At 47.4% G+C, this 71,025-nt stretch overlaps 2 protein-coding genes and 1 pseudogene across 4 annotated transcripts; 1 reads left to right on the forward strand and 2 right to left on the reverse strand.

Moving 5' to 3' along the window:
* Positions 1-1,793: 1,793 nt before the first annotated feature.
* On the forward strand, positions 1,794-18,113 carry CYP4B1 (cytochrome P450 family 4 subfamily B member 1; the record flags this gene model as incomplete). The annotated part of the gene is given in 22 exon segments (XM_079720715.1): positions 1,794-1,845; positions 3,770-3,826; positions 3,915-3,995; positions 6,247-6,365; positions 7,655-7,774; positions 10,821-10,861; positions 10,863-10,945; positions 11,119-11,163; positions 11,719-11,786; positions 11,789-11,845; positions 12,818-12,893; positions 12,896-12,941; positions 13,223-13,374; positions 13,529-13,635; positions 14,428-14,618; positions 16,337-16,437; positions 16,440-16,469; positions 17,247-17,311; positions 17,412-17,451; positions 17,454-17,487; positions 17,931-18,037; positions 18,040-18,113. Coding segments are annotated over 22 exon segments (1,746 nt in total).
* A 3,423-nt stretch (positions 18,114-21,536) lies between these two features.
* Positions 21,537-32,685, reverse strand: LOC307049001 (cytochrome P450 4A11-like; the record flags this gene model as incomplete). Of its 2 annotated transcripts, none has more annotated exons than XM_079698311.1 (12): positions 21,537-21,705; positions 24,104-24,180; positions 24,317-24,381; positions 25,273-25,406; positions 25,501-25,691; positions 25,774-25,880; positions 26,349-26,407; positions 26,877-27,001; positions 28,188-28,315; positions 28,797-28,841; positions 29,482-29,623; positions 32,491-32,685. In XM_079698311.1, 12 exons carry the CDS (start codon positions 32,683-32,685, stop codon positions 21,537-21,539), a joined length of 1,437 nt encoding a protein of 478 aa, XP_079554437.1. The 2 variants fall into 2 exon arrangements, with proteins under 2 accessions (XP_079554437.1, XP_079554436.1); XM_079698310.1 differs by having other exon boundaries at positions 26,349-26,503.
* Positions 32,686-51,882: 19,197 nt separating this feature from the next.
* Positions 51,883-57,432, reverse strand: LOC307064245 (cytochrome P450 4A11-like; annotated as a pseudogene). The gene is made up of 8 exons: positions 57,231-57,432; positions 56,704-56,857; positions 56,197-56,304; positions 55,923-56,114; positions 55,694-55,842; positions 54,730-54,794; positions 54,511-54,587; positions 51,883-52,051 (listed from the first exon to the last, which is right to left on the reverse strand). The product of its transcript is annotated as a cytochrome P450 4A11-like (transcript).
* Positions 57,433-71,025: the final 13,593 nt, after the last annotated feature.

Genomic DNA, 71,025 nt, shown 5'->3' on the forward strand with positions numbered 1-71,025 from the left:
AGGGTAAGTTACTCTCAAATTATGAAATTGTACTCCCAAATATTTCTGTGTATAACTCCCAAGTACATAGATGTTCTTCTGCATGAGCACAGTGTAATGATCATATTCAGGAAATTTGACACTGATGCATTATTATTTTCTAATATAAAGTTCTTAATAAATATTCTTCAGTTGTTCCTTTAATGTTCTTCATAGCTGATTTAAAAAACATCAGGATCAAATCAAAGATCTCACACCATATTTAATTGCTTTGTCTTTTTTCTCCTTTAATCTAGAGCAGTTTCCCACCTGTAATTAACCTGTGTGAATTTTTGTCTTTTGTGATATTTTTGAAAGTACAGGCCAGTTGTTTTGCAAAAATGTCCTTCAATTTAGATTCAAAATGGTTGTCAAATATACACTCCCACCAGGAAATGTTGTATGATTGTTTCCTCAAGGTTAGATTCAGGTTAAACATTTTTGGCAGGAATACTATAACACTGAGATGTCCATCTCAGTGCATCACATTTGAGGGTACAGTGTCATCTGTGTAACTATTGGTGAAGTTAGATTTGATCATTTGGCTGAGGAAGTATCTCTCAGTAATTTATTATAATTATTTACATGTAGATCTTACACAAGTTTTAGTTACTATTATGCCTAAGTACTTTATAATTTTGTTGCTATTATAGTTAGAATCTTTTAAATATTGTTTTCTATGGCAATTGTTGGTTGCTGGTGTATAGAAATGCAATGACCTTTGTATATTGCCTTTATGTCCAATTGCCTTGCTCTCCTAATAATTCTAATAATTTGTGGATTTTTTTGTTTTGTTTCATTTTATGTGGACAATCATATTATCTGTGTTTAATGACAACTTTATTTCTCCCTTTCCAGTCATTTATGCCTGAATGTCTTTTTCATTTATTAGGGTTGAAGTTTCTCCTTTGTGCTCTCTCAGCCCCAGTGCTTCCCTGTCATGCAAAAATTTTTCTCTTCTGAACCTAAATTCTAAGGAAGGACCAAATATGTGTGTTTCCCTGGCAGTTGGTTCCTGTCTGTTGTCTTAACTTCTTTCTGTCCCTGTGAGTCTTTGTCAATATCCATGTCCTAAGAAATTTCTATAGGTTGTGGGAACCAGGATAAATTTCTCTGGTGGAAACCCACCTGTGGAGTCTAACAAGATTAGTGGGGTGAAGTTAAAAAAAAGCTTTGAAGGTGAGGGCAACTCCTTCAGGAGTTGGTCCAGGAATTCCAGTGAGAAGGTATTACAATGTGTTGCAAGGTCTTGAGAGCCTTACCTGAATACAGGGTGGGCTTATACTCAGAGACAGCTGTGGCTTTGGCTGGTTGACTCTGTTGACCTCCTGCCACATTTCCCTGTTCACTGCTTTGGGGGAGAGGGGATTGAGGAGCAGAAAGGATTATGCCAAGAGATGCTATGATTGGAGACCTGTAGGTCATCCTGGGCTTGGCTCTATCCTCTGTTGTTTTAGGGCTGAACAACTGGGTCCTTGGGACAGGCTGGCACAACAGCAGGTCTTTCCTTGACTCCTCCAGTCATGCACAGCCCTCATCCCACCCCATCAATACCTGCCTGAAGCATGGCTGCCTCTCCCACCAGATTGGAGCTCCTTAAGGGCAGGGCCAACTTCTTATATATTCCTGTGGTCCCTAGCACCCAGCATATTGGGGAAGGGACATCAGAAAATGCTTGATCATTAACATTTGTGGGGTAGCTCAGATCATGTCTGTCCACAGACATTATCCAGGAATAATCTCTTTTCCCCAAAGTCACGACAATTCTTTGAAACATGGTAGGGATCATCACCCATTTTATAGCCAAGGAAACAGAGGTGCAGAGAGGTAAGTGATACATCCAGTTTCACACTGCTGGTAAGTGGCTGGCAGTCTATATGCTGCTTCACATCTGCTGCCTCTGGAGGGATCCACATCTGGAGGGAGGCTGGTGTCCTCCCACTGGGGAATGCTCAATGTAGGGAGATTCCTACTGTGGTTGGGGAGATAGGGAGCTCTGTCTGGTTTCAGCCTCCTTTCCCCGGTGCTGTCTGCTCCTTTTGGCCAGCAGAGGGAAGCACTGAAACACAGAACTTTCTAAAGCCCAGGACTGCTTTGGGTTCACGCTCCCTTTCCACGGTCAGAGCCTCGGCAGAGCTCTAGGCAAGAAATAACGACTGCCATTTACTGAACGCCTACTATGTGCCACAATTATTATCATATATATTATTTTTAATCTTTAAAACAACTGCACGTGGAAGGGAGGACAGTCTTCATTTTCGAGATGGGGAAACTGGTTCAGAAATTAAGTCACTTTCCTGTGGCCGTGGAACTGGTAAATGGTATACCTGGGATGTGAACCAGGTCTGCTGGTTCCAAAGGATTGGTGTGTCTCCCTTAGCAAGTTCAGGACAAATGTCTGTTGAACAAACTTGTTGAATGAAGTCAAGGCAGGGTCCTCCTCCCTCCCAGACACCCTACTCCTCCTAGCCATCCTACTTCTTGGGGTTGACACCACACAGAGCTGAGTGCTGATCTCCAGCTTGAGGAGGAAATCATCCTGCTCCCTGCCTTCTACCTCCTGATTCTGTCACTGCCCAAAGTCTCCCATAATGTCTTTTTCTTCTTTCTTTCTGAAGCTGCCTCCAATGCTTCTTTTCCATCCAAAGCTGGGACAGGAAACAGGAGCTTGGGGCTAGAGTCTGGGACACTGGACTGGACTGGACTGCTGACCTCTGACCTCTGGTCTTGCTGCTGCTAGTCTTACACCCAGGTGATCCTCAGTGGCCACTGCCCTAGTATAAGCCTCCACCCTCTCTGGTCAGCCCTCCTCACTGCTCTACTACCCTCTAGGCCTTTCCACCTCTCCACATTAATCCCCATATTAGCCAGAGTGACTAATGCCTCAGTTCCCTTCAAATCTTTCAGCCCTCCCCATGGCCTCTAGGGTAAAGCCCCAGCTCCTCAGCCTGGCCTATGAGGCTTGGTGTGATCTGGGTCTGGCCTGCCTCTCCAGCCTCTTCCCTCAGTCTGCCCCATCCTCATGCCCAGTGCCCTGGCATTACTCAACAACTGGCTGGCTGTCCCCTGCCTCTGTGGCCTTGGCCATCCACATTATTTTCTCTGCTAGGGAAGGCTTGCTTATCTTTCCAGACTCAATTCTTGTGACTCTCTTCTGGGCATGCTTCCATGACCTCTCTTTCCATCCCAGCTGGAACAAATTCCTCCTCCACTCCCTTCCCTGTGGTTCCAGTAATGGGAAGTATTTCACTGCCCTAATTCGTTCTGTGTTTTTCTCTCCCACTCCTCTGCGAGTTCCTCCATGTCTGAGATAGTTCTGTGTCCCCAGCGCTCAGTACGGGGTCCAGCACATAGTAGTAGCTTAGTGGGTGTCTGTTGAAAGCATGATGGCTTTACTGCTCAGGCCTGTGGCTTCAGGCTCCTGCTGCTGCAATCTCCTCTGAAGTTATGGGAAAACTGGGCAAAGTTGTATGAAGAAAGAGCTGGCTTCAGTGTCCCTGCTGGTCAGGCTCCCCCTTTCTCTGGACACCCTTCCACAATGAGTAAGCATCCCCCACCATATCCCGCCATGGCCAGAGGGAGATCCTGCCTTGGAGTTCCGCCTTGGCATAAGCCTTGAGGCACATTCCCTCCTTCTTTCTCTCCCAACAACTTCCCCCTCCAAAAGTCTGCCAAGAGTCTATAAAATGCGCAGCTCCTGGCATCCCCTGTTGCCTCCTGGCTTTACTCACCCTCTGTTGTCAATTGTCAGGAGAGAGGGCGAGGGAGCAGGTGGGGTTGGAGATAGGAGAGAGTGGAGGTGGAGAGGGTGAGTCATATCTTGATGTTCTAGGACTTCCGTCTTCTCGGTGAAGGGGCAAGGAGAAGTAACTCCTCCTTTTTGGCACTTTTTGCAGGGAAGGGGATGAATGATTTAATATCAGGAACCCCAACACCTTCCCTGAGGGAAGGTCCTCAGAGGCACCTGGAGCCAGCAGGTGCCTGCCTTTTAGCAGAACCCGATTCACATTTTCTGCCCTTGTCTTGTCCTCTCCAACTCGCAGACATGTTTGCAATACATAAGTTCTGATTTGCTTTACTATTAGACACTAACCATGTTGTAGAGGGATTCACTTTTCAATCCATCTATGCTGAATTTTTTTTTTTTTTTTTTTTTTTTTTTGCGGTACGCGGGCCTCTCACTGCTGTGACCTCTCCCGTTGCGGAGCACAGGCTCCGGATGCGCAGGCTTAGCGGCCATGGCTCACAGGCCCAGCCGCTCCGCAGCATGTAGGATCTTCCCGGCCACGAACCCGTGTCCCCTGCATCGGCAGGCAGACTCTCAACCACTGCGCCACCAGGGAAGCCCCATCTATGCTGATTTTAACTGTCTGGTTTAGTCTGTGAGTTTTGATCACTGGAGGAACCATCACCCACCTCTGGGTGTGTCCAGCAGAGTCCTGGTCAGTCCCAAAGTCAATTCCAGATACTCATTCCCATGTCTGCAAATTGCTGTACCCTCTCTTGTAGCAATGCTTGTAGTGAGTGTCACAAATTTTACACATTTGTCAAATTTTAAGCAACCATGTGCATATTATGGAAACAAGCCCTGAACAGTTTCACTTGCTCCGGGTTACTCATCCACCAGCGCAGTCCAATGTCCAAGGCAGAGGGTAGTGAGTTTACTGCCTACTGGGGGGTCAGACAGGCAAACTGGCAGCAATTCCCTGGGTTTCCCAAAGTCCTCTAGCCTCTGGGATCCTACTGCCCTTTGCCACTCAAATAGAATCATCTGGGATGCATTTCCACACATGGTGGAAGATTAGCCTGACTGTCACAATCAATATCTTCAGGGATTCTCAGGGGCTTGTGTTTATCCTGGTGACTTCTTGGTCTTTGTGGTGATGTTAAACTTGTCTACAAATTCTTCCTATCAAGAAGTGACGTCTAGGGCTTCCCTGGTGGCGCAGTGGTTGAGAGTCCGCCTGCCGATGCAGGGGACACGGGCTCGTGCCCCGGTCTGGGAAGATCCCACATGCCACGGAGCGGCTGGGCCCGTGTGCGTCCGGAGCCTGTGCTCTGCAACGGGAGAGGCCACAACAGTGAGAGGCCCGAGTACCACAAAAAAAAAAAAAAAAAAAAGAAGTGACGTCTAATCCCCTTCCCCTTGACTATGGGCTGGCCTCAGTGATCTGCTTCTCATAAACAGAAAGAGGCAAGGGAATTCCCTAGCGGTCCAAAAGTTAGGACTCTGCGCTGCCATTGCAGGGGGTGTGGGTTTGATCCCTGGTTGGGGAACTAAGATCCCACACGCCATGTGGCATGGCCAAACAAAACAAAACAAAACAACCGGAAAGAGGCGAAGGTGATGCTGCTTGATTCCTGAGGCTACATTATACAAGATGATAGAGCTTCTGTCAGGCTCTCTTTCTGGATGCTTGCTTTTGGAACCCAGCCACCATGCTGTGAGGAAGCCCAGGCCACACGGAGAGGCCATGTGCAGGTGTTCTGGCCAACAGCCTTAACTGAGGTCCCAGGTGACATGTGAGTGTTGAGTGAGGAAGCCTTTGAGAGGACTCCAGCCCTAGCCACTGTCTGACTGCCACCACGCTATGTCCTGGCAGTGCTATCCTCTTTCTTTGCTGCTTGGGTCCACACACACCATTGCTCCTCCTCCTTCATCCTTGCAAAGCATTACTCTCATGCAAAGCTAGTATGTGCAGTGGATGATATTGAAGGTTTGGGGCCACAGAGGGGAGCTGCAGCAAAGACCAGGACAAATGAGAACTTGAATCTGAGTATTAAACTCCCTTTAGGGAAAGTTCACAGGCATTCCCTTCCACGGGGGATTTTTGCTGGTCCTGTATATCCTTGGGTCAAGGCTTTCTGCCATCATCTTGGACCTCTCTTTCTCCCTCCACCCTCAATCCTCCTCTCCCTCTGTAGCTGCATTAATACTTGTTTTCACAGGCAGAGCCATCCAACCGTTACAGTCTTAGTCCACAAACATAAGGCTGCAAGAAATGAAAGATTATTTCTCTCCATGTGAACTTAATTTCTTTTCCCAGCACCCTTCCTACAGGTGGCAGAAACATATCTCAGTCACCTCTGGGTATCCTCACTCCTCTGCCAGGTGTGTGTCACATTCTGGGAGTCACTGCAAGACTAGTGCAACTGGGGTGTGGTGTCTGTTCTTGGGGGGTGTGCCCTGAGTGTACATGGTTCTGCCTCACTGTTTTTGTCAATTAGCAAAGGTGGCCACCGGGTCTTCCCTTGTGTCCAACCTCAAGGTCTCTCCAGGTCCAGCTCCCTCTCAGCAGCCCCTGAATCCCACCTGGGTGCACAGAACACTCATCCGCTCCCATGCTGTGAGACTGTTAAGACCCATCAGCCTAGAAGCACCATGCAGCCCCTTCCTCACCACATTTCCAGAGCAACCTAGGCTGTGCTGCTTTCCTGGGCTTGACCCTGGGAGGGCATGTGTCCCTTTTTGCTCTCTGAGTTCCCACATAGGTAACATGAGGACTTTCTCAGGGACTCATCAGAGTCTCATCTCTTCGTCACCCCTGGCTCTTTCTCTGTCCCTGCTGCCCCCTTCAGTTCGGTTCCAGTCTCAGCTGCGGGAGGGTCACCGATTGTTCATGTATTCCTTTAAATCTACTATGTATGTTACAGAGCTTGTTCTCCAAATCCTTCAGGGCTTAGGCTTTTGAAGTTAGAAAGCCTGGGTTTTTGCAACTCAAGGCCTTGGCTTTTGAATCCCCAAATCAAGAATTTCACTCTGATTGCAAAGAATTGCAGGCCTAGCTGCCTGGGTGAGTATAGGGAAGGGGATGGGGAGAGCAGTGCATAGAGACAGAAGAGTCCTGGGAAGTAAACGTCTTACACAGTGGTTTTTAAAAAAAAATTTTTATTGAAGAATAGTTGATGTACAGTATTATGTTACAGGTGTACAATATAGTGATTCACAATTTTTAAAGGTTATGCTCCATTTATAGTTATTATAAAATATTGGCTATATTCCTTGTGATGTACAATATATCCTTGTAGCTTATTTTATACATAATGGTTTTTACCTCTTAATCCCCTACCCCTATATTACCCCTCCTCCCTTCCCTTTCCCCACTGGTAACCACTAGTTTGTTCTCTGTATCTGTGAATCTGCTTCTTTTTTGTTATATTCAGTAGTTTGTTGTATTTTTTAGATTCCACATGTAAGTGGTATCACACAGTATTTGTCTTTTTGTGAATACATACTTTAGTTCACTATATGTGCTAATATGTTTATTCAGGTTATTTTTATCAAGTTATTTAGGTAGAAAGATTTTAAAAATAATTTAAATTAAATAATATATATTTCTTTCCCAATAACCCTAAAGAATGGCTAAAAGGTAAGAAAATCTGATTCCCCTAAACTTTGTTACCCGTTGTGTGCTTGTTTTGAAGGAGGTGAGGCATTTTGATGGTTGCGATCTTCAGTTATTTTTTATCTACAGTTTTTTCCTTAAAAAACAATTCCACAGCCTAAGAAGAATGTACTGATTTTGATTTCTTCTACAGAAAAATTTAATCTGAGAGGATATGTGGTTTTCATTCTTGATTTCTCTTGGAGGCATGACGGGACCCCCTGGGCCACGAGGGTTTTCTGGTCATCCAGGGTTTCCAGAGGCAGCTGGTATTCCTGGGAGAGCTGATTCTACTCCAGGAAAACCAGGGAACCAGGGACCACCTGTGTTGCCTGGAGCGCCAGGGCTGCCAGGAACTGCAGGATCAGACGGTAAAGTGCTCTTCATTCATTAGCATTTATGTTGCATTTGATATTTGCAGTATCATTCAGAAAATGTTTCCAAATTTTTAAAGTTAACTAATATTTCATAAGCCAAATTAGTATTATTAATAATACAAAAAAGTAAACTGATGTTGGATTACCACATCAATTAAAGTATGTGAAAATGGTTGGGAATTTGTGATGATAGAATTTTGTAAATTAACACAATTTTAATTTTTAAAATGTAGTTGTCATTTTTATAGAGTTATATTGGGTTGGCCAAAAAGTTTGTTCGGGTCTGTCCATAAGACATGGAAAACCCGAATGAACTTTTTGGCCAGCCCAATATATGGACCTGGCTTAAGAGTCAAACAGTTCTATGAAGCCTGTTGTGAAGAACTGCCAACCCAGGGAACCCCTTCTCCTATTCCGTCCTCCCCAGGGGCAATTATTTCCACACAATTAGCTGGACCTTTTTTTTTTTTTTTTTGTGGTACTCGGGCCTCTCACTGTTGTGGCCTCTCCCGTTGTGGAGCACAGGCTCCGGGTGCGCAGGCCCAGCGGCCATGGCTCACGGGCCCAGCCGCTCCATGGCACATGGGATCCTCCCGGACCAGGGCACGAACCCGTGTCCCCTGAATCGGCAGGCGGACTCTCAACCACTGTGCCACCAGGGAAGCCCCTGGATCTTTTGTTATTTGCCTCTGTATTGCCATTCAACATACTTGTGTTGCAATTTCTTAATTTTTCAGTTTGAGCATTATCTTTTTTACTTTCCTCTCTAATGGATGAATTTACCTCTCTTCCCATCACACATGTACATTTTCCACTCCTACAACCTATCAATATAGTTACCATCATAATTTTAGTTAAATAAATATTCAGTGTTTACATTGAAAGGTTATATAAATGCTATTCACTAGTTTAGTCATATAATAATATATTATTACTTTTCAGCATAACATTTTGCTAATAGTTGTCTTATATTCTTCATATTTGCTTGGTTTTCAGTATACGTACTGCTAACTCAACCTCAAACCATCTAGAATTGTATAAATCTCTTAATCGTACATTCTAACTCATTACCAGTATTTGAATAAATCTCTCCTGGGGCTTTTTAAAAAATTAATTAATTAATTAATTTTTGGCTGCATTGGGTCTTTGTTGCTATGCGAGGGCTTTTTTTGGTTGCCACGAGCGGGAGCTACTTTTCGTTGCTGTACGTGGGCTTCTCATTCTCTTGTTGCGGAGCACAGGCTCTAGGTGCGTGGGCTTCAGTATTTGTGGCGCATGGGCTTAGTTGCTCCATGGCATGTGGGATATTCCTGGACCAGAGCTCAAACCCATGACCCCTGCATTGGCAGGCAGATTCTTAACCACTGCTCCACCAGGACAGTCCTCTCCTGGGGCTTTTTGACCTGTTCAAATTAGTTCAGGTTGCAATTTTATATAAAAGCTGCTGTGACACTGCCTTGAGATCTTCCTTCACCATTATTCTAGGAATTCTCTCTCTCTGTCTCTGTGTCTCTTTCTGGGTCCCTTTGTTTCCCACAACTCATATATTTCTTCTAATGGTTTACTCTCTTATTATACTTTGTGAGAAAGTATTTTAATTTGGGGTATCTTCACTGTTTGAAATACCTTTACTCTACTGTGGAAGTTGCTTAATAGTTTGGTTGAATATAAAATTCTAGATTGGACTCATTTTTCCTTCAGGTTTTTTTTTTTTTTTTTTTTTTTTTTGCTGTACTCGGGCCTCTCACTGTTGTGGCCTCGCCCATTGCGGAGCACAGGCTCTGGACACACAGGCTCAGCGACCATGGCTCACGGGTCCAGTCGCTCTGCGGCATGTGGGATCTCCCCGGACTGGGGCACGAACCCGTATCTCCTGCATCGGCAGGCGGACTCTCAACCACTGTGCCACCAGGGAAGCCCAGGCAGGCAGATTCTTAACCACTGTGCCACCAGGGAAGTCCCACTGAAGGGTTTTAAGTATATCTCTAAAAGTCTCCCTCCACACAGGGAAAAATGGATAAATATATAATGGTACATCCCTGCAGTGGAATACTAGGCAGTTTTTAGAAATACTGAGGGACAGTTAAATGCACTAGTTTGGAAAGAAGGACAAAATATGTTAAATTAAAAAAGGCAGGTTTTGGAAAAGTATTTGTCATATACCCCATTTACATAAAACACATTTAGGTGAGTAGATGTGGCTAGAAAAACCTCCAAAGAGCACACACCACCCTCTGGACGATCTCTCCAACCACATCACAGGCCACTGTCCCCCTAGTGGCAGCTCCTGGGAGACACCATACTTTTTCCTACTCCAGACTCTGTGCTTGCTGTTCCCTCTCCCTGGAATGCTCTTCCCTTACTCTTCACATGGTCAGCTCCTGATCATCCTTCCGGTTTGACCTTGAATGTCCTTTCCAACAAGAGCCCATTCTGGGTCACTCTATCTAAGCAGGGCCTCCTGTTAGTCTCTCTCCCAGTGCTGTGTTTATTTCCTTCTTATTACTCACTACTTTCTGCAATCTTTTTACTTTGTTGTTTACTTGTTTATTATGTCTTCCCCCCATAGAAGGAAAGGGCAGGATCATGTTTCTCTCATTCCCCTGAGACAGGGCTCTGCACATAGCAGGTCCTCAATAAAAATGTGTTGCATGACTTAACAGGGGTGGAATCGACATGATTTCTGTATTGAACAACAAGCTGGAATTCTCTTTCTAATGAAAAACTTTGATGCTGAAAAGAAATCTCCTTCTGGCTGCAGTGGAGATAGGAGGTTGGTGGCAGGCACCAGATGGAAGTAGGTTGGCCGAGCTCACCCAGGGGCAATAAGAGGGTAGCTTGGACTTAGAGCAGTGGTTATGGGACTGGAGAGGGGACTGAGCCCAAAGGTGTGTAGGACAGGGAGACTGGCTAGGAGAGGGGGTGCAGGAGGAGGGAGTGGGTGCTCCCTGGGCCTTCCTGGGCAGCCTCCTCTCTTCCCCGCTGGCCTGGCTGGTGACGCTGGGTTCCCGAGTGGCCTGGTCTTCTGTTGCCATTTCAGATCCAGCAGATGGGGAGTCTGGACAAGTTGGTGTCCCCACACCCACCCACGGTGGTTGGGACAGTTCCTTGGCTTCCTGAACATCTATGACACTGACTACACCAAAGCTATGTACAGTCGAGGAGGTGAGGGTTCCTGGGAGAAGGTGGAGCTTCCTGAGAGCAAAGGAACCATGGGGGGAGGGGTTCTGGGCCTGTGCCCTAAGTCTAGGCAGCTGAGGTCCCCACCCTATTTATCACCAAGCATCCTCCGGAAATCCCCAGTCCCCACTTGACCCAAGCTTCTCTTTGTCCTGCAGACCCTAAGGCCCCGGATGTGTTTGACTTCTTCCTCCAGTGGATTGGTGAGTGGGCACCTGCCTTTCCTGCCCTTGGTGCTGGGTGAGCAGGAGCCTTCCCTGTCCGGACCTCCCTGCCCAGTGCCCACTCTGGTAGTTGTTCCATCCACCGACCACCCGGCCCCCAACTGCCTATGCTAAGCTCAGCTGCTCAGTAGGAAGCGCGGGAGAAAGCAGGAGAGCTCCAGGCTGCCAGGGAGGTGGGTCTCAGGCACCTTCTCCTGCCAGAGTGTCTCTTCCCTAGAGAGCCAGGGCAAAGGCTCTGGACAATGCGTCCCTGTGAGGAACAGCTTCCTGGAGGAGGCGGCACTAGAGGTGATCCAGGAGGTTTTATTGGTGGAGCTGGCTGGGGTCAGGGCCTGAGGAAAGGAGTGGTGGCAGGACCCAGGCTGGTGTCACCAGAGGCTGCGAGGCTGTGTGGCTGGAAGGCAGAGCTGGGTTGGGATGCGAGGCTGGGCAGGGAGGACGGGGGCGGGGTTGGCTGTGCTTGGCCCCGGGCTGCCAGGGATGGGGCAGGATTGTGTGACCTGCCCGGCCTGCCCTCCCCCATCCCTTCCCCAGGGAAAGGCTTGCTGCTCCTCCAGGGGCCCAAGTGGTTTCAGCATCACAAGCTACTCACACCTGGCTTCCCCATTACGTGCTGAAGCCCTACGTGGCCGTGTTCGCCGAGTCTACATGTGCCATGTTGGTGAGCTCCCCGTGCCAGACTCCTGGAGGCTGTGCTGCAGGGCCAGTTTTCCCTGGGGGAGGGCAGTGAGGAGAACTGCTGAGGCCCCGAGGCCTGTTTCTGTGTGCAGTAGCTGTGCGAGCCTTGCCCTGCCTGACACCTACTGCAGGCTGGGTGCTGACCAGGTGCTGAAGCTCCAAGTGGCCAGGCAGCCCTGGCCCTTGTCTCCACCAGGAGACCCAGTCCTCCCTCTTCCCAGATCAAAGGGGCTCTGTGAGACCCCAGTAAATCTCCTACTGTAGCCGATTTGAGGGCTGCCTGTACTTGAGAATATTAAGAAGACCTTCCATGTCTAAAAAGTGTCTCCTCATTCTCGGCCTAGTACAACTGCCTGAAATAAGGTCAAGAGGAACTCATCTCTAAAATGGATGCCGGGGGACTTCCCTGACGGTCCAGTGGTTATGACTCTGTGCTCCCAATGCAGGGGGCACGGGTTTGATCCCTGGTCAGGGAACTAAGATCCAGCATGCCACATGGCGTGGCCTAAAACATAAATAAAATTTATTATAAAATAAAATAAAATGGATGCCGGGCATCAGGGGTCCAGCTCAGAGTCTTAGGGCTGGATAATCCCCAGACGTTACCCAGGCTGGTCTTTCCCTTTGCAGGAGGCTCCTCCCCAGTATTGCTGCAGGCCTGACTTACACACAGACTGTGCTGGGGAGCTCACCACCCCTCGGCCCTCCTCTCCCCTTACACACAGCTGCCTGGCTGGGAAGAAGTGTCTGTGTGTGCTGGGCGAGGCTGCCTCCTGGTTCTGCCCTCTGAGCCTGAAGCCTCTTCCCTCCACCACCCCCATAACAGCAGGATGGAGGCCAGGCCAGGGACCGGGGGTGTGTGGGGGGAAGACAGCAGCGGGTCCTGGACGGCAGGTGTCGGGCACCCAGCCTGGCTGGCCTCTCTCCCTCATCACCTTCCATGTCTGGGTTCTAGGAAAAGTGGGAGGAAAAGTCTCGTGAGCCTAAGAGCTTTGACATCTTCTGTGATGTGGGCCCCATGGCGCTGGACTCGCCATGAAGTGCACCTTTGGCAGAGGAAAGAGCGGCCTGGGCCGCAGGTCAGGGGGCCCTCGGGGCTGACCGCAGTCTCCACCCAGGCTGGCTTGGCGGGGCGAGGTGGCAGGACTCCCGGACCCTGGTCTGAGAGGAGATAGGGTCCTGCCCTAGGGAGCCCAGCTCAGGTGGAGCCGGGCCTTTCCCATGGCTTTGGTGGGAGGCTAATGGCAGGGAGAGGATGGGCAGAGAGTGCAGAGGCTGGGGCTGGATTGTGGAATGGAGCCGCTCGGGGGCTCTGCTGGGGATCAGTGTCTGAGCATCTCTCCCTCCCTCCGCTGTGCAGGGACAGGAGCTACTGCCTGGCGGTCAGCGATCTCTTGCTGCTGATGCAGCAGTGTTTCGAGCCCTTCCAGTACCACAGGGACTTCATCTACTGGCTCACCCTGCAGGGCCGCCACTTCCTGCAGGCCTGCCAGGTGGCCCACGACCACACAGGTGGGAGCTTCCTGCACGGCCCACGCACAGGAAGCCCAGGTTCTAGTCTAGCTCCTCCTGGCCCCTGGGGGACCCCTCCCATTGCAGGACATCCGTTCCCCCTTCAGGCAGAGGGCAGGTCCCCAGGCAGTGACACCCTGTGCTCCCGGGACAGACCAGGTCATCAGGGAACGGAAGGCAGCCCTGCAGGACAAGAAAGAGAGGGAGAAGATCCAGAGCCGGAGGCACCTGGACTTCCTGGACGTTCTCCTTGGGGCCCGGGTAAGTGCACAGTCTCCCGCCCTGACCTGAGAACTTGTCCCACACGGGTCTTCAGAGCGTCCTCCTGGGACAGGGCTCGCTGAACAGCAGCAGGGGCTAAGCATTTTCTTCCTCTTTCCCTAGCACATATGACCTGTTTCTTGTCCCATGATACATATCAGCAAAGGCTCAGAGGTGGGAAGGGGCTGGCTGTGGCTGGCCGTGACACTGGGGAGAGATGTAGTGGCAGGGATGCTGGGTCACATGCCTGAAGACCAATTCCAGACTTCTAAGACTCTGAAGAATCTTAGCACCCGCGAATCTTACAGTCTTAGGCTTTATACATTACTTATTCATTCATTCACTCATTCAGTTGGTCCTTTATTCACTCACTCCACAAACTCACTGAGCCCCACCCTGGGTTAGTGTCCGTGCTAGGGATGCAGACGCTGAGAAAGCCTTGGCCTTGGCCTCCAGACGCTGACGGTCTAGTGCAGGAGACAGGAGGTGGACATTGACAGACCTCTTCCTCCTCCAGGTGGTATTATTCTGTGTCAAGTGAGCCAAGATGACAGGGCTGGTGAAGTCACAGGTCACTTGGCCAGAGGGGTCAAAGAAGGCTTCCTGGAGTAGGAGGCATCCAAGCTGTGCTTGGGAGAACAGATAGGAATCTAGGGGAAGGTCCTCACCCCCAGTCTGAAAAGGAGCTTTCCCTCCCTCCCCCAGACCTTCATTTGACAGCTACTGTTATGAGGTCTTGTTGGAACCTATCTCAGATGCCTTGGGCGGTAGCACTGTGCCTTTGTGACCCAGGATGAAGATGGGATTGAGCTGTCAGATGCAGACCCCTGGGCCGAGGTGGACACGTTCATGTTTGAAGGCCATGACACCAGCACCAGTGGCATGTCCTGGTTTCTCTACTGCATGGCCCTGTACCCCGAGCGCCAGCATCGCTGTCGGGGGGAAGTGCGAGAGATTCTTGGGGACCGGGACTCCATCCAGTGGTGAGTGAGGCTGTGGGTGAGCCCCATCTGTCCTGCTTCCCGGTCCCAGGCAAGAGCTGTGCTTACAGGGCCACCCTGGAAACCAGGTGACGGCAGGTAACCCTTGTCTTTTTCCCCTTCAGTGCTGTGGCTTTGCGGGGAGCTATGCGTGGACACAGCCCTGAGCCCTTTCTCTCACAGTGGACCCTTTTCAGATGTGAGTCATGGAGACAAGGTGGTCAGCAGGCTCCTGACCTGTGTTCCGGCTCCCTCTGCTGGCAGAACCTGAGAACCCTTCTGGCTTCCTGGACAGAGCAGGCAGCACCAGGAGAGAAAGGTTTGGAAACTGAGGATGCACAGAGCTGGGGTAGCCAGGGAGCGGATTCCCTCCCACCTGCCTTTGGATGGCCGTGTGCAGCCTCTAGACTCCTCTGATGAAGGAGAAAAGGCTGTTTCCCAAACTCCATCACTTCAAAACTTGCAACTGTTTTCCGTTTCTTGGTTCAAGCTTGAGCTCACCGACACGACACGGGTTGACGCTGACCTCTCTGTGCAGAATGAGCTTTGGCGATCTCCCACGGGCTCCTCTCCCAGCTGTGCCCTCTGCCCCGTCTCCCTTCCTCCCCTCAGGCCTTCGAGTCCTGTCACCTTTCTCTCTTTCTCACAGGGCTAGGCACACAACAGGGGCTCCGAAAATGCTCAGTCGAGGGGAGACACTTTAGATTCACTGAGGGAGACTGACTGAGAACTCCAGCAACCGGGTGAAGGATGTGTGGTTTTATTGGTAGGACACTGGAAACCTCCCAGGGTGTGTGGCCCTGTGCCAGGCGCTCTCTGGGGTGTGGCTGCGGAGGGGGTGGAGCCACGATACTGCCCTCAGGGAGTTTTCAGAAAGACAGACTCACAGAACCAAAAAGCTAGAGAAAACCACAGAACAGGGTAAGACTGCCTGGCCCTGTGTTGAGAGCAGAGGAATCAAAAGGGGTGGGCCTGAGTTGGCTTCCTAAGGAGCCCTGAAACTCAGGTAGGGGCTGGGCCCTCCAGGTCGGGGAGCAATGTGAAGACGGCCTGGGGGCAGGGAGTTGAAACATTAATTTTCATTTCATTCCATTTCAAACTTGAAGCAACTTAAAGGACACCTATTCAATGAAATGTAGAACACACATGAACAATGAGGACCAGGGGGAATAAACCCTAGAGCTGGGGCTCTGTAATAAGGTGTTGCACAGTAGTTATAGTTGGACCACATTTGGGTCTGAGCTTCCTAGTGACAATATATTTCTCTATATAGAAAATTACTCACCCTCCTCTGAGTTTGTCACTGTTTATGCATTTCTTGCTTCATTTGACCAGTGTATATCAGCCCCTGTTCCTCTCCATTCCAGCTTCCCAGGGAAACCAAGCAGAACCTAAAGAACTGTCCCTTGTGAGGTTTCTGTGGGGCCCTGAGAGACACAGGAGTGACCTTGTGTTTGACGGCCGGGAGCACATACACCCCTAGGGTCCTGTGCTTTCCCTTCCTAGCAGTGCAGGTGAGGGAGGGATGGAGAAAAGTGGAGCTAGACCCCTGGGTCTGAGTGGCCACCCTATGTCCAGCCTGGCCTGGACACTTGGAGCACTCGTGTCCCTCTGACTCTCGGGTGTGTGATGGTGGTGAAGAGAGGAGCTGGGGCTGGGCCCGCCTTCCCGCAGGACCGTGTTGCTCACAGCCCGGAAAGTCCTGGCTGTGTTGCTGGCAGCGATGATCTGAGGAAGATGACCTATCTGACCATGTGCCTCAAGGAGAGCTTCCGCCTCTACCCCTATGTGCCCCAGGTGTACCGCCAGCTCAGCAAGCCCGTCACTTTGTGGATGGTCGCTGTCTACCTGGAGGTGGGATAGGGCGGATTCTGGGTGGAACCGGAGTCCTTGTGGGTGCTCTCTGTACCCTCGCACCAGTGCGGAAGAACCCAGGCTTTGTGTTTGGCCTGCGTCCAAGTCCTAGCTCCACAAGGTAGGGGTAAATCCCTCTGCCTCTAAGCCTCTTCTCTCTCTTCTGTACCTGGGGATGAGAAGGGTCCCTGCCTTACTGGGTTGTTCTCAGGAGGAAAGAGACAACTTTCGTCAGGGCTGTCATGTACCACCATGCATGGTGGGCCCTGAACAACTCCAGGAGGCATCATTTACTTCGGGTACGATGCTGTGCAATGTACAACCTGTATAACCGTGTGTGGTAGCTTTGTAAGGAGTGTTTAATGCTGGATCTGACACATAGTAAGCACCAATGAATGGTAGCTGTTGCTGCTGAGAGCATAATATCATGAACAAGTACTTCCCTTGAGAGTCAGTTAATGGAAACCAGAAAGTGTGTGATAGTCCTTGTCTGTCTTACCTCGTGGTGGGGTGCATCAGTCCTTTTTTCCTTTTCCTTTCTACAAATGTCTGTGTCAAGTGTTGTGCTCAGTGAGGGGCTGCAGGAAGTAAGTGTGAGGTTGATCAGAAGCATTTTGATGTGTTGAGGGTGGTCGTGGACTCTCTGTCACTGGCGGTGCTCAGGGAGGGGCTGGTACCCAGTTAGGGGGATGTTAGGGGATGGATTCTGGCCCTGTGAGGAGGTGGGCCTGGCTGCCTCACAGCCACCTGGTCATCAGGCCTCTGCTCTGCCCACAGGTAGCCTGATTTCTCTGCACATCTATGCCCACCATAGGAATAGTGCAGTGTGGCTCGACCCCGAGGTACGCCATCCCAGGGCCCAGAGGTCAGGTGGGGTGGGTGGCTATGGGGTCAGCCTGCCCTAGGACCTGGCAGATATTTAAGCAAGGCCTGTCCCCTCAGGTCTTCGACCCCCTGCCCTTTTCCCCAGAGAATGTGGTTGGATTTTTGCCTTCATTCTGTTCTCTGCTGGGCCCAGGTAAGGAGAGCCTAACATCCCTGGTCCTCTGGACGAGGGAGGTGAGGATGGAGGATGTCGTTGGGGAGGCATCCTGTGGGGGAACTCTGGGATGAGGGGGACCATGCTGGGTGTGCAGTGACCCTGATGCAGGGGAAGTTCCAGGGACCTTCCTCCTACCATTAGCATAGTCTTGTCCTTGGCAGGTGGGTGGGTGAGTCGTTCCAAGAGAGACCCCCTAAGCCACAGCCCACAGTGTGAACCTACCTGGTCTGGGACCCTCACCATACTCCCAGGATCTGTTTCTTAAGCCCAGGTCAATCAATCAATCATTCAATTGATCAACTGATCAATCAATCAATTCATCCAAAAAGAGTTACTGATTTCTGCTGGTCACTTAGAGCACTGGTTTTCATCCTCTGGACACCCTGTAGCCTGATGTCATTTTTTGCTGCTCGTCGCAGGAACTGCCTTACACAGCAGTTTGCCATGAACAAGATGAATGTGGTCACAGCCCTCTGCTTGCTCTGTTTTGAGTTTTCCCTGGACCCCTCAAGGCCACGCATCCAGATACCCTGCACTCCAAGAATGGCATCCACCTCCACCTGAAGCCCCTGGGCCCCGGCTCTGGGAAGTATATCTGCTGAGAGTAGGGCCCCAGCCAGCCCAGGTTGTGGCCTCTCCCTGGGTGCTGCCATCTCCAAGCTGGGTTGTAGAGTAGCTGTGTTCCCTTGTCTTCCGCAGGCTTGTGGATTAGCGGGGAATAGGCACCTGCATAGACTGTCACCTCGAGGGCAGTGCCATGTAAACATGTGTGTCTATAAATGCTTACTATGCATGTGTTCCAGAGCTCACTCATTCATTCAACAAACATATGGTGAACACCTACTTGCTTCTAGACTCTCCCGGTATCTCTCATAATTGTTCATCTTTCTAAAGTTTACACAGCATTCGCAGCCGAAGCTGTGCCTTGGGATTGGTGGTTATGAGCAGGCACTCACCCATTCCACCTGATAGATGGATGGCTTTCAGGGCCTGCCCCTTCACTGAGATCTGTTTCTTTGTTTAACTTTGTGTGTATGTTTTTGGAATACAACAGACATAAGGAAAAATTGCTTAAACCAAAAATACACAAGACAATGAATTTTTAAAATAAATTTATTTATTTTTATTTATTTACTTTTGGCTGTGTTGAGTCTGTTGCTGCGCGCAGGCTTTCTCTAGTTGCGGGGGCTACTCTTCGTCACTGTGCGTGGGCTTCTCCTTACAGTGGCTTTTCTTGTTGCAGAGCATGGGCTCTAGGCACTCGGGCTTCAGTAGTTGTGGCACGCAGGCTCAGTAGCTGTGGCTTGTGGGCTCTAGAGCGCAGGCTCAGTAGTTGTGGTGTATGTGCTTAGTCGCACAAGTGAAGAAATGGTTTCAACAGGCATCATCAGGGAGCAGAGCCCAGTGTCCCAACCACGTTTGGCCCACGGGTGGCACTCGAGTCTAAGAGGTGTCTACTTCCCTGATCTCTGGATCCTCAGGAGGCCAGTGAGGCAGGACTGAGGAGGCTTAAATACTAAGGGAAGGAACCTGCCAAGATGCTCATCAGGTAGGAGCTTGAGTGGAGGCCTTCTGACCCTGGCCTCTTTTGACTAAGACTCCATGGGTAGAATTGCCTTTCTCTCTGAGGACTCGTGTCTGTGGGAGCTCTGGAGCCAAAGGGAAGGAGGAGGCTCCATGTGAGAGGGGAGCTGGGAGCAGCGGGCACCAAAGATGAATTCCACATAATCCTACCCGCTTGCAAAACAAAGCCTGCTGCCTCCTGGGATCCAGAGACTGTGTGCATGTGTGTCAGCAGAGCATGGAGTATACAAGGGGCACATATAGGTGAGGCTGCACAGGGGTGACTGTCTATGTATGTGTCCTGGGGGGTGTGCATAGGAGTGTGGACACAGCTGGGGTTTTTCCTACTGCGTGGAGCGAGCAGGGTCTGTTCTTAGTCACTCTCTTCAGCTCCTGTAAAATCCTGTGGTTAGAGCTCACGTCCATGGCTGACACCCAGAAGACAAAGTTCCCATCGTCCCATGCTCTGAGAGTGACCAGCCCGAGCCCTTGTGCACCACCTAATGCCAGGGGACCTGCCAAGCTTCCTGTCCAGGATGCTCCCAGCTAACTCTCTTGCCCCACCCCCGGTCAGGCACAGAGTGTCCTCCTGGCCCCATCTTGGAGCTGAGGGAACTAGCCCTGTGACCTAGGAACAGGGAGGGGACTGGACAGAAGGTTCCAGCTGCAGGCAGCGGCTGGGGGCAATGTCCCCCTCAGGAGGCACATGGCGGCATCACAGCACAGCACAGCACAGGGCTGCAGGGGGGTCTCCTCTGGCATCCGGGGCCCTGGCTTAGGAAGGGCAGGGGTGGGACGGGAGGAGGACCTGTGTGCAGAAGCAGCAAGAGAGCAGGGCTGGTGCAGAGAGGCCGCTGGGCGAGTACAAGGGGCCTGGCGCTAGTTAGGGTCAGGAGGACCAGTCCCCCCGAGGTCTCCAGGAGTGCCAGGGTTGAAGAAGCCCGTCCTTGCTCAGGGGCCGGGCAGACACACGGGGGACTGCAAGGGGCTGTCCTGTGGGGGAGGTGCACCGGCTGGTCCTCTGCTTCGGGTCTGACATCCTCTCCCAGCAGCCAAGCCTCGTGCCCAGCTGGTCCTCCCAGACCCTCCTGCACAGCCGCCCACTCGGGCCTCTGAGGAGCCTTCAGGCCCTGCGTGTGAGGAAGGGCTGCCGGGGGCTGGTGACATGGCCAGGCTGGGCTCTTCTCAAATCTCATTTGGGGTGAAGGATTGGCTTCCTGAGGCCCTCGTGCTGAGCCAAGACTGTAAGGCTTCTTTGCTCAGGGCAGGATGGGCTCTGGCTGGGCCCCTCTAAGGACGTAGTGAGGAAGCTACCACACAACAGCAGGGAGGCTCCTTCCCTGACAGGTACCCGGGATGAGCTTCTTCCCTCGGAGCCTTTGCAGATGAGCCCTTTCTCCTGACTCAACTGCCGTGGGAGCCTCAGGTGACAGGCAGGTTGTGGGGCATGAGGGACCCCAGAGTGTGAGGCTGCAGGGGCCCTGGGACACGCTTGTCCTGCTGGGGTTCTGGACCTACAGACCAAGGGTCATGTCCCCTTCTCGTCTCCTCCGCCTTCCCTCCCCTTCTCTCTCTCTTCCATTCCATCCAGCTCCTTGCAAGGGAAGACACACACACTCCATATGACATTGTGAATTTATCCGGGGAGTGGGAAAGAGGGGAAGCCAGGTGAGTGACAAGCGGGCAGACCCGTAACACACGGGAGGGATCGGGGGCCCAAGGCGATGGTAGTCACACAGGACTTAGCAGCTACAGTAGCGGCTGCCCAGGGTGTCTGTGTCCTAATACCCAGAGCCAGAGAACAAGCCTGTTTTATCTGAGTGGGCCTGTGTAATCACAGAGGTCTTATGGAAGAGAAGGTGATGTGAAGACTGAAGCAGGGGAACATTTGAAGAAGCTGATGGATTTGAATATGGAGGAAGGCCCAGGAGCCAAGGATTGCAGCTCTAGATGTGGGAAAAGGCCAAGAGAGGGATCCTCTCCTAGATCCCTGCGCAGGGGGCCCTGCCAACATCTTGGTTGTGTCCAGGGAAACCCACTTCCGGCTTCTGACTCCAGAGCTGTCAGAGAATAACTCTGTGTTGTTCGAAGTCCCTAAGGCTGTGGTCAATTGTTTTATCAGCAAAAGGAAGTGAATTCAGGGACAAACAGGCAGGCAGAAGGGGTGAAAGACAGGGAGAGAGTAGACAGACTGGAGGAGGGCAGGTGATCAGGGTTTAGGTGGACAGTCAGAGACAGAGGTGGGTCAGAGACAGATGGAGAGAGAAGCAAATAGGGAGCCTGGAGAAAGGTGCGAGGAGGAGGGCAGAACGTCTGATGGGCAGGAGGCAGGAGATGAGGTAGGCCGGCAGGTGGGCAGATAGAAGCAGGAAGTGGGCACAGAGGCAAGGACAGGAGAGAGTGACAGCGAGCCAGGACGGCAGGCAGGGGCCCTCAGAGCTCGTCCTTGTCCCCAACAAGCATTACAGGAGCTTCCTGAGCTGCAAGTGGATCCCATTCTTGGGCTTCAGCACAACTCTTGGAATGGGAACAGGGACCCTGGAGGGATCCGGTGCCAGCTCAAAGCGAAGCAAGGTCAGGGCCACGGCCACCTTCATCTCATTCATGGCAAACTGCTTCCCGATGCAGTTCCTGGGTCAGGGAGGGAAAAGGAAGTGAGCAGAGGCTTCTAACCCCTGCCGGGCACAGGGCATTCAGGGCTCTCCTCCACGTGGCCCAGCCCCGATCCCTTCCTTATGGGTCACACTGAACGTGCTGCCCAAGCCTCGGTCCACCCTCTCCCCCTGACCTTTACAAAGCCCACCTCTCTCCAGGACTAGCTCCTAACTCCTACTTCTGCTCTCAGCAATAGCAAGTCCTGTTGGGGAGGTCGGCCCTCTAAGCCACAGGGTCAAGTCACGTGAATCAGTAAATGTGAATTAGTACTTTGTTCACTCGTCCACAGGCAGTTTCTGGTTTCAGGCCAGGCCAGGGCACTGTAGGGGGGTGTGGGCCACTCTCGGGCCCTCACCACCCATGGCAGACAAGCAGGAAACCCAGTCCCCAGACAGGACCGGACAGGGTTGTGTAAGAAAGTCAGGATGGCAACTGGGAGGCTTCTTGGAGGGGCCACGGGTTAGCGCCCCTCAACCTTCTGGACCACTTGCCTCCCAGTCAATGCTCCAGCCTCCTGTCTCCCCGCAGCCCCTCAGTCAACCCGCCCCTGGAGCCTTCCCATTCTACTCCAGCAAGGCCCCTCCTCCCGTCCCGTGGGCCCCTCACTGGCCTTTTCAGTCTCCTTGCCTCCCCTCCCTCTACTGCAGCCATGGCAGCTCCGGGCCTGCTGTGCCCTCCATCACAGGGAGGACACGTCGCGGGGCCTCAGCTGGCGTCACAGCGCTCTCTGGGCTGCTCCTCACTCACCTCGCCCCTGTCCAGCCCCTCTTCCTCACTCCACTCCTGTTGAAGTCCCCTCCCCCTGCCTCTGCCGGCCACATGCTCAAGACTCAGTCTAGTGACCGCCTGGCCTCCTGCCTCTGCCACCTGCGCCTCTTTCTCTGGCATCCCCATACAGCTTTAGTGTTAACTCAAGGACACATCACCGTCCAGTGACCAGGACAGTGCCAGAAACATGGAACATTCCACAATCTGCTCAGTGAATGAATGAATGAGTGAAAGAGTGGATGAATGCATGATGTCTGTCTTGTAAGGCAAACGTACTGACCACTACACTATGGAAACATCACATGTCTGTCTTGAATAGTGGTAGTTGTTTCTTGACTGTGAACTCTTGGAGCAAGGAAAGTTCCTTTCGTCTCTGTGTTCCCGTCTTGTAATATATGGTTTGGCACACAGAGGCTTGCTTAATAAATAGCTTTCTATTTGAACAAAGTTAATTGAATTGAAAAAAAAAAAGGACTGGATTAAAATTAAACATTATTTCAGACCTCGGAATTGAGTTGCCAGGTACCCCCTGTCCTCTGGTGGCAGCCGCATGACCTGCAGCCAATGTCTACAAGGAAGAACAGGACCCTGGCACAGACCAAATCCTAGAGCAAATTCTGGGAATGTGTTACGTCAAGCCTGTTTGTGAAGGATGATTCACCAACTGAAAATTTCACCGAATTATACACTCAGAAAAACTTTGGATTACTAAGTAGTTCCAAAGTTATGAAAGTTACTATTTCAGGGGGGATCTGTAGCCATTGAAGATTTTCACAGCAGTCATTTTGGAGTGTATCATCCAGCTTCACAGCTATTTCATATGTGCTTTATATTTTACACAGCAGGAAGTTCTCAAATGCATGTGTCAAACACAAAATAGTGAATTTTCTCTCAAAAGCACTTGATTGCCTTCAATTTCAACCTTTTTTGCCAAAGTTAGACTCTGTAGATTCTGGGACTATGGTATATAATCCCCACTACATATATAGAATTTTGGCAACCAGAAATGGTGTCATATTTATATGAATATGCAGTCACAACTCTTAGGTTTGACTACAGAAATAGAAAAGACACACGTGACTATGTAACTTTCTTCAAACGGCAACTGTAAGTGATCACATACATAGTTTGAAGCCTCAGGAGAAGAAAAGCAGTTGGAAATCTAAATCTATGCAAACACGACTGATGATACAGTCAGAGGTGGATTGTTGAACTAAGTAGAAAAGGCAGTGGGCTGGACTAGGAATGTGTGAAGAGAGAAAACCATCTTTAAAGATGACTGATAATTGTGGAAAGCAAACATCTGAAGTTTACCTTTCATGAAAAATTCTAAAGCTGAAAAGTCATACTCCTAAAGTGAGGAAAACCCTGGAATACTTTGGAGCAGCCACGGCCATGGAAATGTGGCTGGTCGTTGTGGAAGTCAGGAGGTCAAGGTCTCCATGGTGTGCCCTGAAGGTCTTCTTGTACATGGGGACACACGCCTCCTTCTCAAAACGTTAACATACAGGGACATAACTGCATACACCACATATGAATGTAGACAGTCACACACATCAGGTAGCACCCAGTGACACCCAGATGCCCCAGGTACAGAAGGCCTCACCTGGATCCTCCTGAGAAGGGCAGGAAAGCATGGCTGTGTTGAGAAGAACCTGGTGCAAACCGGGATGGGTCAAACACCTGCAGAGAGAGCACCGGGGCCAGGACAGGTGGGGTCAAACTCCTTGCACCAACCCACCAGGGGACAAGAATCCCCTAGAGGGAGCAGGGGAGGTGCTGGTCTGGAGAGAACATCCCATCCCCTCCTCTATCATACCTCTGGGTTCGGCCACACCTTCGGGTTGTGGTGAAGCCCATAAAAGAAGAGGGAGACTGGGATTCCTGTGGGGCAGGGAGGAGAGAGAGAAGACTGCTGGTAACCATGGCAACAGGGGCAATGTGCACAAAAGGCCTGGGAGCCACCATGAGAGCTACCCTCCATCACTCTGAATGAAATGGTGCTCTTGCAAGACAGGTGGGCTGGAGGTGACAAAGCACAACAGCACAGATTAGGAGTAGGTAACCATGCCCAGGGTTGAGAAGGAAAAGAATTGGAGGCTTACATTTAGGAGCAATTCAAGTGACAACTCTCATTTATCAGGTGCCATCATGAGTCCTCGGGGAATGTGGATTAACTCATTTAATCCTCACAGCAGCCCTCAAGGAAGGCACTCCTATCCCCATGTGCAGATGACTCACCTAAGCTTCTGAGAGATTAAGGGACGTGACCATAATCCCACAGTTAGGAAGTGGCAGAGCTGGGATTCAGACCCACTGGGAGGTGAGCCAATTGGTGGCCTCCAACCACGGCAGGGCTCTCAGACCTATTCATCAGCTGCTCTCTACCATCCACCTGAGGGCTCCTCAGAGACTGGACCATCTGACCCATGACAATGGATTCTCTGAGCTCCTTCATTTACTTAGACCCCATAAAGAAAGAACCACATCTCCACCTGCTTCTCTCTTAAGCCTTGATGTCTCAAGGAATTAGAATTTTCGGGCTCTATTACAAGACCACCTTCAGGGGCTAGCATTTGTTTACTGATCTTTTGCTGTGTTCAACTTCTATGTCAAGCATTTTACAAAACTTGTCCAAACTACAGAGTAAACATTAATTATTTTAAGGTGGAAACGAGTCAGAGCATCCCAGAACTGGGAAAGCACATGTGTATTTCTGATCTCCCATGTGGTCTTGCAGAGTGCTTAGTTTAGTGGGTGTGGTGAAGCTCGTACCTGCAGGTAAGGAGCGTCCATCAGGGAAGGTGATGGGCTTGCTCAGATCTCTGAAGATGAATGGCACTGGTGGATAGAGTCGTAGTGCCTCCTTGATGCACATGGTGATGTAGGGCATCTGTTCCAGGTGGTCCCTGAAAGGCAGCCCATTTGAGAGCGGCAGAGCCAGACAATCAGGGGTTCTCCATTAGCTGAGAGGCAAGGTTCTCCCACCGGTTGGGCACTCACAAGGTGATGGAGGCGCCATCCCCCAGGAGGCTCTGGATCTCTTCCCGGCACCTCTGCTGATGCTCAGGGTGGGAGGCCAGAGCATAGAGGGTCCAGGAGATGCCAGTGGCTGTGGTGTCGTGACCCTCGAACATGAACGTATCCACTTCGGCACGGAGCTCCCTGTCAGACAAGCTGCTCCCATTCTCCATCTGTGGAGGCAGGGAGAGTGCAGGGTTTGCCCTACCTCTGTGCTTCTGGGCAAAGCCTCAGGCCTCTCCTGCCCACACTCACTCTGGCAAAGAGGAGGATGTCCAGGAAATCCAAGTGCCTCTTGCTCCTCACCTTCTCCAGCTCTCCCTCCTTCTGCAGGTGAGCTTTCCTCCGCTTGATCACTTCATCTGTCCCAGAACAGTGGTTCCCAGGCAGAGCTTAGGGCTCTGGGGAACCAGATGCAGCACCCACCATACCCCTATCTGCCCCTCAGGCCCAATCTGGGTACCAGGTGGATGAGGACGAGGGTGGGAATGGGTGCACATGTCAGGGCAGAGAGCTCCAGCATCGTCTGATCCAGGTCAGGCATCCCCTCAATAGCACAGCCCATGGAGGCTCTGCCTCAATGATGCTGGGAGGGGGTCTCATTCAACCGTCTCCAACGTGGTGACACATGTATCTCCCTGCACCTCACCTGACACCCTGACGTCTCGGTTCCCAACCCCTGCACCAGGGAAGTACCCAGTGTGGGTGTGTGCCAGCCCCTGAAGAGGAAGCAGGAGTCTGGGCTCTGCCTGAGGGGTCAAGGCCAGGCCCTTTTACATGTGCATGATGGGGGTGGGAGGGCAGGAGCCGCCCAGAAGGATTAGAAGAACCTGTGTGTTGATGGGTGAGCTGACAGGCCCGGTGGCTCCAGCGGCCTTCAGGGGTCAGCCTGTAGATGATGTCGTTCTGGTAGAAGATATTCCTCACCCGGGAAAAACTCAGATTGCTGAGGTCCTTGATGGCCTGGATGTAGGATTGGATTTTCCTGAAGGGAGAGGATGCAGAGGAGACTGGAGTGGAGGGAGCCTCTGACCTGGAGACGGAGTGGGGCTCCAGGTGGGGACTCCTCAGTCAGTGGGTACAGGCAGCACTGAGGCTTTGTTATTTCTGCCTTACAGCCCTGGAGACACTTAGTCCTTTACAAGTGGCCTGAGTGGCCAGGTTTCTCCCTGTTCAGGAATCAGGGGCCTATGACTGAGTCAAAGTTGGTCTGGGTAGAATTTGACCGTGGTCCATGACTCTGTGCAGAATGTTGCTTTCTGTGCTGATAAGCATCCACGCTGCCCTAACTGCCTCTCAGGTAAGTCCTCCCCAGCTGGTGAGAACAAGGACCCTGCAGTTGAAGGGTTGTCACTGACCTGTCTGTCTGGATGCTGCCCTGGTGGCTGAAGGCACACTTCATGATGGTGTCCAGGGTCATCAAGGAGACGTGTCCAAGGACCTCCAGATGTGAGTCCAGGCTGACGAGCTCCTCCCACTTGTCCTGTAGTGGGAGGGGGACATTGACCCTGCTCTGCTCTCCCAGAAGGCCTGTGCTGACAAGGCCAGGCTCTCTCTCTGTCTCTCTAAATCTTTGGATGAGATTTCCTCACTTTCTAAGCAGATGTGTTTTAGCAATTCAAGGCTGTATCACACACGTGTAATGTGACGCCTATTTTCTCAGAATCTTTTATTATATAATCAATCATGTTCTCTCATAATATTCTGTATCAGTTCCAAATTTTAGGAACAAGTTTTGATCATAACAACCTTATGGGAGGCCAGAAAGCATAGTTTCTCAGGGAACAAATGTGGAATCTTTTGTGTCCTGAGATTGGAACCAGACAGGTGATGTCCAACACTAGTATGCAAATATTTCAAGGCAAGGAAAAGCTTATGGGGCTCTACTGCCTCCTAGGAAGGGACATGAGGTACTTCAATTCCTTTTATTCATTCAATGTTAGCTGAGACCAGGTGGTGCCCAGTCCGGATGAGAGGTGATGCTTGTGAAGACCCAGCTCTCTGAGTGTAGACCTGGCCTCATTTCCTCCCATGAGTGGCTCAATTCCATGCAGAGGCCCTGGACTCCATGCCAGAGCCTATCTGAGTGACATCCTGGTATGCCCACTCTACCACTGAAGCTGCCATTGTCCAGGGCAGCCAGGGACAGTTTGCACTGCTGTACAGGGGAATGACCCTTGCTTTTTCCTTTGTGTTGAAGATGTGGAGATGAGAGGAGAGTGGACCCTGAATACAACATGGCCCTGCTTTCCCTTTCCTCAGATCCAAGCTGGTGCTGGGATACCCCTCTGTCCCATCCAGTTTTGGTGAGCACTGTCTCAGAGTACATTCTGAATGCATCATTCTGGGGGCTGTGTCTGATGGATGTCTGAGGGACACAAGTGTCTGAGAGTGGACCTTTTTTTTTTTTTTGCGGTACACAGGCCCCTCACTGTTGTGGCCTCTCCCGTTGTGGAGCACAGGCTCCGGACGCACAGGCTCAGCGGCCATGGATCACGGGCCCAGCCGCTCCGCGGCATGTGAGATCTTCCCGGACTGGGGCACGAACCCGTGTCCCCTGCAATGGCAGGCGGACTCTCAACCACTGCGCCACCAGGGAAGCCCCTGAGAGTGGACTCTGTCAGCTGTGCTGGATATGAGTGGGTCCAGGTGACGAGGGATGGACTCACCAGCATCACTCGGACAGAGTCGGCCATGAGACCCACGTAGGGCTTCAGGATGTCATAGTGGAAGGCTGGGGTCAGCATCCGCCGGTGCTGGAACCATGTCTGCCCCTCCAACACAAGCAAACCATTCCCTAGGCCACAGATGGGTGTGTGTGTGGGTCGGGGAGCCTGGATAAGAGGGACGACTGAGCACAACTTGGGAGGAACCAAGGGTGTCAGGAAAAGACACGTCATGGGCAAAGGTAGGAAAGGCCAGTACAGTTCAGGAATGTGAATTTCCAAAATGGCTGGTCCATAGGATGTGATTATGACAGCTGTGAGACAGAGGTTGAAAAAGAGTAGGGGGGCAGGTGATAGAAGGTATTAATTAATAGTCAGGCTGAGAATATCACAGAGGACTGAGGAGTGATGAAGACGAGGCTGAGTTTCAGGAGGGCTATCAGCACCATTACAAAGGGTGAGAGTTTCACTGGAAGGAGAGAAATGAGGCTTGACTGAGAGATGAGAGTGGTGACAGGGTGCCTGGCACCTGTTGTTCTCCATTAACCAAAGTGGTAGCTCTTGGTAAACCTAACTGGTGGGTGGACTGCAGTTGTATTTAAATGTACTTACCAATCCAGGGAATCAGCAATCTGTAGGCATCATGAGACTTTGGGTCTGAAAAATAAGGAAGGAAAGTGGAGGGCACCAAACAAGACAGGCAGCCCCCAGAGCAGCTGTGGTACCTTCCATTCCTGATGCTTGTCAGCTGGCAGTCTGTCTCAAGCCACCTCCCTCTTGCCTCCCATCCCTGACTCTCTCTGTCCTGATGGTCACTGTGGGCCCAGGAAGGCAGACTCAGTGTCCCAGCAGCAGAACACCCACAGGACTAAGATGGTGAATTGGCAAGAAAGATAGGCTCTGCTCAGTGCCACAGAGTAAGAAAGAAGCCTGTGGTTTTCCTACAGTTTGTGGTGGTTTGGCCATTTCATGACCCAGGACAGGCAACAGTGAGAGGTGCTTAACCTAAATCAGTGTGGACAGGGAATTGTCTTCCAGACCTGGGATCATCTCAATTGGGTTAAAACAAGAAAGAAAGTAAGACAGAAAAGAGAAGTCAGCCCCACCCAGGTGTTTAAGCATTTACTATAAATGAATAATGTTGGCCTTAGTCTGGCTTGTGGGCTGCAAGGATGGCTGGTAGAGAGTCAGGTATTGATGGCTGAAGTGCCAGTTTCTTCTGGAATTTCACAGATCCAGGGGCATGTACCCAGGAGGGAAGATTTTTCTCCCGCTGGGATGTGGGTTTCCCTCTCACCTGATCTCCCCAGGACCACCTTCATGTAGTCAGGGTCATAGATCAACACTTGGGCTTTCGTCCCCCACAGCCAGCGAACACAGGCACTTGGGTATTTCTCTACCCTCTTCAGTAGGGGTCGCAGCTCGGTCTCCTCTTGGAACTGTCCCCAAGGGAAAGATAAATCAATAAAACCCTTCTGTGAGTTCCAGTGCTGGAGTGGGGGTGAAGGGCAGGATGGGTACAGGGAGATCGTTCTTGATCGATCCGCAGAACTAGGAGTTTGGAACTATTTCTTCTGACCTGGGCTCCGCCCCAGACCTTGCTGGCTGTCCACCTTCGTCCTAAGACCACATTCTGTCCCCTTGTCAGGTAGAGCCCTGGGCCACCGGTACGAACTGCCTACAGAAACTTACATCAGGGATTCACTCCCAGGCGTAGAAAACTTTGGGAAGTGATTCGTACAACAGTTGCATGAGCAATTTATGATTATTCGTATCACTTGGTAAGCAGTTTTGTTGTATAATTTTGTTTATTTAGAGAATAAGATAGATTATATGTTTAAAATTAAATGTATACATTAATTTCATTTTGTCTTACTTGTTTTATATTTTCAATAGTATCTCAGCATACATATAAATGTTAATTTGAAAGAGTGTTTGGGATGTATATGGCTAAGTGAAAAAAATTAAATACTAAATTGTGGTTTGAATCATATTATATTACATATTGAGAGAGTACACAGATTCTGGATGTATCATGAAAATGGTATTGAATTAAGGTTTTGACGTGTGGATTATTTTATCCCATTTTCATTTACCTGTGTCCAGAAACTTGTGTGCACTTTCCACCGCCTAGAGGAATCTCTTGAAACTCCTCAGTGTGGACCACAAAGGCCCTTGCTTTCTGGCTTTACCCTCTCTATTCTTGCCTCCTGCCGGGCTGGCGAGTCCACAGGACCCATTGCTCTGCCTCCAAAGATGCTGCCGCCAGTGCTCCTTGCACTGGCCCCGCCTGCTCACACTCCTAGGCCTCTGCCCAGGTTCTTTCCTCTACCTGCTGTGCCCCTCCTCTTTGCCACAGAGCAACTGCCTCTCCTTAACCTTGGAGATTCAGCTTCGTTTTATCACCTCTGGATTTCTCGTCAACATTTCGTCCTAGGCATGTTCCATGCAGTCACCTCGTCTTTAATTCAATGGCTTCTGTGTAACTCAAAGCAACCCTCTGCCACTTTGGTACCTAATCTCTGCCTGCATCCTTCTACCATCAGGACTCACAAGCTCTGAGGCAACTTGCCTACTGGAGGATGGGTTCCTTCACTGAGCACATATTTACTGAGCATTTACTGTGTGCCAGGCACTGGTTTAAGGCACTGAATTAGGATGCGGCTGTAGATGCTTGTCTGTTTGGAGCCTCCAGGAGGAGACAGTGAGATTGAGGACATGACAACCATAGGGGCTCCTGAATGTGTGATGGAGGGAAGACCAAGCCTCTGGGGAAGCTTTGGGGCAGGGACCCTAACTCAGACCTGAACGTTAGAAAGCTCTTCGTCATGCACTTGCTCATTCATCGAGTCATCATTTACCAAGATGCTCTGGGGTTACAAAGATGAACCAGAGGCGGGCTCTCCCAGAAGGAGCTCACAGCTATGACACTGCAGACAAAACTAGCTGAATCCGGTTAGCACTGCCTTATGAGAAGGACAGCCAAGGGAAAAAGGGTTGTCCCCTGCGCTCCTGGGAGACCCAGAAATACATCTTGGAGGAGGTGGCTTGGGGTTGGGCCTTGGTAGACAGACATATGAGGGACAATTTCATTCCAGGTAGAGGGCACATGGGAGCAGAGTTCCAGAGGCCAGAATGCCCAGGCAGGCGGGGAGGACGCTGAGTAACCTGGGGTGCAGGAGATTAGGAAGGAGAGGGGAGAGAGGTACTGGGCCAGCCCACGTGGGGCTCGGGCTGTTTCCGGTTCCCGTCTTTGGCTCCACTCTACAATAATCACGCTGCAGAGAAAGGGAGGCCTCAGCTCTCTGCAGCCCCTGATTTTCTCCCAACATTTGTTCAGTCCACAAACCCTTGATGAGCCCCTCTCCATGTGGCCCCTGACTTGGCTGTGAGCTCCCCGCCACCCAGGCTAGTGCTGCCAGTGCTGGGTGGGTAGGCGCTGCCCCTCCCCAGCCTGCAAGCCGCTCCTTCCCTCCTCCCTGTCCCTCCACACATTGGACTGACATCCCTCTGCGCAGGCTCTGTGCAGGGTGCTGGGGGTGAGGGGGATTTCACGCTCGATTCCAAGAGCTCATAGTCCAGTGAGGGAGGACAACAGGCAGGTGACCTCACCCTGTGGATGGTGCAACTCAAACGTCAGTTCTCCTTACCTGGCACCATCCTGGGGACCTCACTCATGTGTGCCAGCAGCTTGTCAGGGTTTAAGAACTGAAATCAGGAGGCTGGAAAATTCTTCAGTCTTAACAAACCGAGCCAGTTTGTCCCTACAGTGACATAAACCCCTACCCAGCAATTGGGTCTCTTTTCCTGTGACCTGACACCTTTCTAGATTCCTGTCTGTCATCTCCACAGACAGTGAGCCCACAGGGCAGCATCCATCAGAGTGATGTCTGTGCTCCCAGGCAAGCTCAGGGCCAGGCAGAAAGGATGGGATTGAGGGATGGGGCAGGGAAGCATCTAGAAGCCTGTTCTGTGAGAATAGCTGAAGCTGCTCAGCCTGAGATGGGGGAGACTCAGGAAGGAAGAGCCACTGTCCTCAAAGTGCAGGGCTGCTAGGACAGCCTGCAGATCTACCTAAAGAAGGAGTGTCTGACAGACCCGCAGACACCAGCACAGGGTCCTGGGAGGGAGTGAGCTCCCTGGACTGGGATGAAGAGCCAAGATCTGAGGGGTAAGCTGGGTCCTTTTGTGAGGCCACGTGCTTCTCCCACAACAAGGCTTCGTCCCATGGGCTTGCTGACCAGGACCATGGTCTGAGAGACCCGGCCCTCCCTGCCCTCCCACTCCCCCGTCCACTCCATCCTACCTCCTGCATGTGCCCATAGAGCCAGTGGGAAGGAGGAGACGGGAACTGCTGGAGGGCTTTGAGCAGCCACTGTCTGTGCCGGTAGAGCTGCGCTGCCTTGAGCAGAAGCAGAACCAGGCTGATCAGGGAGACCACCTGCAGGAGCCCAGAGACACTGCCCAGGGCTCTGGTGGGGCTCAGCACAGAGACACTCATGGTGCAGCGACTTCTGGATTGCTGACTGTCCCTGAAGGTGGCTGACCTCCCCTGAGCACCCACCTGGTCAGGGAAGCTTGCCCCGCCCACCTGGGGGAGGGTGAAGGTGAGGGCAGAGCTCAGACCTGGACTTCCAGAGTTGTCTTTTTTTTTTTTTTTTTTTTTTTAATTTAAACCAATATCTCTTGTTACAAAATGTAAGTAATATAAAGAGACGATAATATTTATAAATAGAAATGGGAGTTTGGGTTGTAGCAGGATCCTGTAAACTATCACGTGCTTACATTTTAAAAAACTTATACAAATGGAAATAAAACAGAAAAATGAATGTTTTTTAAAACTTCCTTGAATAACGTATCACTGTGATATCTTGTTTAACACTGTGATATTGTACAGAACCAGAGTTTAAGTCTGTAGTATCATCTAACTGTAGACTACCCTGCATGACCACATGAATCTTTTTCATTTGTCCAATGCAACTGAAAATTCCATCTTCCCTGCTTTTTTTTTTAACTAACCAGTAAGTTAATGAACACTGAGGGTATGGATGCTTAATATTTTCTTAAGTTTGCAGTGATATGTCTGTGTCAATACCCCTGCCTTCCTTCTTAAGAAATGAGAGAATACAAATTTGATATGTAGTAAAAGATGGCTACTACTGAAATATGATAGTCTTAGTTTTAAAAAAGGTTTAGGATTATGTACTTAATATTTAAATACATTTTATTCAGATCTCTTGTTTTAGTCACCTTTTGAGGCTTAAAGATTCTTAAAGCAAGATTCCTTTCAGAGTCATTGTTTTCACCTTGCTATTTATTAATTATTGTCTTAATCTGTGTTTTTCTACATCTATCATTCTTTCTCTCTGTATGATCATGCCTTCATCTCTCAGCAAATATTTATGGAGGCTCTACCTCGTACCAGTCACTTTACTAGAAGCTGGAGATACAGTCACAGATAAACAGATACAGTCACTGTCCTTGTGCAGCTGGGTCCAGGCGATACAGGAGGGAACGGCTGCCCTTCTGGGGTTGGCACCTTACCATTCTGCCACCATCATGTCTGAGTGGCACTGCTGAATCCTATTCCAAGAATCTGATTCTAATCTCATGGCCAAGGCGTCTATCTGCTACAGTCAACTGTGGTTCGTGGTGAATAGGGCTTTCAAAGGCCCACCCTTTGCGAGGGAAGAGATCTCAGAGCAGACATCCAAAATGTTTCCACTACAGTGGATGTCAAATACATGAATGAGTAGATGGGTAGAAGGACTCGTTCGTTTATCTGGTAACTCTGTGTTGAGTACTTACTTTGGGTCAACTGCCATCCTAGGAGCTAGAGATTCAGCAGTGAACAACAAAATCCCTGCTATTGTGGAGCTCCTGCTCAAGTGGGGGTGTGGGCAGGGCTGACAATCCTGCCCTGAACTGAGACATGTCCTGCTTGAATTCATTCTGGGGGCTGCTCTGTGTTCCCAGGTCACGTCCATCATTGGGACTGCCCTGCTTTGTTGATCCAGTGCAGGGACTGACTGGTGGGAGCCTCTTACCTCCCCAGCTATGTTACCTAGTTTTCCTGGATCTCCTCTTGTTGGCCCAGAGGACTTGGGGTCCGTGTTTCTGCACAGGAACATGCCTCCTTTCTGATTGCTTGGTGCCCAAGCCAGCCAGCTGCCTGCAAATCCTTCTTCATTGACACTGCCTTTGTTCTACCCAATTATGTATGGCATTCGAATTCCTGACTCTGCCAATTTTAGAGGGGTTGAAAGAAATCTCAGTATTATGAGAGCTAGAAATATCTGGTTGTGATTGCTATATTAGGCCAGTAGAAATTGAGAGGTGATTAAGCACCATGAGTCGTATAATTTATGTAAGAGAAATTATCTACTTATTGAGTCTATATATTCTCTGATGGCCATCAGTGTAATGGGAGCATCACTGGAGGTGTTTTAGTGGTTCCACCCGTCAACTCTTAACTCAGAAAAGTGACAACTGCATCAAAAAAAGACCACAATTTCTCAAAATCAAAATAATCTAGAAATCGAATACAACCATTTTCATGAACAAACTGGGCTTTGGCTGACTCTCTGTGGCTGATTCCAATAGGAGCCATCTTAGCTCCACTCTGCTGATAATTGCTCGGCCTCCTTCTCTTGAGAAAAGACTGGCTCTCACTGTGTGCCCTCACCCCCTGCATCCCTCCAGGGCTGGGTGCTGGCTCGCTCAGTGGGTAGGCACTGCCCTTCCCCAGCCTGCAAGCTGCTCCTTTCTCTCTGTCTGCTCTCACTCCACACACTGGGCAGAACATCTCTCCAGGTCAGGCTCTGTGCTGGGTACTGGCATACAGGAAGGGGATGATATCTCAGCCCCAGGAAGCTCGCTGTACGGGGTATGAGGGAAGAGAGCCCAGAGATGAAGAGACCCTACTTAATGGCACAGTCAAATGTCAATACCCTTTGCCTAGAGGCCATCCTTGAGGCCTGATTGATCAGTTTGCCTGGGAATATCACAGTTTTAACCACTCAGAGTCCTGCATTCCACCAAACCGAGCCAGTTGGCCCCCCTCTGGCTGACATAAGCCTCTACCCAGCAGGTGGGCCTCTTTTCCTGTCACCTGACACCTTCTTAGATTCCTGTCTATCATCTCCATGGACTGTGAACCCACAGGGCAGCATCCATCAGACTGATGTCTGTGCTCCCAGGCAAGCTCAGGGCCAGACAGAGAGGATGGGATTGAGGGATGGGGCAGGGAAGCATCTAGAAGCCTGTTCTATGAGAATAGGTGAGGCTGCTCAGCCTGGAGAGTAGGGAGACTTAGTAAGAAGAGCCATTGTCCTCAAAGTGCAGGGCTGCCAGGACAGCCTGCAGATCTACCTAAGGAAGGTGTGTCTGACAGACCTGAGGACACCAGGAACACAGGTTCCTGGGAGGGAGTGAGCTCAGCGAACTGGGATGAGGAGCCAAGACCTGAGAGGTAAGCTGGGTTTTCCCCAGGAACCATGTGCTTGCTACACAACAAGACTTTGTCCTGTGGACTTGTTGACCATGACCATGCTCTGAGAGCCCTGGCCCTCCCTGCCCTCCCACTCCCCCCGTCCCACCTCTTCCTACCTCCTGGTTGTGCCCATGGCTAATTAGAAGCCCTTCAAGAACATTTTAATAATCACATTGGATAGATCGGTTTTGCAATATCAATAGCAAAATCATTTCTCCATTCAAATACATAAGAATTTCAAGATTAAGTTTTATCCTTAATCTAAATTATGATATTTTCCTACTAATAAGTTTAATTTGAATTGCAACCAGAAAATGTGCTCAACTGGGACTACATCCCTCACTTCCATCATCCATAGAGGGTCCACCAGTTTCAGTCCTATTTTACTGAAGCACTACAGTTGTAGCAGGAGTAGTTTTATTAATTCCCTTTTATCCTATGTTAGAATAGATATTTATTACATTGAGGTGGGTTCCCTCTATGCCCACTATCTGGAGAGTTTTTATCATAAATGGTTGTTGAATTTTGTCAAAAACTTTTCCTGCATCTATTGAGGTGATCATATGGTTTTTATTTTTTAATTTGTTAATATGGTGTATCACATTGATTGATTTGCATATATTGAAGAATCCTTGCATCCCTGGGATAAAGCCCACTTGATCATGTTGTATGATCTTTTTAATGTGTTGTTGGTTTCTGTTTGCTACTATATTGTTGAGGATTTTTGTGTATATAATCCAGGAGCATGGTATATTTCTCCATCTGTTTATGTTTATGAAGATATTGGTCTGTAATTTTCTTCTTTTGTGATATGCTTGTCTGGTTTTGGTATCAGGGTGATGGTGGCCTTGTAGAATGAATTTGGGAGTGTTTCTCCTCTGCAGTTTTTTGGAAAAGTTTGAGAAGGATAGTTGTTAACTCTTCTCTAAATATTTGATAGAATTCGCTTGTGAAGCCATCTGGTCCTGGACTTTTGTTTGTTGGAAGATTTTTAATTACAGTTTCAATTTCATTACCTGTGATTGGTCTGTTTATATTTTCTAATTCCTGGTTCAATCTTGGAAAGTCGTACCTTTCCAAGAATTTGTCCATTTCTTCCAGGTTGTCCATTTTATTGGCCTATGGTTGCTTATAGTAGTCTCTTATGATGCTTTGTGTTTCTGCAGTGTCAGTTGTAATCTCTCCATTTTCATTTATAATTTTATTGATTTGAGTCCTCTCCCTTTTTTCTTGATGAGTCTGGCTAAAGGTTTATCAATTTTGTTTATCTTCTCAAAGAACCAACTTTTAGTTTTATTGATCTTTGCTATTGTTTTCTTCGTTTCTATTTCATTTATTTTTGCTCTGATCTTTATGATTTCTTTCCTTCTACTAGGGTTTTCTTTGTTCTTTCTTTTTCTAGTTGCTTTAGGTGTAAGGTTAGATTGTTTACTTGACATTTTTCTTGTTTCTTGAGGTGCGCTTGAATTGCTATAAACTTTCCTCTTAGAACTGCTTTTGCTGCATGCCATATGTTTTGGGTTGTCGTGTTTTCATTGTCATGTTTCTAGGTTTTTTTTTTTTTCTTCTTCTTCTTTGATTTCTTCAGTGATCTCCTGGTTATTTAGCAGTGCACTGTTTAGCCTCCATGTATTTGTGTTTTTTAGTTTTTTTCCTGTAATTACCTTCTAATCTCATAGCATTGTGTTCGGAAAAGATGCTTGCTACAATCTTAATTTTCTTAAATTTTCCAAAGCTTGATTTGTGACCCAAGATGTGATCTATTCTGGAGAATGTTCCATGTGCACTTGAGAAGAAAGTGTATTCTGCTTTCAGCTGGAATGTCCTAAAAATATCAATTAAGTCTATCTGGTCTATTGTGTCATTTAAAGCTTGTGTTTCCTTATTAATTTTCTGTCTGGATGATCTGTCCATTGGTGTAAGTGAGGTGTTAAAGTCCCCCATTATTATTGTGTTACTGTCAATTTCTCCTTTTATGGCTGTTAGCATTTGCCTTATGTATTGAGGTGCTCCTATGTTGGGTGCATAGATATTTACAACTGTTATGTTTTCTTCTTGGATTGACCCCTTGATCATTATGTAGTGTCCTTCCTTATCTCTTGTAACAGACTTTATCTTAAAGTCTATTCTATCTAATATGAGTATTGCTACTCTAGCTTTCTTCAGATTTCCATTTGCATGGAATATCTTTTTCCATCCTCTCACTTTCAGTCTGTATGTGTCCCTAGGTCTGAAGTGGGTTTCTTGTAGACAGCATATATAAGGGTCTTGTTTTTGTATCCATTCAGCCAGTCTGTGTCTTTTGGGTGGAGCATTTAATCCATTTACATTTAAGGTAATTATCAATATGTATGTTTCTATTACCATTTTCTTAATTGATTTGGGTTTGTTTTTGTGGGTCTTTTTCTTGAGTTTCCCACTTAGAGAAGTTCATTTAGCATTTGTTGTAGAGCTGGTTTGGTGGTGCTGAATTCTCGTAGTTTTTGCTTGTCTGTAAACTTTTGATCTCTGCATTGAATCTGAATGAGAACTTTGCTGGGTAGAGTAATCTTGGTTGTAGATTTTTCCCTTTCATCACTTTAAATATGTCCTGCCACTCCCTTCTGGCCTGTAGAGTTTCTGCTGAGAAATCAACTGATAACCTTATGGGGATTCCCTTGTATGTTAATTTTTGCTTTTCCCTTGCTGCTTTTAATATATTTTTCTTTGAATTTAATTTTTGTTAGTTTGATTAATATGTGTCTTGGAGTGTTTCTCCTAGGGTTTATCCTGTATGGGACTCTCTGTGCTTCCTGGACTTGAGTAGTTATTTTCTTTCCCATGTTAGGGAAGTTTTCAGCTATAATCTCTTCACATATTTTCTCAGACCCTTTCTCTTTCTATTCTTTTTCTGGGACCCCTATAATTCAAATGTTGGTGCGTTTAATGTTGTCCCAGAGAATTCTGAGACTGTCCTCAATTCTTTTCATTCTTTTTTCTTTATTTTGCTCTGCAGCAGTTATTTCCACCATTTTATCTTCCAGCTCACTTATCCACTCTTCTGCCTCAGTTATTCTGCTATTGATTCCTTCTAGAGTATTTTTAATTTCAGTTATTGTGTTGTTCATCACTGTTTGTTTGCTCTTCAGTTCTTCTAGGTCCTTGTTAAACATTTCTTGTATTTTCTCCATTCTGTTTCTGAAATTTTGGATCATCTTTAGTATCATTACTCTGAACTCTTTTTCAGGTAGGTTGCCTATTTCATCTTCATTTATTTGGTCTTGTAGGTTTTTACCTTGCTCCTTCGTCCGTAACATAATTTTTTGTCATTTCATTGGTTTTTTTTTTTTTTGATGGGTGGGGATGTATTCCTGTCTTACTGGTTGTTTGGCTTGAGGCGTCTAGCACTGGAGTTTGCAGGTGGTTGGTTAGAGCCGGGTCTTGGTGCCGAGATGAGGACCTCCAGGAGGCCTCACTCTGATTAATATTCCCTGAGGTCTGAGGTTCTCTGTTAGTCCAGTGGTTTGGACTCAGTGCTCCCACCACAGGAGCTCAGGCCTGACCTCCGGCCTGGGAACCAAGATCCCACAAGCCATGCAGTACAGCAAAAAACAAAAAAAGAAAAAAAAAGGAGCTGTACAATAACAAAGAATAAAAAATAAAATAAAATTAGAAAGATAAAAAATACATTAAGAAAAATAAAAATATTATTGAAACAACTGCAACAAGATAAAACAAACCACAACAGAATAAAGAAAAAAAAGTGGGTTGTGGGGGGACAAGCCAAAAGGAGCAGGAAAAGAACAAAGAATAAAATTAGAAAAATAAAAGATTTATTAGAAAAATAAAAATATAAATGGATCAGGTAAAACAGAACCCCAATCTAAAAGAAGAAAAATAAAGAAAGAAGAGGAAGAAAAAAGGCCCTGGCTATCGAGGGTGGAGCTTATGCAGGGGTGGGACTTAGACAGGGGTGGGGTTTAGGGTGAGGCAGGGCCTAGGCATGGTGGGGGTGGTTACTTTTAAGCATGGGGAAGGGCCTAGTCTTAGGGCCTGTGTGGAAGGGGAAAGACAGCAAGTCCACAGTGTGGCCTCCGGAATGCGGAGTTCTGGAGTTTGGAGGTAAGGCCCTCGGTGAGGGTATGTGTGTGAGGTTTAGGCCCAGTGCAGTTGGAGGGGGTCTCAGAGGGGGGTCTCTGAGTGTAGAGGTAGGGCCCTGGGTGGGGGTGTAGGTGCAGACCTTGGGCTCTTTGTGGCAAGAGGGAGGTTCTGAGGGCAGAGGATTATGCTTGGGAGCCCAACAGGCTCCCCAGTGCCCACGTGGGCAGGGAAAGCACTGGCCAGGTTCTCTTCTGTTCCTCTGCCTCCCTTGAGGGTCTCCCCCATTGCTGCTGGACCCCTAACCATGGGTGGGTCCTGCTGGGTGTAGGAACTCCTCCTCTCCCCCAGCCGCCCCTCAGGGGTGCCAGTCCCATAGGTCTGGCCTTTACTTTTGCTCCCCCTGCCCTCCCTCCCACTCCCTCAGGACCCATGCAGCTGGAGGGGGCCTCTGTGGGCAGAGGATCAGGCCTGGCATCTCAGCAGACTCCCAGGAGCCAAGTGGGCGGGGGAAACCCTGGTCACACTCCTTTTTTATCCTGTGCCCTCCCAATGGTGCCCCCCTCCCCCACTCCAGGCGTGGGACCCCTTCCCCTCCCCCACCCACCCCTAAGGGGCACAGGTCCTGTCCCACCTCCACTTCTCCTCCCCCCTCACTCCCCCCAAAACCTCATGTCCTACCCGGTTGCTGGGGTTCCTCCCATCCCCTTAGGTGTCCGTGGTCCCCTACCGGTGCCTGGTAGGTGTCCTAGTTGTACAGAGACACGAATTCCACGTCCTCCTTGTCTGCCATTTTGACTCTGCTCAGCAGACGGATTCTTAACCACTGTGCCACCAGGGAAGTCCTGCAACTCTTCTTCTTAACAATACGTTCATTATTAATCACTTGTTACAAGCTATTCCTATTTAATTAGCCATAGCATTCCTAATGTTAATTGTACAAAAAGTTTTAGGGTATACACAACTTCAAAAAGGACCTAGTATTATTGTCTTCTATGGACTACTATAACTAATCGCCAAAGCTGTAAAATTATTAAAGAATCATTATAAGCATGAACTTCCTCTATGTTAATATTTATCATTATATCAGTTCTGATGCTTGCCTTAACGTTAGCAAATTGAATGCCCTTACCCAAAGCATGTCCATTAACTAATATAAAATTAGGGATATGATTTATTGTACCAATAGCAAGTTAGCTGTGTACTCCATCCTAAGATCAGGATAGGCTTCAAATTCAAAATATGCCTAAAATTGGTACACAGGAGCAGTTGCACAATTTCATATGAGGTAATTTCAGCAATGATTTTATTATCAGTTATATTAATAAGTGGGTTATGTATACTATGTACTCTTATGATTACTCAAGATATTTATGATTAAATTTCCCCTCATGACCACTTACCATAATAGGATTTATTTCAACTTTAAAAGAAATGACTTGAGCTCCAATTGACTCAACTGAGGGAGAATCAGAACCTGTACCTGGCTTTCATGTTAAATATGCAGTTGGACCATTTCCTTTTTCTTCTTAGCTGAGTATTAGCTGAGTATGCTAATATCATCATGATCAACACTCCTATAAAAATTCAGTTTTTAAAGTTGAAGTATAGTTGATTTACTATGTTGTGTTAGTTTCAGGTGTACAGCAACATGATTTAGTTATACATACATATATATATATACATGTATATATATTATTTTTTAGATTCTTTTCCATTATAGGTAATTTAAAGATATTGAATATAGTTCCCTGTACTATACAGTAGGATCTTGTCGTTTATCTATTTTCTATATAGTAGTGTGTGTCTGTTAAACCCAAACTCCTAATTTATCCCTCATCCTCAAAATTCAATTTTTAGGAGCATTTCATAACCTCTGTATTCCAGAAATCTACACATTTGATTTTATTGTTAAGACTTTAACAATTTTATTTCTATAAGTGCCAGCATCTTACCCATTATTTTGTTATGGCCAACTCATTCATTTCCTATGAAATAATTTCCTGCCACTAACCTGAGCCCTATTCATGTGACATGTTTCAATCTCCATTACATTATCACTATTCCACCACAAACATTAAAAAAAAGAAAGAAAGATACTGTAGTTTTAAGCCAATGATGTTTGAGGAGATTTTGGACTGGAGTTAATGTTGTAATGGGTTGAGGCTTTTGGAATGTTAGGATGGGATGAATGTGTTTTGCAAAGGGGATGAACAAGAATGTTTGAAAGCCAGAGGGCAGACTGCAGTAGGCTGAAAAATGACCCCCAAAGATATCAGGGTCTCATCCTGAGAACCTGTGGATGTTATATGATTTGGGAAAATAGTCTTTGTAGATGTGATAACTTAAGAATCTCAAGCTGGGGAAATTATCATGGGTTATCAAGGTGGGCCCTAAATGCAGGGAGAGATTTGGCACACACAGAGGAGAAAATCATGCATGCCAAGATGCAGAAGAGAAAGACTTGAAGATGTTGGCCTTGAAGATTGGAGTGATGCAGCCATAGCCAAGGAATGCTGGCAGCATCAGGGAACGGATTCTCCACTAGACCCTTTGGAGAAAGCACAGCCCTGCTGACATTTTGGCTTTGGTCCAGGATGCTGATTTTGGACTTCAGGCCTCCAGAACTGTGAGAGATTAAATTTCTGTTGTTTTCAGTGACCATGGTTGTGGTAATTTGTTACAGCAGCCCTAGGGTTTTTGAACCAGAGGAGGGGGTGTTGTAACAAATACCTAAAAGTGAAAGTGGCTTTGGAATTGAGTAATAGGTAGAGGCTGGAAGAATTTTGAAGCGCATGATAGAAAAAACCTAGACTGCCTTGAACAGATTATTAGTAGGCATATGGACATGAAAGATGCTTTGGTGAAAACTCAGAATGAAGTGGAAGCATGGAAGGAAATGCTTATAGTCTTAGAGAATACACATTTCATCATAATAGAATGTTGGGCCAAATATAAACATTAAAGGCGCTTCTGATGATGGCTTAGAAGGAAATGAGGAACATGTTATTGGAAACTAGAGAAAAGCAAACCTTGTTGTATAGTGGCAGGAAATTTACCCGAATTATATGCTACAGTTGTGTGGAAAGCAGGACTTCTAAGAAATGACCTTGGATATTTAGCTGACAAGATTTCCAAGCAAAATATTGAAAATATAGCCTGGTTTCTTTTTGCTGCTTATAATAAGAAGTGAGAATAAAGAAATAAATTGAGGGAAGAACTGTTAAACAAAAAGAAACTAGTTCTTTATGATTTGGGAAATTACCAGCCTATCCAGATTGTAAAAATTATGCTAAAATGAAGAGAATCCCTCTTAGGAAATCATGCCATGCAGAGAAGTCCAAGGGTGTCCTTTGTCGGTTCTGAAGAGGTCAAATGTGTGACACATAGATTCTCTCAAGAAACTCAGAAGGCAGGAATAGAGGTGGGATTATTCAGGAAAGGCCTTTGGAGGATCTTCTTGTCTAATGGCATGAAGCCCTGTGACATACAGGGGAGATCCACAAGATTTATGAGAATGTTTTATTATCTGAGTTAGCTTGTACTGAAAGGGATCAAGAGAGGACAAAATGAAGGAAGGCTGCTGGACTCCAAATTCTACAGGAAAGAAACAAGCTAACAAAACTACTCAGCTGCAAATATGTGCTATCCTTCAAGAGAAAGGGAGAATGATTCCAAGACAAAACCTTAGTGTCAGAGGGTACAGTCATGAGCACAGAGGATGGAACCTCAAGCCACAAAGGATTATTCCCAGGCCTGAAATATAATGACATTTTCCCTGCTGAATTTTGAAATTGCTACAAACCAGACTCCTTTCTTCTCTTGTCTTCCTTTTGGAATAGGAATGTCTATAACTCTTATACTAGGCTTTGTCGCCAATTTACTTTGGGAACAGATCAATTGTTTTTTACTTTCACAGGGCCAAATCTTTAGGGGAATTTTGTTCAAGGATGGCTTATACCCAGGCTCACACCCATACCAAAGTGAGATGATTTAGGTAATAAGATTGAGACTTTTGAGCCGATGATATTTCCATGAGACTTTGGACTTGAGTTGATACTATAAAGGACGGAGGTTTGGGGGGTTATAGGATGGAGTGAATGTATTTTGCAAGTGGAATGGACATGAATCTTTGGGAGACACAGGGCAGACATTCGGAGGATGAATAATGACTCCCAAATATATCAGATTCTATTGATAATTCTAGGACCATGTAAATATTACCTTACTAGAAAAAAATGGTCTGGGAAGATGTGATTACATTCAGAATTTTGAGACTGGGAGATTATCCTGGATTATCAAGGTGGCTCCCAGATTAAATCATTTGTATCCTGATAAGAGGGAGGCAGCGGTAGATGTAACACACATGGGAAATGATCATGTGAAGACAGAGTGAAAAGAGATTTGAAGATGCTGACTTTGAAGAATGGAGATATGTGGCCATAAGCCAAGGAATTCCAGCAGCCACCAGAAGCTGGAAAAGAAAGGAAATGAATTCACCCTAGAGATTCCAGAGAGAGTGTGGCTCTGCCAATATCTTGATTTTGCCCCAGGGACACTGATTTCACACTATAGCCCCAAGAATGATGACATATTAAATTTATATTGTTTTAAGCCACCAAGTTTCTGGTAAATTGCTACAGTTGCCCCAGGAGACTAAGATAGATAGGATAGTAATCCTTTCTCTGAACACCTCATAGAATTATTCATTCAGTCAGTCATTCATTCACTCAAAAACTACTATATTTTGAGTTCACAGTTTAGTGCCTAAAGGCAGAAAAAAAATTAGTACAATAAATTATGATAAAGGATGTCCTGAAAGAATGAATAGTAAGCATAGACCACCTAGAGAAAGAGAAAATTAAAAAATAAAGATATCTTGGAGGATGGATAGGAGAATACCAGTTGGAAACGCTAGAAAAGATTTTAAAGTATTAGCAAATCCATGGATATCATACATAAAAAAGCCAGGGATTAGGACACAATCTTCAACCCAACATTTCTCTCACTTTTCTCATTATTATCTCATTCGAGGTCATATCCAAGACCCAAAACACAGAAAGTAAAAAAATATGCATTTCAGGAAGAATTCCTTGGAAGGCATCCTCCAAGGGGCCCCATTTCCTACAGACCTGCTCTTCCACTTATTTACCTCTTGCTCCCAACACCCTCCTCCTTTGCCTGTCCTCGTGACAGCTAATTCATTACACAACCCATGAGGCCAGAGTTCTTTTCTTTCTCCCCTAAATCCTGGGCTCGGTCCAAACTCCAGGGCATGTAACCACTTACATTCATTCCTCTCCACTTTCCCCCAGTTATACGGAACAGATCTCCGTCCCGCTCTGGGCTCCCCTCCCCCCACCACAGGGACTCTTGGACTCCAACTCTTTCCCTTACTTGGTTCAGCACCAGCTTTTCGCCCACAGCATAGGGGCAGTAAGGGAAAGACCTTTGAAGTGGGAGAGCCTGGGTTTGAATTCTGCTTGTACCTCTTTCTTTCCCTCCCTCAGTCCTCGGCTTCTTCTATATAGGTGGGCTCACAATGCTCGGTAATAGTGAACACTAGTGAGCACTTCCTATGTTCTAGGCACTGAGCTCAGCCCAGTATATCATTTCTCCCACAACAATCCTACAAAACTGATGAAAAAAGAAAATCGCCATACTCTAGAGGAGAAAACTAAGGCACAAAGAGCTTAGCTGCTTGCTCAGGATCACTCTGTTGGTAAAAAGTAGAACCAGGATGCAAACCCAGGGAGTCTAGCTCCAGAGACTTTGCTGTTAACTGTGAACGTAGAGAGATGACTAGTGGGTTGAGCCTCTGTTCCATACGTGACAGCCCCCTAATTTTCCAGGGGCGTTTCATGTTTGATCTGTTTTCCAGTGTTTCCAAGTAGCAGGAGAGTGTTTCAGGTTATCAACTCCATGTACTGGTACAAATGCAAGCCTCACTATCCAGGGCTGCTTTTGTGAGAAAGGGTTAGGCAAACCATGTGCTTAGATGGAGCAGTCATTGAAAATGATGTTTATGGAGACTTTTCAATGGGCTTATAACAAAGTGATCAAAGCAGACTGTACAACTCTCTGTAGCGTATGAGCTAAACTCAAAAAAACTGTGTCATCTGTGGTCAATATTTATTAACCAGTAAATATTTTTCCCATTCACTTGGTACCCACACAACCCAACCAAGGACTCCTTGAAGGTTGTCACTAGGCGTTCTATATCCTTATACCTTCCATAGCCTGGACCAGAGGACTGTGTCTACTGATGATGCCCAATAAATAGTTACTGATTTGATGAACAGATGAAGGAGGGACAAGCACAACTTTGCACTGGTTCAATCATCACCTTCAACAGACCAGGGTCAGTTTTGGGTGTCATATTTTAAAAAGGAAATTAATGTTTTTATTCCAGGATGCTTCCTGATTCAGTTTATAGGTAACAGAAAGGCAGAAGAGGGGATGTAGTCAATTTCCAAGGCAGCAGCTTGAAGTGATTACTGCTGTGGGGAGATCACTCCAGGCACTTCTTTTTTTTTTGCGTTACGCGGGCCTCTCACTGTTGTGGCCTCTCCTGCTGTGGAGCACAGGCTCCGGACGCGCAGGCTCAGCGGCCATGGCTCACAGGCCTAGCCGCTTCGCGGCACGTAGGATCTTCCCAGACTGGGGCACGAACCCGTGTCCCCTGCATCGGCAGGCGTACTCTCAACTACTGCGCCACCAGGGAAGCCCCAGGCACTTCTTGTTTTCTGTGTTTGAAAAAGTTGGGTTTGATGCTGATGCAATTTATCATATTGTTATTATTTTTATTCTCCTACAAAGGCTGCAACTTCCAGGCAAAAGTTTTTTAAACCTAAATATTTGCTTGCTTTCCCCATCCAGTGCAAGGCACAGAACTATTCTGTTTATTTTCACCTGAGTCAATCTATATTATCACTTTTTACCTGGAATGAGATACAGAAGTGATTCTGAGAAAGTGAGGTATCTTACTCTGTACCTTGCACAACGCAGGCAGTATAAGCAGGAAAGGTTTAAAACTATCTCCTCAACGTTTGCATAGTGCTTATACTTTCCAAAGCACAGTCACAATGACTCCTCAATTTACCAGGTGTTATTAACCTTGGTTTATGGACAAGAAAACAGGGCCAGACATGTCAGTTGACTTTTCAAGGCACAAAGCAACTAAGTGTCAGAGTTAAGACCATCACCTCAAATTTCTAACTCCAGGTTTGCTAACACATTGCTCTCAGTCATTTTGTAGCTACTTGCTTTGTGCTGGCATGGTGCCAAGTGCTTTCTCTATGATGTCTCTTCATCCTTTCAATACTCTGTCCTAAAGCACACACCACTCCCTGGACAATCTCTCCAACCTTATCTCAGGCCACTGTCCTACGTAGTGGCAGCTCCTGGGAGACACCATACTTTTTCCTACTCCAGACTCTGTGCTTGCTGTTCCCTCTCCTTGGAATGCTCTTCCCTTACTCTTCACACGGTCAGCTCCTTATCAACCTTCCAGTTTGACCTTGAATGTCCTTTCCAGCAAGAGCCCATCCTGGGTCACTCTATCTAAGCAGGGCCTCCCGTTAGTCTCTCTCCCAGTGCTGTGTTTATTTCCTTCTTATTACTCACTACTTTCTGCAATCTTTTTACTTTGTTGTTTACTTGTTTATTATCAGTCTTCCCCCCATAGAAGGAAAGGGCAGGATCATGTTTCTCTCATTCCCCTGAGACAGGGCTCTGCACATAGCAGGTCCTCAATAAAAATGTGTTGCATGACATAACAGGGCTGGAATCAAGGTGGTTTCTGTATTGAACAACAAGCTGGAATTCTCTTTCTACTGAAAAACTTTGATGCTGAAAAGAAATCTCTTTCTGGCTAGAGTGGAGATAGGCGTTTGGTGGCAGGCACCAGATGGAAGTAGGTTGGCCAGTTTGGGATTGCTGTGCTCACCCAGGGGCAATAAGAGGGTAGCTTGGACTTAGAGCAGTGGCTATGGGGCTGGAGAAGGGACTGAGTCCAGAGATGTGTAGGACAGGGAGACTGGCTAGGAGAGGGGGTGCAGGAGGAGGGAGTGGGTGCTCCCTGGGCCTTCCTGGGCAGCCTCCTCTCTTCCCCGCTGGCCTGGCTGGTGATGCTGGGTTCCTGAGTGGCCTGGCCTTCTGTTCCCATTTCAGATCCAGCCGATGGGGAGTCTGGACAAGGTGGTGTCCTGGGCCCACCAATCCCCCTACACCCACCCACTGTGGTTGGGACAGTTCCTTGGCTTCTTGAATATCTATGACACTGACTCTGCCAAAGCTATGTACAGTCGAGGAGGTGAGGGTTCCTGGGAGAAGGTGGAGCTTCCTGAGAGCAACGGGCTCAGGGCACCATGTGTGGAGGGGTCCTGGGCCTATGCCCTAAGTCTGGGCAGGTGAGGTCCCCACCCTATTTATCACCAGACCTCATCTGGGAACCCCTCAGTCCCTGCCTGACTCAATCTTCTCTTTCTCCTGCAGATCCTAAGGCCCCATTTGTGTATAACTGCTTCCTCCAGTGGATTGGTGAGTGGGCACCTGCCTTCCCTTCCCTTCCCACTCCACTTTGGTGCTGGGGGAGCAGCATGCTTCCCTGGCCCGTCTCTCCCTGCCCTGTTCCCACTCAGTCAGTTATCCCATCCATCAGACTGCCTGGTCCCCATGTTCCCCTCTTAAGCTCAGCTGCTCAGTGGGATTACAGGGCAGGAGGCAGAAGAGCTCCAGGCTGGCCAGGGAAGTAGCCTTCAGGTACCTTCTCCTGCAGGGTTTGTCTCTTTCCCTGCATGGACATCTATTCTACTGGTTCTATTTCTCTGTTAGAACTCTGACTAATACAGATTTTAGTACCCAGAATGGTTGTAGAGGCACAGAATCTTTGGATGGGTTTCCTGAATTGGCTTCTGGGTTTTCCAGAATTGGTTCTCTAATAGAAGTAGTTGGAAAGATACTAATGACTCTGTGGTCAATGGTAAAGAGGACACAGGCAGTCCAGGGCACGAGTTAGCAATAGAGATACACAAAACATCATCACTGGATGCTACTAACCAAATTTTTATAAAAGGCAAGGTTCTGATGACCATATATTTGATATCATGACATTTTAGTCAAACCAAAGGGTATAATAAGACTGGCTGGTTGCTCCTGGCTGCACTGGAGAAAGTGCGGAAAGAAACGGATGAGACGGGGAATTTGAATTGCCAGCCCAAACTACAGGTAAACTACCAGAAATCTTCTTTGCCTATTTCCTCTTCATTTGTTAGGTCTGGTGGGGTTTTACCTTGCTCCTTCATCTGCTGTGTGTTTTTCTGTCTTCTCATTTTGCTTATCTTACTGTGTTTGGGGTCTCCTTTCTGCAGGCTGCAGGTTCGTAGTTCCCGTTGTTTTTGGTGTCTGTTCCCAGTGGCTAAGGTTGGTTCAGTGGGTTGTGTAGGCTTCCTGGGGGAGGGGACTAGTGCCTGTGTTCTGGTGGATGAGGCTGGATCTTGTCTTTCTGGTGGGCAGGTCCACGTCTGGTGGTGTGTTTTGGGGGTGTCTGTGGCCTTATTATGATTTTAGGCAGCCTCTCTGCTAATGGATGGGGCTGTGTTCCTGTCCTGCTAGTTGTTTGACATAGAGTGTCCAGCACTGTAGCTTGCTGGTCGTTGAGTGAAGCTGGGTCTTGGTGTTGAGATGGACATCTCTGGGAGATTTTTGCTGTTTGATATTATGTGGAGCTGGCATACAGAGTGAAGTAAGTCAGAAAGAGAAAAACAAATACTGTATGCTAACACATATATATGAATCTAAGAAAAAAAAAAGGTCATGAAGAACCTAGGGGTAAGATGGGAATAAAGATACAGACCTACTAGAGAATGGACTTGAGGATATGGGGAGGGGGAATGGTAAGCTGTGACAAAGTGAAAGAGTGGCATGGACATATATACACTACAGAACATAAAATAGCTAGATAGTGGGAAGCAGCCACATAGCACAGGGAGATCAGCTCGGTGGTTTGTGACCACCTAGAGGGGTGGGATAGGGAGGGTGGGAGGGAGGGAGACGCAAGAGGGAAGAGATATGGGAACATATGTATATGTATAACTGATTCACTTTGTTATAAAGCAGAAACTAACACACCATTCTTTCATTCTTTCCTTCTTTTTTATGGCTGAGTAGTATTCCATTGTATATATACCACATCTTTATCCATTCATCTGTTGATGGACATAGGTTGCTTCCATGTCTTGGCTATTGTAAACAGTGCTGCTATAAACATGGTGTTGTTTCTTCCACTGCCAAGATTCACATGTCCAGGAATCAAGGAATGGAAATATGAGTGGCACCACTCATTATTATTATAACGCCAAGTGATCCTATTAGCAAAATGTTTGCTTCTTGTCCCTGCAACTTTATGCTCTGTTAGCCTAGAGCTCCCTTAGTTCCAAAGGGAGGCAGGCTTCCACCCAGAAACACAACAATGATGACACTGAACTGAAAGTTAAGGCTGCCACCTGGCCACTTTCGGCTCCTCATGCCTTTGTATCGAAGACAGTTTCTGTACTGGAATAATCCTGAATACTGAAGTGAAATTGGTAGGTTCCTTACCATTGAAGGTCAGGAGGAGTATGTCCAGAATAGAGGAGATACTTTGGGTGACTCTTAGAACTACCATGCCCAGTCATTAAAATAAATGGAAAAATGCCACAGTGTAGTTCAGACAGGCTAGTAATGGCCCAGATCCTTCAAGAATGAAGTTTTGAATCATCCCACTAGGCAAAGAACCATGACCAGATGAGGTGCTTTCTGAGGGCAAAGAGAACATAGAGTGGGTGATGGGAGAAGGTAGTTATCATAGCTAGTTATGACCATGTGATCAGTTGCAGAAACAAGGACAGTAATTATTATGAGTATTTCTTCCTTATTTTGTTATGAATATGACTGTGTGTGCATGTTTGTGTGTATCAGACTTTTTTCTTCCTTCTCTTATTCTCTTCACATATAACATAAGGTGTATTAATAATAGTTAACTTAACCTCACAGCATTAAAATTCCAGGATATCAGGGAGAAGAGTGACCACCATCCAATGACTTTCTGTTGTCTTGAGGGGAAAGGGTTAGAGTCTTTCAATTATACGTCAGATACTTGGCAGAGTATGACTTTATAAAGTCTTTATTTGCAGATTAAGTATGGTTTAAGGGGATTTGTAGGGATGCCAAGTTGAAGGGGTGGACTGCAATGTTTAGTTTTTTGTGTAAACTTGGATAAGCTGTAGATGCAGTTAATCAATTAAACAGAAGTCTAGCTGTCGCTCTGAAGATTTTGTAGATATGGTTAACATCTACAATCCACTGAATTTAAGAAAAGATTTCCTTGATAATCTGGGAGGGCCTAATCCACTCACTGAAAAGCATTGCAAAGTTCTAGAAGCTGGGAATGCAAGAAAAGAGATTCTCCCTTAGAGCTTCTGAAACACCTTGGTTGTGGCCCAGTTAAACCAATTTCAGATTTGTGATCTCCTAAACTGTAAGATTAAAATTTTGTGTTGTTGGGGCTTCACTGGTGGCACAGTGGTTGAGAGTCCGCCTGCCGATGCAGGGGACGTGGGTTCGTGCCCCGGTCTGGGAGGATCCCGCATGCCGTGGGGCGGCTGGGCCCGTGGGCCATGGCCGCTGGGCCTGTGCATCCGGAGCCTGTGCTCCGCGGCGGGAGAGGCCACAGCAGTGAGAGGCCCGCGTACCGCAAAAAAAAAAAAAAAAAAAAAAAAATTTGTGTTGTTGTACGTCACTAAATTCCTGGTAATTTTTTTGTAGCGGGAAGAGGAAACTAATACAGAACAGACAAGCAGGCAGAAAGGGAAAAAGGCAGGGAGAGGGCAGACAGGCTGCAGTAGGGCAGGTGATGAGGAGTTTGGCAGACAGAGATACAGGTGGGTAGGAGAAAGGTAACAGAAAAAGAAGTAGGAAACCTGAGAAAGGGTGAGAGAGTCTGATGGGCAGGAAGCAGGAGACAAGGTAGGCCGGCAGGTGGGCAGATAGAAGCAGGAAGTGGGCACAGAGGCAAGGACAGGAGAGAGTGACAGCGAGCCAGGACGGCAGGCAGGGGCCCTCAGAGCTCGTCCTTGTCCCCAACAAGCATTACAGGAGCTTCCTGAGCTGCAAGTGGATCCCATTCTTGGGCTTCAGCACAACTTTTGGAATGGGAACAAGGACCCTGGAGGGATCCAGTGCCAGCTCAAAGCGAAGCAAGGTCAGGGCCACGGCCACCTTCATCTCATTCATGGCAAACTGCTTCCCGATGCAGTTCCTGGGTCAGGGAGGGAAAAGGAAGTGAGCAGAGGCTTCTAACCCCTGCCGGGCACAGGGCATTCAGGGCTCTCCTCCACGTGGCCCAGCCCCGATCCCTTCCTTAAAGGTCACACTGAATGTGCCGTCCAAGCCTCGGTCCACCCTCTCCCCCTGACCTTTACAAAGGCCACCTCTCTCCAGGACTAGCTCCTAAGTCCTACTTCTGCTCTCAGCAATAGCAAGTCCTGTTGGGTAGGGTCGGCGCTCTAAGCCACAGGGTCAAGTCACGTGAATCAGTAAATGTGAATTAGTACTTTGTTCACTCGTCCACAGGCAGTTTCTGGTTTCAGGCCAGGCCAGGGCACTGTAGGGGGGTCTGGGGAACTCTCGGGCCCTCACCACCCATGGCAGACAAGCAGGGGCCCCAGTCCCCAGACAGGACAAGACAGAGTTGTGTAAGGAAGTCAGGCAGGCTTCTTGGAGGGGCCACGGGTTAGCGCCCCTCAACCTGCAGGACCACTTGCCTCCCCCTTAATGCTCTGGCCTCCTGTCTCCCCACAGCCCCTCAGTCAACCCGCCCCTGGAACCTTCCCATTCTACTCCAGCAAGGCCCCTCCTCCCGTCCCGTGGGCTCCTCACTGGCCTTTTCAGTCTCCTTGCCTCCCCTCCCTCTACTGCAGCCATGGCAGCTCGGGGCCTGCTGTGCCCTCCATCACAGGGAGGACACGTCGCGGGGCCTCAGCTGGCATCACAGCGCTCTCTGGGCTGCTCCTCACTCACCTCGCCCCTGTCCAGCCCCTCTTCCTCACTCCGCTCCTGTTGAGGTCCCCTCCCCCCGCCTCTGCTGGCCACATGCTCAAGACTCAGTCTAGTGACCGCCTGGCCTCCCGCCTCTGCTGCCTGCACCTCTTTCTCCCACATCCTCAAGGACACATCACCGTCCAGTGACCAGGACGATGCCAGAAACATGGAACATTTAACAACCTGCTCAGTGAATGAATGAGTGAGTGAAAGAAAGAAGGAATGATGTCTGTCTTGAGTAGAGGTGTTTGTTATTTTGTTTTTTGGCCGTGCCACGAGGCTTGCGGGATTTTAGTTCCCTGATCAGGGATTGAACCTGGGCCATGGCAGTGAAAGCCCAGAGTCCTAACCCCTGGACCGCCAGGGAATTGCCGAGGTATTTGTTTCTTGACTGTGAACTCTAGGAGGCAGGGACAGTGTCTTTCATCTCTGCCTTCCCATCTCTTAGCACAGAACTTGGCACACAGAGACAGCTTAATAAATAGTTTTATATTTAAATAAAGTTAATTGAATTGAAAAATAAAACCAGAATGGAATAAAAGTAAATATTAATTCTGACCTAGGAATTGAGCTGCCTAGTACATACCCCCGTCCTCTAGTGGCAGCCGCATTATGTGCAGCCAATATCTATAAGAAAGAACAGGACCCTGGCAGAAACCAAAACCTAGAGCGTATTCTGGAAGCATGTTTGTGTCAAGCCTGTTCTCTGAAGGTTGATTCACCAACTGAAAATTTCACAGAATTAGAGATTCAGAAAAAAACTTGTTTCTACTAAGTAATTACAAAGTTTATGGAAGTTACCATTACAGGGGAGGATTCTAGCAGCCTGGGAGGATTTTCCCAGCAGCCGATATGGAGTATTCTTGTCCAGCTCAACAGCTATTTCAAGTATGCTCTACATTTTACATGCCAGAAACCTTTCAAATGTTTGTATCATATACAAATTAGTAGATTTTTCTCTCAAAGGCATTTGATTGTCTCAATTCTATACTTTTGCCTGCTTGGACTATTGGACTCAATGTATAATATCATGGAAAAAGATCTAAGATCACAGGAAAAGTTTTGACAACTGGGGAAATTGTCATGTGTATCAGACATTAATATGCTGTCAAAACGTCTTTTGGATAGACCCCAAGTACAAAGTGACACACATTGCTAACAAACTTTCTTAAAAAGCTGCTATAACTTTTCCAGTATATGGCTTCAACAGTTTCACGCAGGGCATCTGAAAATGGAAGCATATGTAAACTACTCATGATGCAACAGGATGCATAATGGGGAAGTAAATAGAAAAGGTGGGACTGAGAAGATGTAGAATTAAAAAATCTACCCTTTAAAATTATGACAATTGAAACGGAGGACAGTTGAAATTTAACATACAGTGAGTAATTTTAATTAGGTAGAGTCATCATCTTACAGTGAGGAAAAACACTACAATACACTAAACTTGGAACAGCCATCAACACTGAAATGTGGCCAGCCATTGAGAAAGAGCTGTGGGTTACTCTGTGGCCTGCCCTAAAGGCCACTTGTATGTTGAACATACAGAAACATGCTTCCATCCCAATACACCAACATAAAAGCCATAACTGCATGCACCACATATGAATGCAGGAGGTCACAGACATGGGGTAGCACTCAGTGACACCCAGCTGCACCAAGTACAGAAAGCCTCACCTGCATCTTCCTGAGAAGGGCAGGAAAGCATGGCTTTGTTGAGACGAACCTGGTGCAAACTGGGATGGGTCAAACGCCTGCAGAGAGAGCACCGGGGCCAGGACAGGTGGGGTCAAACTCCTTGCACCAATCCACCAGGGGACAAGAATCCCGAGGGGGAGCAGGGGAAGTGCTGGTCTGGAGAGAGCATTCCATCCCCTCCTCCCATGGCCATCATACCTCTGGGTTCGGCCACACCTTCAGGTTGTGGTGAAGCCCATAAAAGGAGAGGGAGAGTGGGATTCCTGTGGGGCAGGGAGGAGAGAGAGAAAACTGATGGTACCCATGGCAGCAGGAGCAATGTGCACAAAAGGCCTGGGAGCCGCCATGAGAGCTACCCTCCATCACTCTGAATGAAATGGTGCTCTTGCAAGACAGGTGGGCTGGAGGTGACAAAGCACAACAGCACAGATTAAGAGTAGGTAACCATGGCCCAGGATTTAAAAGGAAAAGAATTGGAGGCTTACATTTAGGAGCAACTCAAGTGACAACTCTCATTTATCAGGTGCCATCATGAGTCCTCGGGGAATGTGGATTAACTCATTTAATCCTCACAGCAGCCCTCAAGGAAGGCACTCATATCCCAATGTGCAGATGACTCACCTAAGCTTCTGAGAGATTAAGGGACTTGACCATAATCCCAGTTAGGAGGTGGCAGGGCTGGGATTCAGACCCACTGGGAGGTGAGCCAATTGGTGGCCTCCAACCATGGCAGGGCTCTCAGACCTATTCATCAGCTGCTCTCCGCCATCCACCTGAGGGCTCCTCAGAGACTGGACCATCTGACCCATGACAGTGCATTCCCTGAGCTCCCTCGTTTACATAGACCCCACATGGAAAGAACCACATCTCCCACTGTTTCTGTCTGCTTCTCCCTCAAGCCTTCACATCTCAGGGAAATGGCATTTTAGGGCTCCATTACGAGACCACATTCAGGGTCTAGCATTTGTTTATTGCGCTTTTGCTGTGTTCAAGTTCTGTGTCAAGCATTTCATACACCTTATCCTAACTACAGAGTGAATAATTATCTTGAGGTGTAAACAATAGTCAGAATATCCTGGAAGTGGGCAAGCCCATGTGGATTTCTGATCTCCCATGTGGTCTTGCAGAGTGCTTAGGTTAGTGGGTGGGGTGAAGTTCATACCTGCAGGTAAGGAGCATCCATTAAGGAAGGTGATGGGCTTGCTCAGATCTCTGAAAATGAATGGCACTGGTGGATAGAGTTGCAGTGCCTACTTGATGCACGTGGTGGTGTTGGGCATCTGGTTCAGTGGTCCCTGAAAGGAAGCCCATCTGAGGGCAGGCAGGGCTGGACAACAAGGGGTTCCCCACTGGCTGAGGGGGCAGGGTTCCCCCATCTGTTGGGCACTCACCAGGTGATGGAGGCGCCATCCCCCAGGAGGCTCTGGATCTCTTCCCGGCACCTCTGCTGATGCTCGGGGTGGGGGGGTCAGAGCATGGAGGATCCAGGAGATGCCACTGGCTGTGGTGTCTTGATCCTTGAACATGAACGTGTCCACTTCTGCACAGAGGTCTGTGTCAGACAAGCTGCTCCCATTCTCCTTCTGCGGAGGCAGGGAGAGTGCAGGGTTTGCCCTTCCTCTGTGTTTCTGGGCAAAGCCTCAGGCCTCTCCTGCCCACACTCACTCTGGCAAAGAGGAGGATGTCCAGGAAATCCAGGTGCCTCTTGCTCCTCACCTTCTCCAGCTCTCCCTCCTTCTGCAGGTGAGCTTTCCTCTGCTTGATCACTTCATCTGTCCCAGAACAGTGGTTCCCAGGGAGAGCTGAGGGCTCCTGGGGGCTCAGACGCAACACCCACCGTAGCCCCATCTGCCCCTCAAGCCCAATCTGGGTACCAGGTGGATGAGGACGAGGGTGGGAATGGGCGCACATGTCAGGGCAGAGAGCTTCAGCATTGTCTGATCCAGGTCGGGAATCCCCTCAATAGCACAGCCCATGGTGGCTCTGCCTCAATGATGCTGGGAGGGGGTCTCATTCAACCGTCGCCAAAGTGTGTACCCAGTGTGGGTGTGTGCCAGCTCCTGAAGAGGAAGCAGGCGTCTGGGCTCTGCCTGAGGGGTCAAGGCCAGGCCCTTTTACATGTGTATGATGGGGGTGGGTGGGCGGGAGCTGCCCAGAAGGATTAGAAGAAACTGTGTGTTGATGGGTGAGCTGACAGGCGCAGTGATTCCAGCGGCCTTCAGGGGTCAGCCTGTAGATGGTGTCGTTCTGGTGGAAAGCATTTCTTAATCGGGAAAGAGTCAGATTGCCAAGGTCCCTGATGACCTGGATGTAGGATTGGATTTTCCTGAAGGGAGAGGATGCAGAGGAGACTGGAGTGGAGGGATCCTCTGACCTGGAGACGGAGTGGGGCTCCGGGTGGGGATTCTTCAGTCAGTGGGGACAGGCAGCACTGAGGCTTTGTCATTTCTACCTTACAACCCTGGAGACCCTCAGTCCTTTACAAGTGGCCTGAGCAGCCAGGCTCCTCCCTGTGCAGGAATCAGGAACCTGTGACTGAGTCATGGTTGGTCTGAGTGGAATTTGACTGTGGTCCATGGCTCTGTGCAGAATGTTGCTTTCTGTGCTGATAAGCATCCACGCTGTGCTAACTCCCTCTCAGGTAAGTCCTCCCCAGCTGGTAAGAACAAGGACTCTAATGTTGAAGGGTCGTCACTGACCTGTCTGTCTGGACATTGCCTTGGCGGCTGAAGGCGCATTCATGACGGTGTCCAGGGTCATCAAGGAGACGTGTCCAAGGACCTCCAGATGTGAGTCCAGGCTGACGAGCTCCTCCCACTTGTCCTGTGGTGGGAGGGGAACATTGACCCTGCTCTGCTCTGCCAGAAGGCCTGCGCTGACAAGGCCAGGCTCTCTCTCCATCTCTCTAAATCTTCAGATGAGTTTTCCTCACTTTCTAAGCAGATGTGTTTTAGCAATTTAAGGCTGTAGCACACATGTGTAATGTGATGCCTATTTTATCAGAAACTTTTATAACTTTTATATTTCTGGCCTTTTGGAAGGCCAGAAAGCATAGTTTCTCAGGAGACAAGGGGGAATCTTTTGTATCCTGAGATCAGACTTGGATAGACGATGGCCAACATGGTAAGCAAATTTGTCAAGGTAAGAGATAGCATAAGATTCCAGTACTAGGGTCCCTAAGAAAGGGACATCAGAGACTTCCTTTCATTCATTAAACGTTAGCTGAGACCAGTTGGTGAGAAATCAAAATCCTGCAGGACCCAGCTCTGTGAATGTATGATAGACCTGCTCCCATTTCCTCCCCTGAGGAGCTCAATTCCATGCAGAAGCCCTGGGTCCCAGGCCAGAGCCCACCTGAGTGATATCCTGGGATGTCCACCCTTCCCCCAAAGGTGTCATTGCCCAGGCCAGCCAGGGGCAGCTTGCCCTGCTGTCAAGGGGAATAACCCTTGATCTAGTCCACTGCATTGAAGACATGGAGTTGGGAGGATAGTGGACCCTGAATACACCATGGCCCACCCGGGGATGATTATTTTTTGTCAGGATGAACCATCACTGCCAGCTGCCTATAGGCCTTCTTCAGTTCAACATCCGATGCTGTGACTCCAACCCCTAACACATGAAAAGGGTTTAGCTCATTCTCAGGAACCCTAGCCATGGTCAACAGTCGAGCCACGTCCTCTTCAGGCTGGCAGTAGCAACCACTAGCTACAGGTGCAGTCCCCTGCTTATTCCTCTGCTTGACCCAAGGCCAACTCCAGCCAACCCCACTGAACTATTCTCACCAGCTGCTGCCACGGCCTGCTATCTCTCGGCAGAATCAGGCACTGCTGCCAGGTGGGAGAAGCCAGCCAAGAGAAGAGCCAGGTGGCTTTACCCCTCTGGCCTACCTGGTCACTCAGTGCTACCAGAAACTTCCAGCGCAACTGTAGGCAGCCCAACAAAGGGGCCAGAGCTGGGAGCAGCAAAGCACCCAGTAGCCTAAGAAAACGGGTGAACAGCCCTACCCCATAGCAAAACCCTTGGCTCAGAAATTGGAACATTACCTGGTCCCAGCCCCCCAGCCGCCCTGCCCAGACTCCCACCCAGACACAAAAAAGGTCCAGATCACTGCCTTTCAGCTGCCTGCGTGCATGGATGAGTTGGCCATAAGTTTCCACGTACTCCCCCACTAATACCAGCAGTTCGATCAGCCTCCAGAAACCTGCCTGTCCAAGCTGACACAATTCCTCTGCCCCCCACAATTCCAGTCCTCTGCCTGACTCTGTTTCCGACCCAGCCGATGTAGACCAGGGGATCTGGGATCGCTGCATCCACCCTCCCAAGTATCCTCCTTGGCTGGAACGCGGTGCCGTTGTCTCCGGGGTGCAGGTTTCTTTCCACTGGGCACATGTGAAAAATCACTGGGAAACTTAAGAGGTTCCTCCTCATCATATTCCTCTTCCAACTCTTCATCTTCCCCCAAAGCGAAGAGCTGCGGTAACTCCTCCCCGGCAGAGGGCCAGGAGGAGCTAAGAGAGCAGCTCCCCCGGCTCCGCCTCCTGTTCACTCTCTGCTCGGGACCCAAGATTTTTTTTTTTTTTTTTTTTTTTTTTTTTTTTTTTTGCGGTAGGCGGGCCTCTCACTGTTGTGGCCTCTCCCCTTGCGGAGCACAGGCTCCGGAGCACAGGCTCAGTGGCCATGGCTCACGGGCCCAGCCGCTCCGCGGCATGTGGGATCCTCCCAGACCGGGGCACGAACCCGTGTCCCCTGCATCGGCAGGCGGACTCCCAACCACTGCGCCACCAGGGAAGCCCCAGGGACCCAAGATTTTTAAGTGCATTGACTCAGATGTCCTATCTCATGTATTAGGGTCCCATTCTTCCCAACTGGTATCCTGACTTTGTTGTGGCAATCCTGCTGAGGTTGAAAGTTTAACCTCCTCTGGAGCTTTGTTCTTCTTGGAATTAAGTTCTGGAGCTGATCTTCAGTCCTTTCTGCCCTTTGGCTGCAGCAGGGCAATCCCAGGAGAAGGATGCATCTTGGAGCCATTAACAGCCAACACACCAGGGAGCTAGAAGAATGAATGCCTTGGTTCTGCAGGGGGATCTGAAGGTGAACAAGGGCTTCCGCTGCAAGCCCTGTGAATAGGTACTGAAAAAAATGCCCATTTTACAACAGAGGAAACTGAGTCTCCAAAGCCACAAAGTAACTTGCTCAAGGCTACACAGATAGCAAATAGTGCCCCATATTTGAAACTGTTTTGTTCTGAATATTGAGCCAAGAATCTTAACCAATATGTTTTATTTCATGAGTGTGTTTGCCAAATATCTCAGCTTCAAAAACCTACTTAGTTACTTGGACAACCCTCAGTTAACTTTTGGATTACTTTCTGTGATAGGCAGAATAACAGCCCTTCCAAATATGTCCATGTTCTTATCCTTAGAACCTGTGTGTATGTCACTTACATGACAAAAGGGACTTCGAAGATGTGATTAAGTTAAAGACTTTGAGATGGGGGAGATTTTCCTGTATTATTTGGATGGGTCCAAACTGAATCACATGGGTTCTTAAAGCAGAGAACCTTTCCAGGCTGTGGTCAGAGGGAGATGTGACTACAGAAGGGTCAGAGATCCAGTGTTGCTGACTTTGGAGATGGTGGAAGGAGTCTATGAACCAAGGAATGTGGATGGTCTCTATAAGCTGGAAAAAACAATGAAATGGATTGTCCCCTTGAGCCTCCAGAAAGAAATGCAGCCTTGCTGACACCTTGATTTTAGCTCAGTGAGACCTATGTCAGACTTCTGGCCTACAGAACTGTAAGATAATAAATTAGTGTTATTTTAAGCTACTAAGTTTGTGGCACTTTGTGGCAGCAGTAGAAAATGAATACACCTTCCTTTGAAATTATTCCTGCTTCCCTCCATTTGTGTAGCTATAAGAGTTGCACAGTGTCAACTGAAAAAAAATTTTTTTATGGTGGTGATGGTTGTACACCTTGGGAATATACTAAAAACCACTGAATTGTGCACCTTAAAATGGTGAATTTTGTAGTTTGTGAATTATGTCTCATTTTTTAAAGAAAATACATGTGCTTCTTAACAGGGTTATTAGGAGACAGAGAGAAAGGGTACACAAAACCTTTATAAGATTACAACGTGCCATTTTTAGTGAGGATCAGATATATTAGTTGGGAGTTTCATTGTTGTTGTTGTTTGTTTGTTTAGGTTTTAGTGGAAAGTAACAGAAACCTAACCTGAGACTTTACTGATTCACATAACCAAATCACAGGATGCCATAGACCTGGAATTAGAGATTCCAAGGGGGTCACATTCTCTCCACCTCTCATCTTGGCTTTTCTTCTTTTTAAATTTAATTAACTAATTAATCAATTTTATTGAGGTATAATTGATCTACAATATTATATAAGTTTCAGATGTACAGCATAGTGATTCACAATTTTTAAAGACTATACACCATTTATAGTTATTATAAAATATTGGCTATATTCTCTGTGCTGTACAATATATCCTTGCAGCTTATTTATTTTATATATAGTAGTTTGTACCTCTTAATCTCCTACCCCAATCTCGTCCCTCCCCACTTCCCTCTCCTCATGATAAACACTAGTTTCTTCTCTATATATGTGAGTCTGTTTCTTTTTGTTATATTCGCTAGTTGTTTTATTTTTTAGATTCCTTGTATAAGTGATAACATACAGTATTTGTCTTCATCTATCTGACTTATTTCACTAAGCATAATACCCTCCGGGTCCAACCATGTTGTTGCAAATGGCAAAATTTCATTTTTTAAAATGGTTGATTAGTATTCCATTGTGTATATACATACCGCATCTTCTTTATCCATTCCTCTGTTGATGGACACTTAGGTTGCTTCCATATCTTGGCAACTGTAAGTAATGCTGCTATGAACATTGAGGTGCATGTATCTTTTCAAATTAGTGTTTTCATTTTCTTCAGATATATACCCAGGATTAGAATTGCTGGATCATATAGTAGTTCTATTTTTATTTTTTTGAGGAACTTCCATACTATTTTCCACAGTGGCTGCCTCGAGTTACATTCCCACCAACAGTGTGTGAGGGTTCTCTTTTCTCCACATCCTCATTGATATTTATTATTTGTGTTCTATTTGATGATAGTCATCCTGACAAGTGTGAGGTGATATCTCATTGTGGTTTTTATTTCATTCCTCTGATGATTAGTGATGTTGAGCAATTTTTCTTGTGCCTGTTGGCCATCTGTATGTCTTCCTTGGAAAAATGTCTATTCAGGTCTTCTGCCCATTTTTCAATCAGGTTGTTTTTTTGATATTGAGTTGTATGAGCTGTTTATATATTTTGGATATTAACCTAGAAGTAGAATCAGATGTACACCTTGAAGCTGACTCTGTTTGTCCTATGAGAGTCCCTTGAGTTGTAGGGAGAATAGATATCCATTTTCTGGGACAACTCAGGGTGTAATAGGACCTTCTGTTTGTGGGATTTGGCAAAAACTGTGTCTCTGAGTCAAAGTTCTCTACACAGACAGGTACAGAGGGACAAACACTCCTTCCTCAGCTGCATAATTGGAAGTGAGGGAGATTTGGGAGGACCAACAACGTGGTCCTGATAATCTCAGTGGCAGGGAAGGGCAGTGATTCCATTTAAATAAAATTACCTTATGCAAAGGGATATTCTAGACTGGGCACCACATTCAATGTAAGTCCCTAGGAGTTTTTAGGGGAAGGAATGATTTTTGCCTTGGTTTGTGGCTCGTTCTAGTAGCTTTTTCTGGTGCAGTGCTTTGAGGCACAGTGGCTGAAATGGGAGATGGTGTCAACTAAAAAGAATTGTGACATTAGCAATCCCCTAGGTGGGCAGCCCTGACTGAAGCTTGGGCAACATCAGTGGTACCTCAGCATCCCTCCCAGGTGGCTTTACAGAGCAAAACCAGTTTCCAACAGTGCCACCTCCTGGCAGTAAGAACAATGACAGTGGCCGGGCTAGTAAACTCCACTTTTGGTCTGGACTTGACTACCTACTTTGGGACCTCGAGTAAGTCCCTGGGGGAGGGAGATGTGTGGAAAGAAAGGCCTCAAGAGGAAGCTGGCTGAAACTCTGTGCCTGTTGGCATTCCTGATATGAAATGAATCCCTTGCTTTATCTCCTCTAATCTTCTACTGGCTGTGAATTTTCTGCTGGGATCTTCAGAGCCCATCCAATTGGGGAGGAGGTGAATTGAGAAGGAATCAGAAGGAAGGAACAGCAAAGGCAAAGGTCTGGAGGCATGGTGCTTTTAGGGAATGATGAGGTGAGTTGGCTGAGGGGGAAAAAGGGCCGTGGAAGATGGAGATGGAAGTAAGAGTAGGGGTATAACTTGTGATGGGCCTTGCATGCCATCACAAGAAAGAAGACCTTTTCCAAAACCCATGATGGTTTTGAAGCAAGACATTGACTTGGTCTAGGTCTGACCTACAACCATGGCAGCAGCAAGACTGGACAGATCAGATTTGAAATTTGTTTGTAAGGTAGAGTCAGCAGTTTGTGAGGCAGAACAGGAAGAGAAAGTATCTGTCAGATTACAGAGGGGCCTCCATTCACCCCCTCAGGGACCAAAGTGTCAGTTTACCCCTGGGGTCTCCCACTAGGCTCATTAAGAAGTCTGAAAAAAAATTTAGGGCTTCCCTGGTAGCGCAGTGGTTGAGAGTCCACCTGCTGATGCAGGGGACACGGGTTCGTGCCCCGGTCCGGGAATATCCCACATGCCGTGGAGCGGCTGGGACCGTGAGCCATGGCCACTGAGCCTGCATGTCTGGAGCCTGTGCTCCGCAACGGGAGAGGCCACAGCACGGAGAGGCCCGCGTGCCGCAAAAAAAAAAAAAAAAAAAAAAAAGAAGTCTGAGTGGGACCCCGTGCAGAGCCTACGTTTCTTTAAAAATACCAAGCACAGATAGGAAGCATCCATTCTAAGGTGGGGTAGGGGGAGGACAAAGGCTTCCTGAGCTCCCAGAATAAGAACTGACTTAGGGCTTCTACCCTGACTCTCAAAATACGGGCTACAGAAGGGACTTTGGAATGGGGGGTAAGGCATCGGTTCTACCCTGGAATCTGGGGGATCTGAATCTATCTTCATCACTACACCCCAACTTTCAGCACTGGGTCTTGATCCACACCCTGACCATGACTTCCTCATCTGGGCCCAGACATTAGTTTCCCTTGTAGATCATCAGGTGGGTCTCTCTGACTTATATGTTAGCCCCTACCCCAGGCATTGCATTTTTTCTACCTCCTCAGCTCAGCTTCTTCAAGACTGACTGATCGTCTGACCTCCACTCTCTCCTTTCCTACATCCCCCTTCCTTGGCAACACATGCATGCCCTCCTACCAGTTCTGGAAAATCCTGGCCAGAAAGAGATGACACAAATGTGAAACAATACACATGCCAGTCCCTTTTGCAACGGCTGCCGAGAGCCCAAGCTGGGACCAGCGACCCAGATTTAGTCTCACTTGTACATCCGGCTCACCCTGGGAGCTCTCTGTGTTTCTGCATCCTTATCTGTGAAATGAACCTTATGTTGCCCTACCTTTCACAGAGCAATCGGGAGAATCAAGCAAGCGAATATTTCTGAAAGTGACATATTTCTGTAAGCTCTTGTTATTTCCACTTCCTTGTGTTCCAGGTATGGATTCTTTTAAATTACAAGAGTCTGAAAGTCCATTTGTCTCTAAAATAAGTCCCTTTTTCTGTAACAAAAAATAATTAAAGTCCTTTACCTAACCTTATTACTTAACTCATTTCTGCCCATTTGAGCATCTTTCTGTTTAAAAGGTTTTGGCTGTGCTTTTCAGTTCCTTAGCAGCACATAAAGTAATTTCCAGCTTTCAGATTCATTCTAGGGGCAAAACCACCCCACCATTTCCTCAATAGTGGTAGCTGTTGTAGCTGGTTTGCTCAGAATTTTTGAAAATGTAGGGATGAAAGCATTGAAAAAGATGTTTGAACCATGGTTCATTCACTCACTCAATAAACATTCACTTGGTGGGAAATATGTGGTAGATGGTAAACTGCATGACCGTGTCTTTGCATGTTTGTTTATTGATGGGATATGTTTGTTTAGTATACATATTTTTGGTTGAATTTATGTTTGTTTAATGGCTGAATGGCTGAATGACAAACCCCTTCCTTCACTTCCTTAGGTTTCCCTGGCTGGAGCCCTGGTTTCTCTGATAATCACAGTATATAAAAACATGTGTGCACTCACTGCTCTGGCACAGTGCTCAGTGCTGTGCATTTAATTCTCACAGTAACTGACTGTGGTAGGTGCTATTGTCATTGCCATGTTTTACAGTTGGGGAAACTAAGGCTTAGGTTGCCACTGGCTTAAGTACCACGTGAGTCCAGGAGTTATGTTCCATCCACAGAATGGCACATTGCAGGAAGCTGGTCAGCGGTTTGATCTGTAAGTAGATCTGACACAAAGCAGGATAATTTTTGGAGACATTAATCCTCATTTCCCTCTTTCCTGGCTCGGTTATTTCTTGTCCTGGGGAAAGTTTAATGTAGGGCAGGCAGGGCAGAAAGACTGGTTTCTTCTCTTGCTTTGTTTTCTACTGGCTGAGATCCAGATGGTGTGCTTCCAACTCTGAGCAGAGTGTCAGGCAAAAGGGCTATAAAGTATCATTTTTGTTATGCACTTGATAGAGTGATTACTTTAGCAATTTTAATATTTCAAGAACTGACTTACTGATGCCAACATACTTGCATTTTTTTCCCCTCCAACCCAATTATTTCAAGTGGAGGAAAATCTATTGTAAAAAATATAAAGGTTGCAAAAAAACAAAAAATGAAATGACCCATCAGAGCTATTACCAATACAATGAAGGCTTTGAATAAAATCATTAAAAATGAAATTGAAAAAATACTTCTGCAGATCTGCTGAGATCATTATCATAAATACAATATACATGCAAGTTTTGCAAAATAGGTTCTTCATTAATTTTATTTTGACAATTCCCATCTTTGTCTCTATGGTAGAATGTCTTTCTGCATATTAAAAATTAAAAGCCATTTAAGTAACACAATGGGATAGCCATGATTAATAGAGCTACTGCTGTTAACCATGGAAGCTAAAGCAATTGAAAAAAATGGAAGTAGTAACACATTTATAATTTTGCTAATGTCACATTACAAAGAAGAATATTTTAAGTTTAAAATATTTAAAAAATTTTAAAATTTGCTTGTAAAGGCAACGTCTTTAGTCTTTGTCAAGTTTTTCCTTAAAGTTTAAGATTTCATATTTGTATACATAGTTTTTGTTTATCAAAATGGGTGCCATTTTATGAATAAAGTTATGTGGTATTTACTTATAGAAAAATAAGCACCTTCTGTTGTCCATAGAAAAGTTTGGATCCTGTTCTACAAGAATATAGGAACCTGGATATATTTTTCTAATTCTGAATAAGGCTCAGGGTTCATTGTAATTGGAGTAGGTAACTGTGCTCTAAGTTTCAGGAATTTAAGTAATTTAAGGAAATGTGAATAGTGGTCACGTGGTAAAATACTTAGATGATTTGAATTTGGTAATATTGAATACTTCAAAATGTATAATTCAGGCTGATTTTCCTTTTTGTTTCTTACCAGGGTATAATGTTATTATTTAGTCAATAATGAATGCAGGTTGATATTAGAAAATATTGGTCCATTTATGGCTCACTATATGTGTCTGTGTAATGAGGAGAACTGGCAGGGGAGGGGTCTTATGATACCTTGGAGGCACCATGTGATACAGAGGACAGATCAAGGTCATGTGACTTAGCTTCTCTAGCCTTCAATGTGCTCATCTGTAAAGTGGGGATGGTAAGTAAGGCCTACCTAGAAGAATGGAGACAGTGCATGCAAAGTGCCTGGCATGTAGTATGGGTTCAATATTATTTTGATTTTATTATTATTCTGGATGAGAGTCTATCTTAGCAAAGGCTATCATGCCCTATAGTTATGTTACTTATGTGATAGCTCAAATAAAATTATTTTTTGAATTGCACCCAATTCAAACAAATGTGAAGGATTGCTGAAGGCATTTGTTTAACTTACTGTTGAGAATAACAATTTATTTAACTCGATATTATGCAAGTATACTTTTGATCAGATGACTTCAATGTACTCTTAAATTTAAGTATTTTGAATTTAAAATAGTTTTGAAACTATTTTAACATTTACATTTTTAAAAAAGAAGATAAGAGACTAGCTCTTGAAATTGTAAAATTGAGTGATATGTATATAATTCAAAACTATGATCTGGAGACTTTTTTATGGGATTTTTAGGAGATTTACATTTTGTGCTCTTCTCTGTTGTGGCTTGAAATACCACAAAATGTGAAACTTTGCATCTACCCCTAATCTTTCCTTCTTCCTTCTAGCTCAAGACTAGTGGCTGCACCAAGGATCCCAAACCCTCTCCTAAGAACCAGGGTAGCAGGGAGACCTTAACTTCCACTCTCAAATCCCTAACTAGGTAACATCTTAATTTTCTCTTTCTCAGAGCCAAACTTTTCAAGGTGGTTAATACTTTCTCCACAGTCTCAACAAATTGCCATCATGTTCACTTCTCAACCCACTTTATTTTGGCTTCTACATCTATCATTTCAACAATTCTTCTAACAGTTACCACTGACTTCCATGACACTAATTCCAAGAAACACATTTTATACTTGGTCCTTGTTGTCTCAGGAGCGCTTGACATCCCTCTTTCTTTTCATGTGTTTCAACACTCCTTGTAGGCCATAACCCTTGGTCCTCCTGGTTTCCCTCATACCTCTCTGCTGGCTCCTTTTCCTCCTCTGGAGCCTCACACTTCTCTACCCAGTTTTTAAAATATTGGAATTACTCAAGGTAACAGAGCAACACGATTAGACACATTCATTCAAAAGTCTCCCCGATTCACTGGTTGTGTCATTCAAAGGGACTGGGGAGAATAGTGCAACTGCTGTGTCATACAGGTGACGAGGAAAGGAGAAAGGACCTTGAAATTCTCAGTCTGGTGATAAGGGGCTTAGGGCAAGCCCCTTTCCTTTTTTCGGATTTAATTTCCTTATTCGGAAGACAGGACAAGGTCTAGATGATCCATGTGCGTCCTTCCAGTTGTAGCATATATCCATTATACTGTATCTCTTTGCTTATCAATCTGTCCCCTCCACCAGATTGTGAGCTGTCCCAGGGAAAGGCCTCCCCTTTATTCACCTTTGTATCCTGGCATTGCTCAGCACTAGCTGATATACAGGAGGCGGCACTGAGTGTGGGGACTGAGTCTATACCTCCTTCCTGAACATTTCCATTCTCTTACCTCCAGGCTCTTGAGGGAGAAAATAATGGAACTATGAGTCCTTGGCCCTCTGTATGGAAACTGCTATGTAAATTCTATTGGTTCCTGTCTTTTAACAACTTGCTTGCCCATGCCCTCAACATTAATCACAGCAGCTGTTCCAAATCACCACTCTGCTCAGGCACTCAATCCTCCCTGCCCCTGCCAGGGCAGATGATGCCTCTGAATCCTCTAAGAAAATTGAGGTTATTTGGCATCAGAAATCTAATCTGCCCACTCCCTCCCCCTTTCTTGTCTCTTATACTTCTAATGTGTTGGTCTTCCTTGTTGGACCCCTTCACAAACTACAACTACTGTGTTAAATTAAGAGCAGAACAAAGTGATTTCTACCTAGCCTCAATACTTTCATAAAAATGTCCATCTGTGCAGTTTCTGAGCCCCATCCCATCCAGCTCATCCATTCTATTTAATGCCCATTCATCCCCTGGCCCCATTTTTTCTGTCTTATTTCCCCTCTCTCAGCACTTTTCAGCACCATCTCCCTTATGAACAAACACCAGGCTCCCTGTCATGAAAACACCCGTCATTTTAATGTATTCTTCCTCTTCTCAGCTCCTTTCCCCACTCCCTGCCTTATGTTTATTCTCTTAGTATACAAACTTCTTGACCTGCAATGTCTCCATTTCTTTGTTGCCCCCTTGCTTTGGAGATCATTTCTATATTCCTCATTCTGCTCTTTCCTAAGTCTCCCCCTCCTCCCATACGTCTTCTTAGTTCAAGTAAATTAAATAACTGTAAAACATCTACTGTGTGCCAAGCCCAAATCTGAGCTCCAAGGGAATCCAAGAGATGAAAAAAACAATGTTTGAATCACCATAGAGTTTCAAAACCTAATTAGGAAGACAAGTTGTATATACAAAGAGATACATAAAGAGGCTGCATAGGATTGCTGATAGTGGAATGAATAGTAAATGAAAAAAGTGTCAAATGAGAGTTATAAAAATGAATGCTTTAATTGTTCACAGGATAGATTCCCATGGGCGGGTGGTGGTTAGAGAAGCATTTATAGAGGAGGTGAGTCATGAACATGGTTTTGAGAAGAGCACGAGACACACGGGACAAGAGTTGGGGGGTGTTGGGGAGGGTGGTGTTAGGAATATTGATTCTTCTTCCTTTGTCTATCTCAATGAATAGGAACATAGGGATCATCCTAGATTTCTTCCCTACTGTGCCCACATCCAGCCAGTTACCAATTCCCATCAAAAATACACTCCAATATTTCTCCCACTCATTCTGCCTCTCTGTCCCATGAAATTCCCAGTCCAGGCCATCATCACATCTTACCTGAATATTACAATAGCATTTGAACTGGTCTCTTAGTTCAGGTCTTATACCCCCTATACACACACATAATTTGCTCCCATAAGTGTTAAGATCCTGGGACGTGGATTCTTGAAACTGCCTCCTTACCCTCTGATGTCCTTGAGCAAATTGTATAATCTCTCTGTGTGCCAGTTTCCATATATGTAAAATGAGGATAAGTAAAATGCTAATACCAACCTCCAATTTTTTTTTTTTTTTTTTTTTTTTTTGCGGTATGCGGGCCTCTCACTGCTGCGGCCTCTCCCATTGCGGAGCACAGGCTCCGGACGCGCAGGCTCAGCGGCCATGGCTCACGGGCCCAGCCGCTCCGCAGCATGCGGGATCCTCCCAGACCGGGGCACGAACCCGCATCCCCTGCATCGGCAGGCGGACTCTCAACCACTGCGCCACCAGGGAAGCCCCCAACCTCCAATTTTTAATATGAGAATTAAATGAGCTACTACCTATAAATCACTTTAGAACAGTACTTGGCACTTAGTCGGCACACAATGAATATTTACCTGCTATTATTATCCAAATAGTCATCAGAGTGCTCTAGTATCTAAACATGTAACTTTCCATCTTAAATCCCTTCAGTGGCCTAAGTAAAGTCCGAAATCCTTACCTGGACCTGCCAAGCATCATTATCTGTGTTGCTGGGGGCTTTTTCAATGGCCGCTGTCCCCTGTATTGCAGCTGAGGAAATTTAATTCAGTAGACATTTGCATAGGAATGCCGAGAGAAGGAAGGGATCGCTTCCCCAAAATGGGATTTTTGAGTCGCAGTAAGTATGGTAAGCCATTCTTTGGCCAGAATAAATAATTCTCTAAATTCCTGTATCTCCCACTGTTGGAGTGGATTGTAGATCTTTGCTCTCAATTAGAGGTAGAAAGAACACAGGCAATATCATAAGGAAAGTTTCTACTACATGAAATGGAGGTTGTGGAAAATCCACCTCTTCCATCCTGGTGGGCTGAGGCAAGAATGGGCAGAGGCCAGGAAACCAGTGCTCAGGAGAGTAAGTGATTTCTCCCATCGAGGCGGAAATCTGGGGAGGGGGAGTTTTGGATACATGAGGGAAAAGTTGAGAGCACAGAGTTCCTTATTGGGAGGAACCAGAGTGAAAATGGCAGTGAAGCAGAAAGAAGGCCTGAGCTAGCACCCTCAAGCCTCTTTTAGGTTCCAGGGTATGTTGTAAAACGCCCCAAAGTTCCTTTGTTTTCCAAGGAAGGACATGAAATGCAGCTGATGGACTGGCCAGGTCTCAGAGGGATAACACCTCCAGCAAGAGCCTGGGTATGACTGGGTCAGCTAAGGTGTCCTCAGGCCCTGACCTTGCAGAGAGAACTAACTAGAAGTTCACCAACCCAGGGACCAGACAAGACTAGATCTCACGAAGCTTAGACTAGCCAGGACCCTAGGCATGGATCTGAGGTCTTCAGCCTGACCACCATGATGCAGTCTTATGAAGGCCACCATACACTCATCATGATTTGGGGAAAGAGCAGGGCACAGAGAAAGAATCTGAAAAACGAAAATGCCATGAGTCTCCCAGGAGAGACTGTATAAACCAGAAGATTCTGAGACACTGTCAAATAGCAACTTCTAGCTGAGGGATGGAGGTAGGCAGGAGGTGGGAAGATCTGGAGAAGAGGGAGCTGAAACACTTCATGTGTGGTGCACGATGGATTCAAAGGGCCAGCACTCGGTCCAGATGAAGTCATCCTCACTGGAGTGTGTCTTAACTATTACCCTGCCAAGTAAAATCTGGCTCCAGAGACTGGGGTTCCCAACCTGAGGAGTGCAAGGCAGTGAGGAGAGGAGAGCAGCGAG

Source organism: Hyperoodon ampullatus (genome assembly GCF_949752795.1).
Source record: "Hyperoodon ampullatus genome assembly, chromosome: 2".
Taxonomy (NCBI): domain Eukaryota; kingdom Metazoa; phylum Chordata; class Mammalia; order Artiodactyla; family Ziphiidae; genus Hyperoodon; species Hyperoodon ampullatus.